This window comes from Sciurus carolinensis, chromosome 15, assembly GCF_902686445.1.
Source record: "Sciurus carolinensis chromosome 15, mSciCar1.2, whole genome shotgun sequence".
Taxonomy (NCBI): domain Eukaryota; kingdom Metazoa; phylum Chordata; class Mammalia; order Rodentia; family Sciuridae; genus Sciurus; species Sciurus carolinensis.
Genome location: NC_062227.1, coordinates 12,989,590 through 13,061,678, shown reverse-complemented (window position 1 = coordinate 13,061,678; position 72,089 = coordinate 12,989,590). Strand labels below are relative to the sequence as shown.

Genomic DNA, 72,089 nt, shown 5'->3' with positions numbered 1-72,089 from the left:
ATGTATCCATACCTCATGGAAAAAACAAAGATATGACTTGACTGGCAGTTCTGAAAAACCAAAAGCAAATTTATGGAGTTCTAGGGGAGTAAACAAAACATATATGTATTTTTTTCTTTTTTTTCGTTTTGGACTCATAGACTTCCTTTTCCAAGCATTAGGAGTGCAATTCTGAAGCAGAGTGGTTACCTAGCATGAGAGAAGCCCTGGATTCCATTCCCCACACAGATAAATAAAAATTTAAAAAAATAAAAAGCAAGACTTCCTTCTCCCCTTAATGCTTTTCTTGCTGTTCTTACTGAGATGATCTCTTTACCTCCATTCAAGGGAAGCTGGGGAAGAGTTGTTATTGTGCAACCCTCTATTCATATCTGTGGAATAAAATAATTCTGGATTTTCCCAGTTCCTCTCTTTCTGATTGTGAATCAAGAAACTTTGAAACTCAGTCTGTGTTTCTCAGAAACTTATTGAAGCCCTTCCAAAATTCAACATTATTATCAGAGTGAAAACTTTTTTACCCTTTTCTCTTTCCCTTCTCTCTCCCTTCCTTCCCTCTCTTCTTTCTTCCTTCCTTACTTGTTTCCCTTCTCCTTCTTCCTTTCCCTTTCCTCCCTTCCGCCCTCCCTTCCTTCCTTTCTTCCTTCCTTTCTTCCTTCCTTCCTTCCTTCCTTCCTTCCTTCCTTCCTTCTTCCTTCCCTCCCTCCCACCCTCCCTCCGTTTATCAGACATTTTCTGGGCTATGTGTCAGGATCTGTGTTGAATTTTTGTACTCCAATCTCAAGTCACACAGCACTTCCAGGTTATATGCTATCACTTACATTATTCCTCTTGGTGTGTTCAGTGTTTTCAGGATGTAAAAGTCTTGACCATCTATGGGACAAGACCCTGCAAATGCACTGGCTCAGATATACAAGTTGGATAAGAAATGGTGCCAATGCCAGGAAAATCTGAGAATGAACACTAGGTCCAAGTTGAGGTATCTACATGGGAAAATGGTCAACAAAGTCAAGTTCATTTCCCTTTTTATTCCTCAGAAGAGAGTAAAAGTTCTCATTGGCCTGGACTTTTTTGACACAGTCATCTTTGATTCCCTCAAATAGGTGAGAAGTCCAGCAGCAGATTCTCTGATAGGATAGTTAGGAAAGGAAGCAGGAAGTGGGGTTGGTGGGGAGAAGAAAGTGGTGCAGAGGATGGTTGCCTGGGGTTGACCTTACTTCTCCTGTGTGCTTTCTGTTCTTAAATCTTCTGTCTGTATCATCAGATTCCCTCTTCCCTCTTCCACTCCCTTGTTTGTGCTCTACAAGTGACCTGCAAGGAGTGCTTCAGCTGTCTCCCATGTCCTCTGGAATCTGCATATAAATAAGTGGAGCCCTGGCAAGACAGCAGAGGGAGGAGGGCAAGTAGGGAGGCTGGTCTGCCTTCCTGTCCACTGCTGCCCTTCCTGCAGGGTCACTTCAAGCTGGCTGTGCCAGTCATGGTGGCCTTTCTTACAATGACTCTATTCTTCTGGGTCTGGTATCTACTCCCTCTCAGGGTGGCATCAGATATAGGAACAGTAAGGGCCCCACACTTTCTTGCTGCAGTGTAATGTATACATCTTGTAGATTCCCGACATCTGTTTGCCTTTTTGCAAATAATCTCTTTATTAAATTGTCCTCCAATTACTCAATTTGAGAGTACCTCTCTTTCCCCTGTCAAGACCCAAACTGTTGTATGTTAGGTTCCATCCTTGATTTCTTCTGTTGACTATCTATATCCCCAATCCTTGAAAGCACCAATTGCACACATCGTGCGTGAGTGAATGGAAAACCTGAAGAATGATTTGGAGAAAGTGTTCAAGGTTCCAGTGGGAAAAAACTCCAGGCTTGACAATTTCACAAAACCGAAGTGAATTTATAGGTTTGAAATTCCATCCAAGCACCTGCGGTGAGTAACTGGCCTTTATTTCTCAGTCCCTCAACTGGAAACAGTGCTTCTTGTTCTCCCTCTACTGTGGACACTATCCACGAACTTGAAGGACTCTCAGCGCAGGAAGCCAGGTAGAGTAGATGCTGACCCGTGGAAAAGCAGGAAAGGGGATGTAGCTGGGTCTGGCCAATCAGTACATTGAATCACTCTGGAGCAAGGAATTGGTGGGAAGGTGAACTATTGGTCCAATCAGAGTCAAGGATGCAAATGACTCGGTCTCTGGAGCCTTGCCGGGAAGAGCCACCAAGGATGTTAGAGTGGCTGAAGGAGCAGGATAGGAAACTGCAGCAGTGTCTGCAAAAGGGAGGTCAAGATAGAGGAGATGAGTGAGGGAGACAGAGAAAAGGAGAGGGGAAGAAAGCAGAGCAGAAGAAAATGAGCGCAAGCAAGAAACTGAAGTCCCAGTAACGTGTATCCAGCCCTTTCCTAAACCAGGCCACATTAGAAGAACCCATGATGCCCTTTGTGATAAACTATAGTGAAATGTGAGTAACCTGCAAGCATAAATCGCACAGGAGACATAAATACTGGTACCTGAGGGTTCGTCTGGCCTTACACTTGATAATCTATGTGCACATAATAGGTCGACAAAATGTCCTTTAAGATTTTAAGTCAATTCTTGGTGGGAGGCCCAGGACTCTAGGCTGGGTGGTAAAAACCTGCAGATACAGAGACTTAAGGATTTGGTGACACACTTCAATATTAGTTTAAGAATCATCTGACGTCGCAGAAATCGGTACCAAAGCAATGCTGTATATTTTCACCTTCCCAGAAACCTTGCAGAGTGTATGTCCTGCCATTTTAAAGCAGAATGGAAGGAAAATAATAGCAGTTCTTTTAACAGTCAGGAAATTAACATTTCACTACTTCCTAGGTTAAAATTTGCTCCATTTTAAGCCTCATCTCAGAAACTGTCCTGCAACTTTGGCAAAAAGAATACAAAAGAAGCACAGTTCCTAATATCAAATTGTGGTGCGTATGCTACATTCATTTGCTCCTAGCTATTTGATTCACCTTGGGAGGAGGGTAGAGAAAACCCTATTCTAAATATTCCTATTTTTAAAAGTTAAGGTCGACTCCTTAAATTTAGATTTTTTTCACCTGTGAAATAAGAAGCTTGAGTCACATGACCTCCTCAAAGCTCCTACCATCTGAGTCATTTGAGGCTTTGGGGGTCACACCACTGGAGTGGAGCCTTTCCAGACAGAACATTACATTCACTTTTGTCTTTTCTCACTATGTTAAGTGAATATGAAAGTGGTGCTTCGGAGAAATGTCCCTCCTCACAGATTTGGAGGAGATTCCTTCTCAACTGCTGCAAGAAGTTCCACTGTATGACACGCCTGTTTGAATGAGAAATCATCCCTATTGACTGTGGGATGGAAAATGGGAGTTTTTCTGTGGATACGAAATTTCATTTTGAAAAGATGAAAAATGTTCTGGAGATGGATGCTGATAATGATTGCATTATACTGTGAATGTGCTTAATGCCACTGAACCGTGCACTTAACAATAGTTAAAAGGATTTTTTTTTTCTTTTTCATGGTACTAGAGATTGAACCCAAGGGTGCTCGCTCTATCTCTGAGCTACTGTGAATTTCCAAACCCAGTGAGATGGCACATGTCCATAATCCCAGTGGTTTGGGAGACTGGGGCAGGAGGAATGAGAGTTCAAAGCCAGCCTCAGCAACGTAGCAAGGCCCTGTTTCAAACTAAAATACAAAAAGGGCTGGGGATGTGACTCAATGGTTAAGCACGCTTGGGTTCAACAACCTGTATCAAAAAAACAAAAACCTTTCTGAGGATTCTTGCGGTACATTTTCCTGTTGCCATGTGTACCCAATACACTATGCAGTTTACTAACTTCCCAGTTTAGTGTTGTGTTTTTTCCACAAGAATATAAGCTCCTGTTCTTTATTGTTCCAAAAGTTAAGCCAAGCGTGTGAATCAAATCTGTTCCATAGTAGGCACTCACCAAAGTTTACATGCTCCTTCATTGAGTTTTATTTATCTGCTATCTTTTTGTCCTGATAGCTTATTTTTTATGTTCATGACTATATTGAGTGGTCTAGTAATCTGGCGTGCTCTTGGTTTTTTGTTTTTTGTTTTTTTTTAACAAAGAGAGTAAATTGATGGCAAACATTCTAATATAAAAATGACCACGTTTGGTAAACATTGTCATCCACCTACAAATATTCTCTTGATTGTACAAAAATGTCCTTGATTCACCATCATCCATTTCCAACTACCATCTTTTAAAAATTTTTCATTTTATTTTATTTATTCTATCATCTTGTTTCTCCAATCTTCTTTTGAACAGAATTCTCCTGAACCTTACTCACTATCACTACCTCTACTTCCTGGCCTCCATTCACCTTCTGTTGTGGTTTGGATGTGAGGTGTCCCCCAAAAGCTCATGTGTGAGACAATGCAAGAAAGTTTAGAGGAGAAATGATTGGGTCAAAGCCTTAACCCAATCAGTGAATTAGTCCCCGATGGGACTAACTGAGTGGTAACTGGAGGCAGGTGGGGTGTGACTGGAGGAAGTGGTTCACTGCAGGCAGGGTCACAGGGTATATATTTGTATCTGGTGAGTGGAGACTTCTCTTTCTCTGCTTTCTGATCATCATATGAGCTGCTTCCCTCTGTCATATTCTTTCACCATGTTGGAGCTGGCTGTATATGGACTGAGACCTCTGAAACTGTGAGCCCGTAAGTGAACTCTTCCTCCTCTGCAGTTGTACTGGTCCCGTCAGTAAGTCACAGCAGTGAAAAAGCCGACTAAAACACCTTCTAGTTAAAAAGGTCGAATGAGGGGTTCCCCGCCCCCACCATCAACTGACCCTGGCTCCATGGACCTACCATGGGTACTTCTCATCTCCTAGCTCCCCTCCTCCTGGGCCCAGCACAGGGAAAACTGTCTTCTTTTGGTTCCCATGCGTGATGCGCCCCTGGTTTTCCTTGCCAGGTCACAGGCCACTCAGTTTCTATCTTGCCTTATCTTCTCTCCCTAACTTCTTAGTGTTGGAGCTCCTGAGAGTGTGAATCTGGGTCTTCTAATCTTTTCTCTATGCCCTTGTTCTCGTTAATCTCCGAGATTTAAGTAACAACGTTATGTGACTGACTCTAAAATATCCACCAGCACCTCTGAGCTCTCAACCAGAAACCACATCAGCAGGATCAACGCCACACTTTGCCCCTTCATGTGGGCCCCGACAGCATTGCTCAATTTAAAAATATCTCACACAGAACTTTTGAGTTCTGCACCTGAAATCTTGTGTCCCATTCCTCCTTGTATTGATAAAGGACCTCCTCGCAGTTCTCAAGGAAAAAACCGGGCACAGGCGGGTGCGGTAAACCCAGCAGCGCAGGAGCATCGTAAGTTCAAAGTCAGCCTCAGCAACTTGGTGAAGCCCTCAGCAACTTAGCGAGACCCTGTCTCTAAATAAAAAATTAAAAAATAAAAGAGGTTTGGATGTAGTTCAGTGGTTGAGTACCCCGAGGTTCAATCCATGGTACCAAAAACAAAACAAACAAACAAACTGGCATTAATGCCCATTTCCAATGCTTCAATAAGGAGCTCGACTGTACTTCCAACACATGTTTGAATGTGCTCAGATTCCAGGCACCATAACCTCCACCATCTTCGGAGATTCCCATCTTTGGTATGATCAGTCCTTCTCATTGTCTTTGTCACAGCCAGTCCTCATTGCTTCCGGCCATACAGTCTGGCCTGTCTTCAATCCGGGCCCCACCCAGCAGCAAGAATGCTTATTTTCCAATAGAATTCAGTAGATGGCACATTTTCTGTTTGAAACACTTCTGAATGTTTCACAGTAAACTCAGAAAAAAAAAAAAAAAAAAACTTTTTACACAGATCTTCAAGGCCCCTCCCTCAGTATCTTCCCCAGAGACCCTGTGCCACTTTCCTCCAGGCTTATGACCATCTGGGTACCAGTTAGTTCCTTCACCATTCCTGGGATGGTTCAGGGAACTCTCACATGCTTTTCCATCTCTCGGGACTGCTTCTCACTTTCTTCCAGCTTGTTCTGCAACTTCAGATCTCAGTTTCACTCCTCATCTGTCTTCAGAATGGTGTTTCCTCTGACCGCTGCACAGACGTGCTGAGAAACCCTTCATTATCTCTTTCTTTTATAATTATATGATCACCTGCATGTTCCATTTCTCTATTGATATTTCACTGCTGCTCTTTAGCTCTGGAATACACTTCATCTTCCAAGGCCTGGGGCAGAGTTCCTGTCCGTCTCTGAATCTCCAAGTCCCAGGGCAGCATCTAAGATCAACAGGGCACCTACTCGAGGTATGTGAAATGAGTAACAGCTGCCAAACACTTCACTGTCAGGAGACGTGATCCAAACTCGACGTTCAGTTTCACATTTTAGAAATGATCAGAAATGGTTTCTGGTCACTTAGATCTTAAGAGACAACAGTAGCAGGAAAGCAACCGTTATGATGTTCACTCCTTACCCAGAGAGAGCGCAGAAATTTTAGATTATGAGAAACAATGCCCATAATTTAAGGTAGGAAAGGAAAAAACAGGAGAAAACCCAGCAAAACACCCAGGAGGATGAGTTATTTGTGAGGGGATTTATAATAATTCTATTTGAAATTACAGTGGTCTCCTCCACTAGCCTGGATTATGACTTTGTAATTATGTAAAGTATGCTTGATAGGTATGGACATTTATATAAACATGGAGGTTGAAGCGCATAATGTAAAAGACAGATTCACGGATCTCTGGTACATTCACACAAAATGGTGCGTCGCTGGTACTGCCTCAAGAAGGATGCGCCGGGAAGACACTCTGCTCAGTGGAAGGAACTAGGCACAAAGGACAAGAACTGTGTAATTCCCTCAGTCCAGGAGGGGCGGGATAGGTTTCTAATGGGGACAGTTTCAGTTTTCACAAGATGAGGAAAAAAGCTCTGGCTGGATGGTGGCAATGACTGCACAGTGACACGAATCTCCTTTCTGCCACTGAACTGTCTATCAAAAGTAGTTGAGACAGCAGATTTCATGTTATGTAAATTTTACTGCAATAAAAAAAGTACCTGCCCCCAAGATGATTTGGACTTTATTCTTCACTCTGTACACTCATTTTCTCTTTTCTTATCTCCCTCCTTTCATTAATTTCACTTTTTTATTTCATCATAAATATCCATGTAACTCAGCTTGAATCTTTTCTGGAGCTACATATGGAACACATGCATACACACACGTGTGCGTGCACACACACATATACATATACTTTTTTTAAAATCACATTTGAAGGAATAGAAAGGTAAATGAGAACTTTATGAATGAAAGTAGCCACACAGACACTCCTGTTGCACTTGGGATTCATAGTTCTGTGACAAAGGATGGTTTTGGCAACAGTTCTTGGTTCTTGTCACAAAATGATGACCCAACAGTTCTATTATGTGAACGAGAAGATTCCACATGAGGTTTGAGGGCTGTGGTTCAGGAAAGCTGACTGTAACTGTTGTCAGCCCCTTGGTTGGGGGAGAGGGGACATATTCTATCTTGGAATCATGCCTGGGGCCTATCTCTGTGCTTTGCTTATAGTAAATCTCAATAAAAATTTGTCAACTGATAAGTCATTCTGTAGCTCGATGGAACATGAGCTGATTTTGCAGAATGGGTGATTAAAGACAGTAAGCCATGTATACAGCTGATGTCAATCAGAATTCTCTCCTCATCTTGCTATTGCTCGGATCTAGACTATTTCTCAAAGGTCCAGGTGTTTAAGACTTGGTCCCCAGCCAGGTGATATTGGGAGGTGGGGGAACCTTAAGGTGAGGGGGCCTAGAGGCGAGTCCTTAGGTCATTGGGGAGTGTGCCCTTAATGGAGGAAGTGGAACCCCAGCCCTCCTCTTTTCTCTCCTTTGTTCCTGGTCATGAGGTGGGTGTTTTTGTTCTGCAACTCCTTCCCAACATGATGTGCTCTCTCACCACAGGCTCAAAAGCAATAGAGCGATGTGACCATGAACTGAAATTCCCAAACTGTGAGTCAAAATAAACCTTTTCTCTTTATAAACTGATTGCCTCACATGTTTGTTACAGTAACTAAAGGCTGACAAGTACACTGTCCTGGGCTGTCCTGTCTGGATGGCTTTAGATACAGAGGGAGGGACTTTAAGGAAGGGCGAATATGCAGGCTGTGACAATAATGATGCCTCAGGCAGCACACAGACACCTCCCCCACAGACAAGCATCCTCCTCAGTCTGTCCTCTCCTCTCTGAGGGTCACATCCCAGCCAGGAGCAGAAAATCTGAGAACTGCTGTCAGCGTCATGTGGCCCCACTCATGTGCCATGAGCTCCTTGTTACTCTCTGTAACAGCGTCTTCTCCTTGATGGTTTGGCCTCCCCACCTGTTTCTCTCTGTGGATTACTGCAAAGTTCTTTGTATAGCATTTCTTGGACATAAAGTGGCTTTTCCTTGGTGTGAATGTGAGATCTGTGCACAAAGTCATCCTCTTTGTCTTTCTGTTGAGTTCCTAGTAATGAATGTTGCATTGTTTCCATGAAAATGCAATCCTTAAGGGAACACGTGGGAGCTGATGTTGTGTTTTCACACTGGTTAGCTCCAGGTTGATCCAGAGATGCAGACAACACTGTATGTTTAGAAAAAGAAAATCCACAGTGGAGACATCCAAGGGAGAGGAAGTTACCTCTGATCCAGGTGCTTCCCCTGTTGCGTGTCACTCTGGGTGACCCACAAGCTTCCTCTGAGAGGGATGTGACCTCCATAACCGGGTCACAGCCTGACTGTCGTGGAAGATGACGCCAGGATGTTTTCCTTGGTTGAAAATAAAACAGGTGTCTTTTGGATGTCTTTGATTTTCCGCTCTGTCTTTTGGAAAATTGATTAGAGACCAGTGGCTGCTGGCTCTTCAAACAAGGTCTTGAACGACATTGCTGGCATTTCTAAATGGCTCCTTTGATTCCCACTTCCTCTGTGTTGGGCCATGCCCGACCACCTGGGCCCCACGCTGTTCAGTAGCTGCTGTTCAGCTTCTGCCTCGGGAAGGGGAAGCTTGCTTGGGTTCAGGGGTCCAGGTAGTAGGAGGCTCCACAGAGACGTTTGAAGAAGTGCATCATGTTTGAGAAGTGAGTGTGCAAATGGAAATTGAGATCACAAACATACAGGGTACATAACAGAACAGGAGAGGCAGTGACTCAGGACTGGCTGAGCTGTGCTGATTCAGATTGGAGAATTGACAGGCACCTTGCAAAGTTGAAATCTGAAAGATAAGGAGGACGATCTATCAGGTCTTAAAAGGGATAAAAGGAAATCAGGAAGTCAGAACTGCATTTGCAAAGGCCGGGACCATGAAGGAAGCGCTCGGAACTCTGGGGAAGCAGTTTCCTGCATGGAGAGCTAAGAAGTGAAGCCTGAGGAGCAACAGTATCTGTTTTCAGTGGCTGAACTTTTCCCAGGGGGTTTCTTGGATGATGTCACGTAATCTTTACAAAATCCCTGGGAATTGTCATTACTATCTATTTCCATATTACAGATAAGAAAAGTGAGGCTCAGTGATGTCCGGGTCTTAAGCCCCCTTGCTCTTCTCGACCAGCAACAAGGGAAGGGAGCACTCCCCAATAAGGTTAGACGGGGAAAGGTAGGGCCAACTGACCACCCACACCCAGCCCTCTGGGCGGAGGACAATCAGATCCTTCAGGGAGACCAGTCACAGCAGGAACTTGTTTATTGAGGAAGTCACACAGCTTTTATATAGGGTGGAGGCTAGGCGGGAACCAATCAGCTTAAAGGTCAGCAAGGCACGGAGGTTCACGCAGGTGATTGTGCCATAGGACTGTATGGCAAGCACGAGCTGATCACGTTCGCGGAACTGTTGTTAACCAATCCCTGACGGTGGTCCGATTTATCATCATTAACCTTTGAAACCGCCTTGAGGTCTTGATCTTGCTCACTCGCCAGGGAGTAAGGAGTCAGCCTGAGTTAGTTAACGTGTCATTAGTCCCAACATATCCCCCTTTTTTGTTTTATTTTAAGGGTGTGTCTGTCTTAGGTTGTCCCTGGAAGGTCTGACCCATCATGGAACATCACCCTAGCAGTTTGGGGGTCTGCCTTACTAGAAGGTGTGCCTGTCTTAGGTTGTCTTCCTCTGAGGATCTTCAGGTGGGCCCCTCAGGAGGAGCAGGCTTAAGGGAGAGACACTTAGACCCCAGTGTCCTGATACGAGTGATCCATGATCCTATAGGGCTCCCAATCATCATTATGAAGGGCGGTATAATGCTGTCGGACCACCATGAGCTGTACAGACTTAGCCTGACTTTTCAGTAAATGGATAAGCTTATTGATTATGCAAGGCCCAAAGGTGAACACAAGGATAATGGTGATTAGTGGTCCCCTAAGTGGGAGGAGGTAGGGGAGCCACCTGTGTAACCCAGTCCAGAGGAAATTAGAGTGGAGCTCGCTCCTACGACGTTCCAGATCTTGTAGGTTTTGATTTTATCTTGTACAATGCCAGAGCGGTTGGTGTAGAAACAGCACTCTTCACCAAGGAACAGGTAATGCCCTCCTTCCTTCGCCGTTAGCAGATCCAAACCAGGACGATTTTGCAGGACGACAGTGGCCAAGGAATCATGTTGATCCGTAGATCTAGGATGGTAGAGGTGCAAAGTGCAATGTTAGGAGCTCTGTGTAGCTCTCAAGGAAGTCCACTGTCCAAAGTCATGAGGTCAGAGACCCCAATCTCAATCACTGCTGTCCCATTTTTGCTACTGCGCATTACACTCTTTCTTAAATGTCCTTTTAAGAAGTTTATATATATTGACTCCTGAGTCTATATGAACATTAGTTAACACAATTTGACATTATATCTAAAACATGAATTAAAGAAAGACTGAGAGAGCTTTTAACTTTCCTTTTGTGTGGCAAGGTGGCAAAATGTTTTCATGTTTCACAATATTAACCTTTAAACAAATCAGGCTCTAACGTTTAGAAATACATTTACACTTAAAATTTTTATCTCAGTAAAAAGTAACAAATTTTACATGTACCCTATTGATAACAGGTCCTATAATAGAACATTAAATGACAGAAATAAATCCCCAATAAAATTTACTCTTTATAAGTTTAAAATTACCATTATAGACAAGTTTAATCTGGAGAATAGCAGCTTGATAAATTTCCTGTTTTAAAAACTTGTATACCTGGAAAATATGAACACATTCAACATACAAAGAGTGACCATTTCACAATTACCTCGACACTCCTATATTACTAAATTTAGTTTTTAAAGAAAAATTTAGACTCTAAAGTAGCACAATACTCCAATAGCTGTCAAACCATAAATGCACAAACCTCAACCCTCAAGACTGATTGTTCTAAAGAATAGAACCCAACAGACACAAAGCTAAGAGTAAATTAGTGTTTCTAAGAAATCCTTGTCATTTTACCATATAGATTAAACTTTGGTTTATATCAGAACATTAGTATTTCACCTTAGGAATAACCTTAAATAGCTTTAACTGTCTCACATACATACAACCAACTTAGTTACATGCAAACTTATTGAAACTTGCCCTTTACAGACTTTCTTAGCACTTACTTAGACCCTCATGTATTTTATCATATAAGCACTTTCTTACCCAGAAACATTTTTTTTTCACTAAATATATTTCCATATCCAGAACCTTTTATTTTTTCTATCATATGTGTTGACCTTTTTGTTCACATTCTGAAACAACTCTTAAGAAATTTCTTAATTTATATAAATCACTCCATTTTAATAAGATTAAATATTTTGTTATTTATAGTACTCTAATTGAAACACAGTTGAAACTTTTGGAACCCTTTGTATATAGAATTGTACCTGTTAGGACATAACTCTTAGTAACCTTGTTTTTAGTCAAGATATTAGATAAGTGTCCAGTATTTGCCATCTTTTTCTTGTTGAAGGAAAGTCCTAGAAAAATTGATGTTAGACATTTTATTAACATCAACATTTTATTAGTTTGACCACCTAGAGACTTGCGAGTTATTTTCAAAGACATCTTACTTTTATTAGTTTACCCAATTTGAATTGAACCTTTTTAAATCATGTGAATTAAAAGTATCTGGATCCATTTTTAAATTTTAAATTTAAGAGCACTCAGTTTTGATACAGACAAAACATGACATCAGACAGCACGACATACAAATAACACAAAATCAAAGGCCTTGAAACTTTATAGGTGAATCTCCATTGCAATGTAACAGATGTTCAAAAACTCTAGTTGAATAAAAAAATAGAACTGATTGAAAAGTCATGAGCTCAAAAAAAATGTAGACTTCAATAAAAACAAGAGTCCTGGAAAAAATGATATGGCTGTTAATTACTTTAGTAAAGCACCATAAAATTTACTTTTGATGGAGTTTAGGTAAGACTCTTTTTACCTTTTTTTTCTTCCTTGGGTTTGAGTGGGTCTCCTACTGAACCTTCAGGCTTTCTCTATTTACATTTCAATGTAAGCCTTGACTGAGATCAGGATCTGAAAGGGGCTAAAATGTTCTAGCAGAAACTTGATGCCTAGGGCATTTTAACCTTTTTCCTGGTTAGTAATCAAGTCAGATTTGGACCGCAGAAAATTGTGAAACAATTATCTCCCACTACTTGTGGGGAATGGGGCTGCTATATTATACTCCTTACTGGGACATGCCACTGATGGTTGGGCTGGTTACTCCCTCCACACTGGTGTATGCGGGACCTCGTGGCAGGAGGACTAGGTGGCCTGGGCTGGGGAATGGAAGCAGAAACAGCTGAGTTGAAGTTGGAGGAGGAGGAGGGATTAAGACAGGGAAAAGAAGGAGGTGTTCAAGTTTGCAGGAAGAGCATAGAAGCACAAGAAAGAAGAGACTTGAAGATAAGGAATCCCTTTCCATCTGCCCACTCAATTGGCTGTGTGCCAATATCATTGGTAGCCACAATCCACCTTCCCATGGAGTGATCTTTCATCCCTGCACAGGCCAATTTGTGATCGGTAGTCATTCCTTCCCAAACTAACATTTTAACATTTATTGGAAAGGCCATACAGGGAGAGGGAAGGTTAGAGTCAGTGAGTTCTCTCCTAGTATCATCTTTAGGTGGCGGCTCTTTGGGGAGAAACTTGAAGCCCCCTTTGGGAGGTCCTGGAGAGAAGCAGGCCTTAAGGGAGGATAATGTAGTGTAGACTCCCAATGGGGGACCCTCCCCTAGATTGATTTCCCTCTTCCTAAAAAGTTGTTTTACAGGATCCCATGTGGACCAGTCAAAAAGATTAGCGGCAGGAAACCAAGGGGCCACCCGAGTAAAGGTGTCCCAGGCTTTTTCCGCCTGTGTATCAGATCACTCAAGGCCCCTGCTCTTCAGCATGAGTCGAAGAGCTGAGAGCGCAGGGTCACCATATGTGGTGTGTGTTTGCCCCATCTTTTCAGGGATGCCCTAACCTCAGAACTTGCTTGGCCTGATCTGCCGGTACTTTTGGTTTCGAAGCTGCCTTTTCGCTTTGGCTGCGGATCAGCCTTGAGGGGCCCCACGTTGGGTGCCAGATGTCGGGATCTTAAGCCCCCTTGCTCTTCTCCACCAGTGACAAGGGAAGGGGACACTCCCCAACAAGGTCAGACTGGGATAGGTAGGGCCAACTGACTGCCCACACCCAGCCCTCCGGGCAGACGACAATCAGACCCTTCAGGGAGACCAGTCACAGCAGGAACTGGTTTATTGAGGAAGTCACACAGCTTTTATGTAGGGTGGAGGCTAGGTGGGAACCAATCAGCTTAAAGGTCAGCAAGGCACAGGGGTTCACGCAGGTGCGAGTCCCATAGGACTATATGGCAGCACGAGTTGATCACGTTCGCGGAACTGTTGTTAACCAATCCCTGTCCGATTTATCGTCATTAACCTTTGAAACCGCCTTGAGGCCTTGATCTTGCTCACTCGCCAGGGAGTAAGGAGTCAGCCTGAGTTAGTTAACGTGTCATTAGTCCCAACACAGTGAGGGTTAGACATTTTCCCAAGGTTACATACCTGGTTAGTGGTTGAGCTGGGTTTCATTCCCTGGGCACCACACTGCAGGTGACTAGCCACTCGTTGGAGGGCGAAGAATGCAGAGCCTGAAGGTAGCACCATCGGAAGGCCAGGAAGGGTTCCATGTGCGCAGGACGGAGCGTGGGCACCATAATTAAGTAAAGCATGGGTTACTCCAACACAGACGCTGTGATACCTCAACAGTTGCTCTAACAACCTAGATGGTGGTTCCGTGACTAACAGGCAGGTGGTGCACACAGTGTGGATACGCTGGAGGCATGTCCCCAGCACGGGGGAGCAGGATGAATCAAAATTCCACCTGCCACTCTGACAACTTACAGATTGCTTATTTCTGGAATTCTTCATTGAATATTTTCAGATCAATGTTGAACACAGATAAGTGAAATCTCAGAGCAAAACTGCAGATAAGGGGGGATACCGTATCCCCATTTTATTATCGAGGAAACAGAGGCACTAAGAGTCAGATGCCTTGCCCACATCCACAAATACACATTCCACACACACATACATGCCATAAACACACACATCATACATGTTACACACACAGGCACCATGCAGATAACACATACACCAACACTGCACACTTCTAATACACACCGTACATAACACACAATATAGGTCACATATACACATCACACACCAATACGCCATGCACACCACACACACATACCACACATCAACCACATCCACATGACACACATCACATAACCTCCCACACCACACACACCTCACATACAAACCCTAGACATACTCCACACTACACAATTACACCTACACACACACTTCACATACATCACATGCACACTACACACACACCCCTTATACTACATAAATACGCACACCACAGACACATCACATATACCCACAGACCACACATGTCACATGCAGACCACACATAAGTGCCACACATCCCACGTACAAATCACACATATGTGTACAAACAATATACCACACCCTATACACACAATACACACAACACATATGTTAGAATACCACATACGCAGGTCACATACACCATACACAACATACACACCACAAACCACAGACACATATATCACACACTGTTCTTAAACAGACCACACACATGCACACACCAACACAAAATGTGTACCATACATGCCCTACACACTCACGCACACACATTCTATTCATACCATACACACAGAGTCAGATACACCACACACATACACACACCCCACAGTCACACATCACAGACACGCACCACACACATCACATAAACACACCACAGACAGCACTTACACATCAAATGCACACCATACACTCCACACTCCACAGATGCACCACACAATCTGCACTCACATGCACTCCATGCCAACACTACATATAACCACACACTCTGTACACATACCACATACACACCACATGCACAACACACACACCAATCATATCGTATAATACCACACACAATATACTTACTACACACTCACATCACACATACCTCACACATACAGACATGGGTACACACCAGACACATCACATACACGCTACACACATACATATACACACAGAACACATACAAACACCACACATGTCACATGTACCCCAAACACAGAGCACACACATCACATGAAGACACACACACACATATGCATCACACAATGCATATCACAAATAACACATACCCACACACATCCCACAACACACATCTCACATACCACATACACACAACACACACAGCCTTCTACGCACAAACTGCACACATGCCACTTGAGTGACCTCTGCAATCTCATTTCACAAGACATCTGGGAGGAGGAGGTGAGTTTCCTGCTGCCCTTCCTGTAAGGTTGCGGCACAGGAAATGGGCCTAGCGAGTCCAGGGAACTCTCGGCACCTCCGAATTCCTGTCAACGAAATCCTAATGCATGAAGGTGTCCTGAATGCTAACCAATTTGCTTTCTTCGCAGAAGAGCCCGCTGGTGGGTGGGCGGGCGCATCTACTTATTCTGTAGAAACCTATGGGGCCACAGCTTCAGAAAACACTTCAATGTTCAGACGATGAAGGTTTGACCCTATCACATCACCCTGAACAGACAAAAGAGACCTAATCAGCTCTAGCCAAAAGTTGATTGGTTTAATATGGAAAATAGTTAAACTGAGTTGAATTGCAGTTCTTAGTGTTGCTGCTATGTAGCTGTGTAACTGAAGGGAATAAATTACAATTTAGAAAGACTTTTTGTAGCACACAGATAAAATAATGTACTGGTTTTGTTTTGTTTCATTTTTTTTTTTTTTTTTGGCACCAGGGATTGAATCCAGGGGTGCTTAACCATTAAGTCACTCTCCCCAACACTTTTTTTATTTTTTATTTACAGACAATGCCTCACTAAGTTGCTGAGGCTGGCTTCGAACTTGCGATTCTCCTGCTTCAGCCTCCTGAGCTGCTGGGATTATAGGTGTGCGCCACCACACCTAGCTTTAATGTAATTTTTACCAATTGTCCAAAGCAGACATGAAAAGTTTTGTTGTTTTTTGAAGAAAGACCTTGCATTGTATGTGGGTGAACAATTCTGATAGAATTCAATATATCCACATATAAAATTTCCTAAACAAAACAATAATCATATACTAGGGCAATTTATGGTATAGCATGGTGACTACAGTTATTAATAAATTTGAATTTTTTGGAGGACATATTTTAAGTATTCTTAACACACACACAAAAGGTACTGATGTTAGGTGATAGATGCTAATTATCTTGATTGTGAAAATTGTTTTGCAATGTATATGTATATCAAAACATCATGTTGTATGTTTAAATACAGACAATTTTCATTCGCCAATTATACCTCTATAAAGTTGTAGAAAGTAATAATCTCACCCAAGGTGACTGCTTATTTTAATTTTTTAACATTGTCATTTGTCTATGAAAATAGTCCAATTATATAAATTAATTGATCTATTCAATTTTTGCTTTTACTAAATTATCTCATTTCAGTACGTAAATGGTCCATTTCACTGTTAGAAGCTGGCAAAAATTAGAGCTTGGGTTTGACTCGTAATAGAAACTCTTGATTTTTAACATGACAAACTTAATTTCAACTCAGAAAAAAAAAATGCCTTATTTTCTTAACCTTAAACAGGTTAAGTCATGCCTAGTCAGAATTTGATAACCTATTTCTATTACAACAGTGGTTCTAAACCACTGGTCTCCTTTAATTCTTAAAAGCATTTGTGATGCATAAAATCTTTTCATATTGCATTTTTCTTGTAGTTGGACAATGGGGAAACCCAGGAAGTATTCTGTGCTCCCCCTTAGGATGAAGGGGTGTTTCTCATCCCTGGTCCTGAGGTCCAGCGGGCCACCCAGAAGTATCCACCCAGCCCTGGAGGAGCAGCTGCTGTCTCCATCTTGGACTCTGTTTGAGCCTTTAAGATGTGGCTTCTTATGTCAAGTAACACCTTGGTTACTTGGTTCTATTTCTTAGCTGTTCAATTTGCTAGGGATGGTGGCCTGACCCTTTCAATGCGAGCCACGTTTTCACTATGTTTATGGCTTGTCAAGGAGACTTGTTCTTTTAAAGACCCAATAATGAACAGAATTAATGAATGGAAATAGCTTATTCTTTACACATGTCAATGTTCTAGTGTTACAAGTTCCTTTTGAAACCCATGCCTCAGGGAAGTGGTCCTAAAAGAATAATCATAGAAATGGAGAAGTAGGTCCCATATCCCTGTATTTCTGGATCCTTCCAGAGTCTCTTAATTCTCATGAAACCTCTATAATATCCTCAATTTTGCCTCAAGATCCTTTTGATTACACACATTCCCCAGCTCTGCTCACCTACCCATAAGCTCATCAGGTGGCAGAGGGGCTTAAAGAAATCAATGTTTCTGAATATCAGTTGTGCCAAAATAAGATCAAATATACTTTGAGAGTTGTTTTCGTGCAGTGGGGTTAGCTCTACCTCTTGGGAGCTGGGCGACTTTGGGCAAGTTATTTAACGTCTCTGTATGTGATTTTCTTATCAGTAGAATGAGATGCTAATGTAGAGCTGTTGTGAAACTGGAGAAGAAATGCTCAGAACAATTCCTGTGCAAAGCAGGAGTTAGTAAGATAGGCTATTTCTCTTTTCACTGCACTCTGCTATTGCCATGAAGGGTTTTCTGAAGCAGCCACAATTACTGTGAGCAATCCCTCTGGGGTCCTCATTAGTTGCCCACAGTGCTGTGTACTGATGCACAAATTTGTGTAGGAATCAAAAGCAAGGCACACAGATGCCAGTGGATGCTGGAGAGGAGGGAGACGCCTGCTCTTCTCCCGAAGCCTTGTCTCTGTCATCTGAACGCTGGTTGAAGGAACCCTTGTAACACTGGGATTTTGCATGTTACTGCTGACATCAGCTAAGTCTTTCAAAGCCACCTATAACAAAGGGGACAGAGAAGGATAGAAAAGCTTCGAGAACTTAAGATTCACCTAAGGGAAGTGCCAAAGGCTCATATTCACAAATGCACATGAAAATAACAATCTGAGAGAATCTCTGCGTTGGGCCGTGTTTCCAGGTCTTGGAACCATTGGCGGTGGTTATTAAACAACTCTATTCTTTCTGCTACAGCAGCCCACCAGATCCACAGCATACCTCCGCCACTGAAAAGCATGCAGATGGCTATTGGGTTCTGTAATTCCAGTCATTTCCACTAATGTGGATTTGGAATGCTAATTAGCTTTACAAAGATCCCTGTTTTTCAAAGCAGAGTTAAAAAAAAGAAGTGTTTAATGTGGGCTATTAATAGGCTGGTGATAGAATGTGCCCTAAAACCTCTACTTATGCAAAACCATTGACAAAATTTTACAGGATGAGGCTCAGCAGGGAGGAGATAGAGGGCAGATGTGCATTTAAGGAAGTTCAGCAAACTGCAGCTGGGCACAAGACGGACATGCCAAAAGGAGTCTGCAGCTTGAATACCTGAGATGCCTGTTGCCAGCAAAACCCTGCCCTGCCTGGGCCCAGAGCTATGGCTACTTACGTTCTGATTGGCTAGCTTTGGCTTCTGATCTTTGATCATAAAGCAGTAGCAAAGATTACCATAATTGCTGCTTATCCTCCTGAGATGTGTTTTCTTGTGACATAGGAGACATTACTTAAATTTATTTTAGCATGTTCTGTGGAAATTGCTGCATAACTCGAAGGTGGCATTATTGGCTCATAGAGCAACACAATTGCTTTGTGTATTCTCTGTAAAGAAATTGTGAATGAAATGGGTATGGGTGTCATGGGCCATTAATAACAAACGAGGCAAAAGAAATCCACTGTGTACATTTGCACATAATCATTAATGTGCCCTAGCAATTGTGTGTATGTGTGTGTGTGTCCTCTTGTAATTGCCTTTCAACACCAGAAATTTCTGTGTAACGGTCCTTGCAAACCTGGATTCCAGCGCCTGTCTCAATATAATGATGCTGGCCTAGGGCAAAATATTTCTCTTCCCTGGACCCCACTTTTCTCATTTGTAAAGTAAGAACTAGATGGATCCTAAGGCCCCCGTGAGGCCCAGAGCCTGTGTAGTATGAGAGGTCCACCTACCCACCCAGCCACGCCAAAGCTTGGGTTTATTCCCCAGAGTCACCAGGGGGAGCAGCAGGTTCACAGCCTGCCTGCAATCATAAAGTATTTCTTTATCAAAATCATAGCTTTAACACATTTCCTCTGTGTAAAAAAAAAAAAAAAAAAAAAAAAAAAAAAAAAAAAAAAAAAATCCTACCCCATGTGGAAATTGCAGTGCATAAATTTTAACAAATTATTCTAGAACTGAGGCTTTAATAAAGAGAAGCAAATGTGCCCAAAGGCTAGAGCCATAATGGAATGTTTAATGAGTCAGATCCGTAAACAGCCTGTGCTGTTCTTACCTGGAAAAGGTGTCAGCACAGTCTCCTGATGTCATCCAGTCGGTTGATCCCTCAAAGAGATGCACCTGGGGACCCTGCATGCTTTATGCTTTGGCCTTTAGAACTCTTGGCTTTGCAGATGGTAAGGAGAGGCCCAACCCTCTGCCTACTGCTGGGTTGAGTCTCTTTGACTTCCATTGTTCATCGAGTCTTAAGCATGAGAGAGTTGGGTGACCATACCTTTTTCCTGTAGCCTTAAGGAAAGTTGTAGGAAGCACCTGTTTTTGCCTCCTGATTTGGGGATCAACTAAAAGACACAGGGATCAGAGGAGAAGTCCTTAGCTCAATGACTGGATTAAGATATCTTTCAGGATGGGGTTAGATGGTGTATGGGCTCAGCTTGACCTGACTGTAGCCATCTTGGACTGCAACAATTCGAGTGGCATGTGGATCCTTGTACTGTCAGCACCAAGAATGTGCCTTACTCTGATTGTTAGACAAACCAGTACATTCTGGTTTGGATGAAGTCATTTTTGGCCTTACCTTTTTATAGGATGCCTTGCTCTGTCCAAATGATAGGGATTTGCCAGTTTTGCTGCCACCCAGGACCACCATGCTTCTTTTAGTAAATCCTTAATAACTTGCACTCTGTGCAAATCCTGGCTCTTTCTGCTTCTTTCTTGGATCTCACAGCATCTTGGGTCCAGGTCTCATACACAGCTGGTCATATAAGCCATGAACTCAATGACTGGAAAAGCTGATTCAAAGATGTGGCTTAGATGGGCAGCCAGCCCTCTCATCCCTGCTGCTCGGGCCTAGGTTAGGCAGGTGGACCTGGTACTCTGGGACACAGTGTGAGCCCCAGTATTGCATGACTGGCAGTAAAGGCAAACCCAAAGATTCGGAATCAAGATTTCTCAGAGGGTCTATGACAAATAATTCCTCTAGAGTCTACCAGGAGAGGCCGGCAGCCTCATGGAGGCAGGAGTCCTCCGTGAAGAAATACAAGTCCAGAAAAAGAGCAAGAAGTTTCCTTCTGAGCCCTCAGCACCACCCGAGGTCCCACTGAGCCCACCTCCTGCATTTCCCCCATTCTGACCCAGATGCTGCAGTCCAGGCCTCCTGTGATCTCTGACAGGAGACTCTAGTCTCTGAACCTTGTCGTTTGTGTATGGCTTCCATATGATGCTCTGTGTTTGCTGCACAAAGATTCCCTGAGCAGTGCCTCCTCCATCCCCATCTTATGTACGGTCCTGCCTGGGTCACCACCTTGCTTGGCCTCCTGCACACACGCCTGCTCTCTTGTGCATCTCTGGACCTTGTGTGTCTTGGCTCCCCTGGTGCTCTTCACCTTGGGGCTGTAGACAGCAAGTGATTGATTTGCTTAATTATTAAAAGGGAAAGGGTTGATCATTAGTTTTTATATGTCATTAAGTCTATTTACATGGATTGATATAAAAATATGTCTAGTTTAACGTCTACCATTTATGGTTTTTCTTTGAAAGCTTCCAAACTTTATATTTTTGCTGTTTGTTTGTTGTACTTGTGTGCCTGACCATTTCCAACTCCTTTCTGAACATTTGGAAGTCACTTGTACTTTTAACTTCTCTTGATTAGTGGTTTCCCTTTACAAAATGAATGCAAGGCTCCATTTCTTGAGTTGTAACTCAAGATGTCTGGCAATGGTTCCTGACTCTTAAGATTAAGGATAATTCCAAGAATTCTGCCATTTTCTATCCCCATCATGCCTGTATTTTAGTTAATTCATGAATATTTATATAATTTGAGTTGTTTTATCACCTTTTTTATGTTATTATGTAATATCAGTTTCCAGACCCTTTATCTCAAGCTCTGATGCAGGGTATTCATACCACAGTTTTCCTGTTTATCCCCTAGTTCTGTGAAGTTCCTCTTTTTCTCCCTAGCCCCCCTCAAGAAGGGTCCACACTAGCTAGTATTTGAGTTTTTCTCTTTATAAAAATTTAATTTGTATTATTTCCATTTTGTGGGTTAACAACAGGTAACATGGGGATAATATTGTGGGTCTAATTTTTCTTTCCCTAAAATTCCTCTATTATGTGTTCCCATTTCCTTTGTCAGATGCTGCAGTGGAAGCTGTCTGTGGCTCCAAATGTTTACATCCCAGGTGACTTTGTCTCTGCAGGAGGGGTTAGATCTGGGTACCAATCAGGTAATCAGATTCTTTATATCTAAAGGGATCTTGCCATTAAAAGTTCTATTCCAGGTTGATTATTCTGGATCTACCTTTCCTTGGACTTCTGTGCCTTTGTATAGGTAGGTTTAGATTTCTTCAGAGGATTTGTTCCATTACATTTTTATTAGCTGTTCTTTTCTGTTCTATTTTTCCAGGAACACTTATTACCCCTATGTTAGTGTTCTAGGGTCTATCTTCCAGATTTATAATTTTTTTCTTTATGTTGGTGGGCATGCTTTCAATGGCAGGAGAAATGAAACCCATGGAAAATGGCCAAGCACAGTCACCTAGGTAGCTGCCTCAAAAAGTTCTATGAATTCTTCTTCCAAATTCCATTCACTGTGTGATGATACGACAATAAATAGTTCTCTGATTTATTGTTCTTTTATTTATAGTTCTTCTCTCCCCATCTTTCCTCCTGTGGTAGCAGGCCCAGTGGCTTGTTACCCCTTGTACCTCACTCTAGGGTGGTCCAGAGAAGAGCTGCCAGTGGCAGGAGGGGTTAAATTTAGAAGGAGAAGGTATCAGGTAGAGGGAGAACTGGTCCTCCAGAGCTGGACCCTCATTTTTTATTTCTCTGCTGGACCTCCCAGCACAGCCCTCTGCATCCTTAAACCCACTGTCATTCAGGAAAGAACAAAAGGGAGACCCTCCATTTTTCTCTCATGAACAACACTGGAGAAGCAATTCCACTCATAATCCCAAATTATTTAGTGGGTACACTTTCAGTGGGGGATAATGACAAGGTTCTAGAGAAAGATAGTAGTGATGTTTTCATAACAACGTGGATGTATTTAATTCTACTTAATTGTATGCTTGCAATGTTTAAAAGAGTAGGCTTTGTGTTTTGTAGGTTTGACGACAGGAAAATTATTTTAAAAACTTCATGCTAAATAAAGTACACAATCTCTTTGAACATTGTCACTCATAACAGATAACCTCATCACAATCTCCAGGATGTTATTCAAGAAAAATGTATGCATAGCATTTTGTAGGAAAACTAGTCTGACTGAATGCACTTTTTACTTCATCCAAGCAGACTTAAATAAGTAAACTCATGCACAACATAATGATGTTTCAGCTGAAAATGGACCACATGTATAATGGTGGGTCCATGACATTATAATGGGACTAAAACAGCTCCTTATCGCCTAATGACCTTGTAGCACAGTGCATGTCTTATGTTCATGGTGATGCTGGTGTGAACAGACCTAGGGTGCTGCCAATCCATAAAGAAGGGTCACACATCCAAAAAGGTATAGCACATAATGCTTGATAATGATAATAGATGACTGACACGGGATTATATATCTAACAATTACTTTATATTGTTGGAGTGTTCTCCTACTTATATGAGACAGTCTACTTTCTACTTATAAAAAAAAAGTCTACTGTAAAAGAGCATGTCATGTCAAGCTGGCAGCAGCCTTCTGTTTCCCAGAGACCATGCAATCAAGAGGCCATGTCGAGCAATTGACCTACACCATGTAGGTTTGTATGAGTGACTCTGTGACATTCTCACAATGACACAATCACCCAACAATGCTCTCAGGATGTGTCCCTCAGGATGTGAAGGATAATCCTACCCCAGAATGTGATTAGGTGACACATGAATGTATTTTGGAGCCCTGATATTGGTTGCAGATGTATATTTATATGCATATAAATTGATATAAATCACATATTCTTGTGACTCGACTTTTACCACCATACTATGCCCTTCTTGATCTCTTGTAACAGTTTTAGATTTAAAGTTTACTTTCCTTATATTACTGAAGTCACTCCTCTCTCTGGGCTACTATTTGCATGAACATCTTTTTCCACTATTTCATTTTTTTAATCTCCATTTGTCATTAAACCCAAAGTGAACATTTTGAAGACACACATAAATTGAGTCCTGTGTTTTTGCTCATTCTGACAATCTATGTTTTGTTTTGTTTTGTTTTGGGATCTCAAAGTAATTGCTGATAAGATAACCCTGGAGATGACCATTTTGTTATTTTTTTCTATTTGCATTATAGACCCCTTCCCCTCCACTGCCGCTCATTTCCTTCCTATTTTCTTCTTTTGCTTTTGGTTGACTTTTTTTTTTTTTTTTTTTTTTTTTTTTTTGGTGACTAAACATGACATTGGTTTTCTTCTCATTTTCAGTGGTGCAGAGTTTGAAAATATTTTCCTTGTGCTTACCGTAAGGGTTATGTTTAATATCTTAAAGTGATACTCATCTCTTCCAAACTGATAACAACTCCAGCAGCATACAAAAACCTCCCCTCCTTTTTGCTCCTTGTCATTGATGTCATCAATTACAACTTTACATGTGTTACCCACTACATTTCACACCTATTAATACAGATTTATAATTTAATTTCATGCTTTTGTTTTTTAAATGCTATAAAAATAATAAGATGTGGAATTAAGAATCATAATCACAATCATATGCATTTAGTGTTCACAGGTGTTTCCTTTTACTGGGTATTTTTATATTTTTGTTTGGCATCTTCAGATTTTTGTCTGTCATTCTTTCATTTCGGCTTGAAGGATTACCATTAGGATTTCCTTTTTTCCTGGTGGTATCAGGGATTGAACCCAGGGATGCTTAACCCCTGAGTCACATCCCCAGCCTGTTTTTATCTTCTTTATTTTTTATTTGTTCTAATTAGTTATACATGACAGTAGAATGCACTTTGACACAGCTTACATAATATAAATGAAGCCTAACATCTCATTCTTCTGGTAGAATCACACCAGTCCATAGTCATATATGCACATAGGGTAATAATGTCCAATTTATTCTACTATCTTTCCTACCCCCATTTACCCCCTCCCTTCACTTCCCTTTGCCTAATCCAAAATAACTCTATTCTTCCTTAGCCCCCTCCCACTTATTGTGAATTAGCATCTGCATATCAGAGAAAATATTTGGTCTTTGGGTTTTTGGGATTGGTTTATTTTGCTTAGCATGATATTCTCCAGCTCTATTCATTTACTGACAAATGTCATAATTTCATTCTTCTTTAATGCTGAGTAATATTCCATTGTGCATATATACTACAGTCTTTATGCATTCATCTGTTGAAGTGTACCTAGGTTGATTCCATAGTTTAGCTATTGTGAATGGAGCTGCTATAACATTGATGTGGTTGTATCACTGTAATATGCTGATTTTAAGTCCTCTGGGTATAAACTGAGAAGTGGTATAACTGGGTCAAATGGTGGTTCTATTCCAAGTTTTCTGAGAAATCTCCATGTAGCTTTCCATAATGGTGGCACCAGTTTGCAGTCCCACCAGCAATGTATGAGTGTACCTTTTTCCCCACATCCTCGTCAACATTTATTGTTGCTTATATTCTTGATAATTGCTTAGACCATTAGGGTTTCTCATAGGCCAGTGCTTCAGTCAGTTTTGCATTGCTGTGACCAAAAGACTTGACAAGAACAATGTAGAGAAGGAAAAGTTTATTTGAGGTTTATAGTTTCAGAGGTCTCAGTCCACAGATGGCTGACTCCGTTGCTTTGTGTCAGAGGGGAGGCAGAACATCATGGCCGAAGGACACGGCAGACGAAAGCAGCTCAAGACATGGCAATCAGGCAGCAGAGAGACTTCAGCTCACCAGGAACAATATATATACCCCAAAGGCACTCCCAAGTGACATACCTCCTCCAGCCACACCTCACCTGCCACTTAATCCCTGTCAGAGGATTAACACACTCTCTCTTCCTTCTGTGACTCCTAAATGTGTAGATTTTTCTGCTTGGTAGTGCCCCATAAGTCTCTTAGGCTCTGTTTTCTTTTCATTATCTGTTTTTCTTTGTGTTCCCAAGATTCTATGTCTCTGAAGACAGGTCATTTTAAAGAAGATGATTGTTGAATCTTTCTTCTGCCTCTTCCATTCTGTTTAAATCCTTCCAGTAGAATTTTCAATTTAGTAATCGTATTTTTCTGTTTGGTTATTTTATAATTACTATCTCTTGGTTGGAGTTATAATTTTATCCACAAGTCATTTTTCTGATTTTCTTTAGTTCTGTATCCATGTTTCACTTCGATTCTCTGAGTATGCTTGAGACAGTATATTAAAAATCTTTGTATGGTAAATCCTAGGCCTGTGTTTCTTTAGCGTCTGTTTCTGGAGGCATATCTTATGCCACTGCCTCTGTTTATTTTACTGTTTCATTGTGTGCCTTGTGATTTTGTTATTGTTAAAAATTGGTTATTTGAAAACATCAACAAAAACCAAAAACAGCCACCCCTCTCAGTTTCTGCGGACTATCACTGTGCAGGGAATGTCCTCAATTATAAGCCCGGCATGAAGGCTGAAGATCTTCTCAGCTCTTCTGGGCATGCGTTTTCCCTAGGACTGTGTGTGTTCTTTCCCTCAGTCCCTTTACCATATGTGACTGCTTTTAAGTGTTTTCATTTCCCTAGAGTCTGTCTTGTGCCCCTTTCCTGACCTTAGATGTTCTCCTGTGGTCCTTTGCCTACAGTGTCTTGCTCCTGATATCCCTGGGTCTGATGTTCTCCTACAGTTTTCTGGTATTTCAGCACACGCCACTCCTTTTAGCACCCTCTGACCTAATGTCCAAACTTGCTACCATTCCTATGTCATCACTGTCAGTCAAGACAGAAATCTGTTCTTTGGGAGCTGCCAGGCAAGCCAGAAGGTTGTAAATAAGTTCCATGCTTTCTTCTGTCTCAGTGAGGTGCCTAGAATTGACTGGCTTTCTGTAGACTGTATGGGGGAGGGGAGGGGAAAATGAGCAGAAACCTGCAACTTCCTGCCATTTTGAGCATGCTCTCTCTGGATGGGCCCCGTCACTTGGTTGCTGCAGGTCCTTTGTAGGGAACATTCCTCAAGCTTATCTGACAGCAGTCACTGACACCATAGTCTAAGTAAGCCAAACTGTCTGAACAGAGAAACTGGGGTAATGGTAAAGACTTGCCATGGAGTGAAGGTCTTTGCAGTTGTTGAGGCTGAGTTTGAACTGAGGGGAGGCCTCATTCTGACATGCATCACAGAAAGCTGAGAAGTGAGCTCGCCCACGCTGCCTTGCTTCATGCTGTGTGCAGGAGCTTGCCATTCCCCAAGTCCTTTGTCTCAGACCTGTTGCTGGGCACAATTGCTTAGGCATGCTTGGTTTGTTTACACTATCTGGACCCTCGATGTATAGTTCACCTATAGGATGACTCTATTATACTTTAACAAGAGTGTTAACCTGATTGGATAATGTGTCTATATATGTCCTGTGCAACCCTAAATAAAATTAGATCCGTGCCTTCAGAGCTGGATCTCTGATGCCTGAGTAAGCGCGCTGGGTAAGGCCAAGTAGGGTAGGCATCGTTCGTCCTCAGCAAACCCATCTCTGAACATCTACAGTCCTCGACTGTTCTCTGGAGCTCCCACAGAGCTATTTCACTCAGTTGTTGTGTACTTAATGCTTCTGTAGAAAACTGAGGACCAGGACTTCCTCATTTGCTCATGTCTTTGGATGCTTGCAAACTTTTAAGTATATTCTTAATTGGTTTAGGACTTGAATGGGGAGGAGGATGACATTTATGCACTCACCTCCCCTTAAGTTTAAAAAATCTGACCTGCTGGGACAGTGATGAAGGAGGCACTCATGATGCCTACTTTCACACAGCTTACAGGATACAGGTGAAGACAAAAATAAACAGCAATGAGTGGTGAAGAAAATGGAGGCTAATTGTGATCTGCACCAGGAAGGAAGCACAGGCTAGGAGCTGGGCGTTGGGTGGTGTCTTGGACAGTACAGGTTGAGATAATAGAATTCCACAGGCTGTGTGACCTAAACAATAGAAATTTAATTCTCACAGTTCTGAAGGCTGGCAATTCCAAAATTAAGGCTCTGGTGAGGGTTCTTTCCTAGTTTAAAGATGGCAGTCTTCCAGTTGTGGCCTCAGGTGTTTGGGTGAGAGAACTCTGTTGTCTTTTTCTCTTCATTCTTGGGCACTAATCTCATCATGGGTGTTCCATCCCATGACCTATTTAGGCCCTTCCTCAAGGCCCCTTGTCCAGATACCATCACGTGGGGGATTCAGGCTTCAACATATGAATTTGGGGGATATATGCAAATATCCCATCCACCATAGGAGATGTATCAGTTTTCTAGGGATGCCATAACAAAGTAGCACAAGTTAGGGGACTTTAAAGAATATGCTCATCAACGTAAAAAAAAAAAAATAAATAAAAAAAAAAAAAAAAAAAAAAAAAAAAAAAAAAAGAATATGCTCATCATTGGGCACGGTGGTGTACATCTATAAACCCAGAGGCTTGGGAGGCTGAGGCAGGAGGATTACAAGTTCAAGGTCAGCCTCAGCAACTTAGTGAGGCCCTAAGCAACTTAGGGAGACCTTGTCTCAAAATAAAAAATATAAAAGAGGGGCTGGAGTTGTGGATCAGTGGTCAAGCACACCTAGGTTCAATCTCCAGTACCAAAAAAATCAAACAAATAAACAAACAAACCCCAAACCAACCTTTTTTCCAAATAAAGACACACTTTAAGTCTCTAAGGGCTAGTACCTCACAGCTCTCTTCTGGATGATACAATTCAAGCAGAAGCAGCAAGCAATACCTGACAAGAAAGTCAAGGAAGTCCTCTCTGTGGAGTACTTTTAGATCTAGATTAGAAAGAAAAGAACAGAGTGGAGCCACCATGACCAGAGAGCCACAGTGGGCATACAGACCCAAAGGATAGCATGTTCAGCAGCCCCTGTGGGAGGCGTTTGTTAAGTTCGCAGACAGGAAAGGAAGCCAGTTTGGGTGGCGTCTATGGACAGAGGCAGAGGACCTGAGATGAAATAGCAAGCAGATGGATTTTGAGAGCCTCAGAAGCCAGATAAAGGTGTGGGCCTGTTTCTGAAAATTCTGGGATGTCACTGCTCTGTGCTTCCTGGCTAATTGGGGAAGAGGCTGGTGACCAATGGGTGAGGGGAGATCACTAAGGAAGCTCAGGCTGATCTGGTGGTCTGTTTGACTCTTCGGAGGAAACAAACGAGAGGGAGAGAAAACCTTTTTGGTTCCGGGTAATGCAGTTGGGAATGATCCAACCGAGAGGAAGAGGTGATGATGCCGAGGAAACAGATGCTTAGAAGGCAGCAGACACGTTGAACTACTGACAAGGAGATGTGTCTATGTGAGAGTGGCAGGAGAGTGGGATGCCTGAAACCAGCATGCCTTCGCAATGCCAGAGAGAACCAGGATGTGGCTGTCAGGGGGTGGCTGGGATGTCACGCAGCCAAGTGTCACCAGGGACAAGGAGACCATGGAAATAAGAGAAGTCGGGTGATGCGTTCGGGTGGCCCCGGATCCAGTGGAGAAGAAGACCACCAGACCCAAGGATGGGCAGGTAATGACAAGACAAAGGGAAGAGGATGGCACGGTCTGAAAGGAGGCAGCACTTTCCAGCTGGATATGACCAGAAGAAACCACTCATTAGGGTGAAGGAGGTCTCTTCTTGAAATGCTGCAGGACAAGCAGAGACCTGGAGAACAGGCAGCTTCCAACTGGGGAAAGAGATGGGTAAACCCTTTCATCAAGCAACTTAGGGCTGGGGTTGTGGTTCAGTGGTAGAGTGCTTGCCTAGCACGTGTGAGGCACTGGGTTTGATTCTTAGCACCGCATAACAAATTAAACAAAGATATTGTGTCTGTCTACAACTAAAAATATTTTTTAAAAAAAGAAACTTAAATGTCAGAGGGATTTTATAAATAAGGTAAAGCATTGCAGAGGGTGCAGTGGATGTCTGGGGTATGCTGCGATGGATGCAGGGATGTACAGAGCCTTGTCAGTACACAGAGTTGCATTTCATGTGAATTATCATCTGTATGTGTTTGCTAATATTTTGAGTGGACCATGAGAACTAGGTCAACCTTACATAAGGCTGTGATGAGAAACTCTGAGATTACAGAGAACAGATGTCAGCTTTAGCATCTGTGGAGCTCCGGTAAGCTGCAAAGATTAAGAACAGATAGCTAGCACATGGCACCGCCTCCTTAATGGGGTACACAAGGCATCACAGAAGAGGAGGAAGACAGACACAAAGTTCGTGAGACTTAAGAGCATGTAGTGTAGTTGCAGAGAGCCCCAAAGGATAATTAAAAACACAGAATCAAGATGAAAGCCAATGGAATAGCAAAGAACCTTCTATTCTCTGCAAAGAGACCTACCTCTGAGAGTCTTCATTTGCAAAAATACTGATGTCCTCTGCAAATCACTCTAGTTTGCTATCACAACACCACCACAGCCATCAGTCAGGACTGCGCTCATTGCCCTGGTGACTGGAGGAGTATTTCTGCAGAAATCTTTCACCAATTTCTTTACGGGGCATTGTCCTCGGCTGAAGAGACTTTGCCCATGATTGTATTTCTGGAGTTAAGAGAAGGCAAACACAGCGACCATAATGAATCCTGGGGCTACTCCCACACTGTCTCTGAAGAGACCTCTTAGTTGAGGGTCAGTGAATTCATGGACAAAACTCTAAGCAAAGCTTCATTTTCTTCTTCCTTTTTGGAGGAAAACTTAATGGTTTTAGACCTGGGCTTCCTTTCTCCAAAATCTGCAGAGCTTTTTGAAATTTAGGGCTGAGATCTTAGTTTGCAGGGTCTGGATCTTCTGGGGATTAGGCCAGAGTGATCCTACAGGAAACAATATGGGAACTGGGGTTCAAGGCAAAGAGAGACCTGGACCAGCCTGGGAAGGGAACATCTGAATGGCTTGACAGGATTGCTGGAAATGGGTGTCCCCAGGGGAGCAGAATCCTGGACTCCACCCTTATGTGGTAGAACCTTAGAAGGGGTGGCTCCCTAGACAGGTAAGCAATGATTGTGATACTGGAAGAATTTGTCAAATCTTCACTACCAGAAACTACCAGGGTGGCTTGAGTTATTCTCCCAAGCAAACTCTATCAAGATGGTATCTTTTCAACAACTTTAAAGGAAATATGTTAATATGACATTTGTCAAAAATATACAAAGACACATCCTGTGCAAGGGATTTCAAACTGTACTGTGCATTAGAATCACAATTATTTGCAAACAATGGCAGCTTGTTGGGCTCCACGTTCAGAATTTCTGAGTCAGTGGGTCCAGGGTAGAGCTGAAATGTGCATTTCTGACAACTCCCTCCAGGTGCTGATATTGCTGGTTCCCAGGATCACTCATTTTCTTAGTGGGAACAGGATGAAAGAAAGACAATGACACCCTTGAGAAGCATAGTCCCAAGGTGTGTCTTTCCATCCGTTATACATTTGCTTGCTCAGAAGCCAACTGGTGGGACTCCCACTTCCTCCCTCAGTTTGTGCCCCATGTTAGCATTTGGCTCTGACTCGTACTCTGTGGCCCCAGGACATAAATGGAACTGCCATCCCTCACATAGATGATGGAGAAACAGGGATGATATGTAAGGTTGGGGGTTGAGCAGTTTGTGCAATGCATAAAGATGACGAGCAGCGGGTAGGAGTGGCACTGGGACTCAGCACACACCCTTGCCCCTAAAGCTGAGCACCGAGAGTGGGTTGCATCTGCCCAAGAAAGTTATTTGCATTGAGGGCCCTCTGCCCCTCAAGGCATAATGTTAGGTATAAAGCAACCTTTCTCTCCCGCTCCAGGAACCCAGCCTCCCAACCCACCTGTCAATCTGCTGTTAAGCCCGCCTCTCCCGTTACAGGAATTTCCGGCTTACGTGGCCGTAAACTTCCAGCCTCCCACATTATGTTCCAATATGTCATTGGTCCATCAGTCAGTCTGTAATAATTCTCCTCCGCGATTGGTTCCTCCCAGCCTGCAAAATTCCAATATCTGACAAGGAACCTTGCGCCATTTTCTTTTTTCCCTTTCCCCTTTCCCCCGAGTAGGCACGTTTTGTCTGCTTAGAATAAAGTTCCTAGTGTGGGACCTGTATCTGCGGAGCATTTTTTCTGGGAGTTATCGACGAACCAAAACTGCCCCCTTACATCTAACTAACACATGCACTGTCTGGTGGTGAGGGAGGACCTCCATCCAGAGAGGGACCTTCTTTTAATTTGATCCAAAGCCAAGTGTAACCTGGCAAACTTCTAAGAGCAAAGTGGAAACCTGACTGAAGGAGGTTCTTTTCACAACCACCCAAAAATCCTAGGGCAGGTGTAAATCTGGCAAGGGTAGGGCTGCTCCAAAATGAGTGACATTGGATTAACTGGTTGAGCCAGTTTTTATTTGCCTTAGAAAATGGAGTAGTTAAGCTTCTTCTACCTGGGCATTGAGAATCCTGCTACTATTTGTTATTAGGTTCTGCATCCTCTCACCTGGGGCACAGCTCACCTGGATCCTGCTCTAAGCAACATTGGCATTGCCTGGCACTCTGCCCCAGGCCTAGTCCATCAGAGAGACTGGCAGTGGCCCAGCTGACTGTATTTTAACAAACTCCTCCCAACTCAGATGACTCAGGTGAGGCTGACATTTCAAAGATCCTAGTATGGAACTTCTCCACATCTCACAGGCCTAGAAATCTCCTGAGGGTGCTTTAAAGTCAGATTCCAAGATCAAAGTTCCGCGGTGGGTTTTAAAAGTTTGTTATCTTGATGAGTTTGGGGTAAGGTGGTGCTGCAGACCCATAGATTCACTTGGAGTAGAAGGGTCTACATTAGTGCAATGTTTCTGGACCTTGACTTCTGTCTTACTCCAGGCCGCTCTAACAAAATACGATAGACTGGGCAGCTTATTGACAATAGAAATTCATAGTTCTGGAGGCTGGGAAGCGCAAGAACTAAGGACCTGAGATTCCATGTTTGGTGAAGGCTTATTCCCCAGTTCATAGATGATGCCTTATTTTTGTGCCCTCATGTGGGGAAAGAAAGAGGCAGTTCCCTGGGCCCTCTTTAAGGAGGGCACTAATCTGTCCCCTCCCAAAGGCCCTGTTTTCCAAACTATCTCATTGGTGATGAGATTTTTCAGTGTCTGACTTTTCTTCAGTGTATGAATTCAGACCATAGCGACCTCACCTACGTTCGTGTTTAAACTTATGGATCCCGCCCATCGGGGTTCTGATCCAATTGTGTCATGGACTGAGCTGGAAATCGATCCTCGCTTTAAAATTTCTTTACAGCTCCCCTGCAGATTCTAACGTGCAGCCAGATGTCAGGAGTTCCGAGTCTAGAAGCAAATGGGGCAGACTCTTAAGAGGACATAGTTAAGGGGAAGTGAAAGGAGGAATTCGGGAGCAATCTGCTCCTCTGGCTGATGAAAGCTTAGGGCTCACAGCAAATGGCAAAGAGGCCAGGGACATCATTTGAAGTGAGCTGTTCCTTGTTTATAGTGTCTCTGGGGCCCCTGTTTCGCATTCTCAGAACAAATCATGATACTGTATGGCAAATTGCTGGATTCTTTTGCGTGTGGGATTTGCAGAATAGAAGCAGCTTCTTTCACCAGCTCCAGTTTCTTGTTCCTGCTTCCATACTGGGACGGCCTTTTTGCCTTCAATATTTTTACCTCTTTAATCTTTTCACCCTCCTCTGTTTAGTCTTCAAATTCCATTTTATCATTTAACCCAATAACCTACATTTTGGTTGTCATGGAAAAACAACATCCTGCCTTGTTAGCTTGGATGCTGTTTCAGATGCCAGAAACAGTTGCAGGCAGGGTCCAGACCCACTGTCAGCACAAGCAGACCCTCACCTGGGATGGCTTCCCTGAAGCCGGGTGGCATGGGGGGTGGGCGCCCTATTTCCAGGCACCATTAAAATAGGGGTGGATTTGTTGACCTTAGTCTTAAATGACTTTGGTGAAAATGCTGTATCTTTATTTACATATTCCAATGGCCATACAATCAAGGCCAGAATTATGCTAACCGAGAAAACAAAATAAATCTTTTGATGATAAGCAGTAAAATGCATAATTCTTCTGTCAAATTGAAAAAACAACCACATACATTTCTTGTGGCTAGCAGGGCAGAAATTTACCTTCGAAATGAACTTCAAGGAGTAATGCTCTTGGAAATTACAGAGGAAGTCAAAACGGTATCTGAACAGGTAAGCTAAACCAAATTTAAAGAATAAGAAAATATGAATTTTGCTCAATCCTCTTAGTGCCTTTAGTATTTCAAAAGAATGAATAACTGGGAGAAGAAATATTCATCCTTGAGGCTTAAATTTAATATGGATTGATGTTATTGTCAAACATTTTTAAAAGATGTCTGCACAGAATTGTTAGCTATAAATCTTTTTTTTTTTTTATTTTTTGCTGATTCACCTGTTTTTGATCAGTGGTTCTTTGACAAAATTGTTTATCAATGTCAGAAAAACAAATGTGGTTATTTCCTTGAAACGCTCATGTAAAACCACTCAGTGAAAAAGCAATTCTAACCCTAGATTGCCAATGGCGGTTTTGTCATAGGATCCTATTAAATTAGAGTATATTAATCTGCACTGTCTGGTTGGCTATGGGGCAGGGCATTTCATCTGCCTCCTAGATGAGTAGGTTTTTAATTTAGTATCTGGAAACTGAAAGAAAACCTTATGTGGTTAGTAGTGATTACAGTTGGGAATGAGAACAATTTAAAACAAAAGCATCGGGTGTCCTTTCAATGAAATTATTTTAATTCATTGAATTTTCAGAAAATTCCAGTCCTCGCCATCGATTCCAGGAGCATGCAGTAGGTGGCACCTACAAGCTCTTTGGAGGCGAACAGGCGCCATTGAAGCAGGAGCAGCCGCCGCTGCAGCATTGGCACAACTCGGGAGTCAGCGATCGAGGAGGGAGAAGGAGGCAGGGAGGCCGGGAGGAGGACAGTGCAGGGTGGTGACGCGCGGGCCGGCGGGCTGGGGCCAGCGCAGGTGCAGGGCTGCGAGCGGCGCAGGGCGCAGGGCGGGCGAGCAGCTGACAGCATCGTCACGGCTGCGGGCGGGAGCGCGCTGCTCCTGCCTCGGAAGGAGCCGCATCCGCTCACCAGGCGCTGCCTGTCCTGCGCGAGCTGAGCCCGAGGAAGCTCCGAGCGGAGTTGTGTTCTTCCCCAGGTAACCGATCTCTCCGTCTTTGGCCGGTGGCTTCCCGGCACGCGCGGGGGTACCGCGGCTTTGGCATTATCGTTCGTGAGCCGCTGAAACAGGATTACCACTCTCTGGGAGGGCGAATCCGTATTTAAATACTGAAGTTGGCTAGGGGGGAAAGCCAGCTGCATTTCTGCATCCTCGTCAGGGAGGGTGAACATCATGCTATCCTTACCTAAAACATGTTCTTAGAAAAGAAAAAGAAAATTCTGTGTCTGACACCTTATTGGGGATTCCTTGCAAAACAGGAGTTACCGTTTTGGAAAATTCTGTGGTTGCAGGTGTTTCTATTGTTGGAAGTTGATTTTAATGGATTTACAGAAAGTCATCAAAAGATGCATCCCAAGTGAGAAAAATGCAAAGCACGTTAAAGGCGGGCGTTGGATTCAGCATGTTTTCATTCTCGACCACTTTCTGTCCCTGTCGGGGACCTGTCTAAATATTTTATCTGTCTTTTTTTTTTTTTCTTTTTAATAATATGCTCCATGGTATCTACTGGTGTTCCGTTCCGTTTCCTCGTTGTAAGAACGGAGGACAGACAAGGCGCCGCATCTATTCCTTAGTTGTAAGACTGATTTCCCATCAGATGACAGTGACTGCCCACAGCTCCAGCCTCTCCTGCAAAGTATTGCTGGCTTCTCCCGGAGTGGGCATCTCCACACATCATCCGCTTGCGAATAAAATACCCCCTTGCTCCTTTAAAACTCCAATTCGCATACTCTGGAGCTTTGGGAGACTTTGAGCTAGAAGCTCGTGAATCATCTGCTACAGCCTTTGCACGGTGAAATACAGCGTGGAATTCCGCGGTGGAATTCAGGGCTTACCGGGAAGAGTTACAGCTGGCCTCCTTAGGAATTTGTTTTGCATACTGACCCCTATTATCTTTTAAACAGACCCCTGTGCTTGGGAGAAGCTAGTCTAGCATATCATCAGAACTTTCCTGGTTTGACGTTAAAAACAAAACAAAAACCAAAACAACCGCCCCCCCCCCCAAAAAAAAAAAACCCTTAACTTTTAAAAATCTAATTAATTGTAAAGGGATATTTTCTAGATAACAATAAAAGGTTGGAGCATTTTACATTCCAAATCAGTCCAAATGTACTTGGTTTCCAGTGGCATTTGGATTTGAAGAGGTGGAGTGGGAGGGAGAGAAAAGAGAAGGATAAAATTAGAATAAATGTAACGAATTTGTAGGGGACTCATACTATTTTTTCTCCCTGGTTGTTGCCTGAAATTGCAAATTGTCCACAATGCTATCTATCCTATCTCTGAATATGCAGGCGGCCCTGTGAGCTGAAGGAAGACTTTCAGTTCATCTTTTAGAAATAGAAGATGGAATGACAAGGAAACCTTTTCATCCCATTTAATAGATGCCATTTAATTTGGTAATGAGGGTGATGTTCCCTAGTGAACACAGGAAGGGAGGGTGGGAAGGGAGAAGGGTGATTACTGTCTCTATACCAAGCACAGAATTGCTGCTCAGCCCTGCTATCCCTGCAGATGGGAGTTGTATGTTCATGGTTAATACAGAAGCCTCCAGAATCTTTTCTCATTACTGCTTTAATAGAGTTGTTCCTAAGAAGAGACTCATCCACAGATTGAACGCCAAGCTCTGGGAGTACTCTTTAGCAACTGGCTAGAGACCCAGCATCTCAGCAAAGCCATTTCACAGTGAGAGACTTTCCTATCCACACATGGCTTAGTGCTTCATTAGAAATGTATTATTTCGGCAGTAAATGACACACGTCTTAAGAAACAATTAAACCTTTGAAAAATAATAGCGTTATTTAAAAGAAATTATACTTGTGATGGTAAGAATATATTGTTCATTCTTCTCATTTGGGGGGGGGCACGATTGACATACTGGAAATTAATCTATTGATTTAGCCAAAACCATCATTTCCCCAAGATGAATGCAGTACATTTTTGCACCAAAGAATCTCTTGGTGACAAAGGGGAGCATTTGGTTGTCTGGGGTGAGGAGGTTGCTGGCCAGTGATTTTAAGAGGAAAAAGTGCTCATATTGGCCTGTAACTTTGAATTCACATAGCCATCATTGCCTGTTGTCCCTCACAAGGTGGTCTGGATCTTTCTATTGATCATCTCTCTATCCGATAGGAGTATTAACTATGGACAGATGTCTGTTTCAGGGATGAACTGATTTTTAGGCTAGTACTTGGTTTTGATTATGATTCTTTTTGCAGGCAGCAGCTGCTCTGAGAGAGAAGATGATGGTTTTCATGTTGTCCAAATTGTTGATGTTGTTTTTAAAACTTCAGTTTATTAACAAATGCATATCTATTTGAGTATAGCCTTACAATTATTTAACTGCTTTCAAATAATGCTTTGGTTTTTATTGTGTGGCTTGCAAGTCTCTCCTCATCGATCAGGTAAGAGGTCTTAAAAATAAAATTGTCAGAACAAATACACTCTCATTCTTTTGTTGTTTGCTCTTGCCACTGGCAAAATCTGGAAATAGATTCCTTGTAGCCCTCTTCTGAGTGCAGTGAAGTGTTTTCCTATAAACCAGTGCTGTCCGATAGAAAACGTGTGAGACATATGAATGATTTAATGTGTCCCGTTAGTTACATATGAAAAGTAAGAAGAAACAGGTGAAATTAGTTTTAATAATATAGTTCCTTTAACCCAATACATCCAACATAACCATTTAAAGATGTAGTCATACAAAATACCAGTAAGATATTATTTTGTTTTTTTCCCCATGCTCAGTCTTATACTTAGGAAGTTTCAGTTTGGATTAGACAGGCTTGTTCAGGTGCTCAATAGCCCATGTTATGGTGGCTGCTCTGTTGGCCAGCAGAGCTACAGATTGTTAGTCAGTTGACAAAGCAGTTGAAAGGCTAAAATGGTAGGACCACTGTCAACTAAACATCATCAAAAATAAGTAAACAAATGATGTCAAATTGATAGGAGACCTGTGTCCTTTCCTCTCTCATTTACTTCTTTACCAGTAAAACAAGAGGGCAGGGTCAAATACTTAGATTCTATGGAAAACATCCAGTGGACAGATTTATGGTTCCAATCTGCCTGAAGACTAGAGGGCTGTGTTGCAGAAACAAAGGGAATAGGTGTGCCTGATCATTGCCATTTTTCACCATGTGCTCACTTCTGTCCTAAGAATATTGGCCCTGGATTAGCTTCCGCCATCTCTGATGACAGAGTTCAGCAACTGAGCCCCAGTCCCATGAGGGATCACTCAAGTTTCAATTTAAATTCTTTTACTAGGGAGGGAGCAGCAAACCTGTTGTAAAGGTAATAAAGAGCTGATGTGCTATCGTGGACTGTGTGATGAGATGCACTTCACAGATATTTTAGTAACATCCTCACTGGCATGAGTATTTTCAATGCTTGCATTTATTTATTCTGACACCATTAAATAAAGTTTGGGTGAAATGTAATGCTTTATAATCGAGCCATGAATACTGCATTCTTGAAACACAGAATTTAATAACCTTAATGGAAAGCTGTCAATTTCTTCTCCCGTCTCTGGATAGCCTCTGTGATCAATGAGTGCTGGAGGGCGGGTACCATTTCCATCACAGGGCTCTCTGTCTTAGAAATCATGATAGGAAATTAATAGAGAGCAGCCTTTTGTATGCAAGAGTCTTGGTCAGTATGTTTCTAAAGGTAATTAATATCTGGAAAGTGATTTTATTTTCTGAGGATGTAAGAGAATGTAGGAACTTCCTGTTAGGTCTTTCCACGGTAAACACACACATACCCCTCACAGAGACACACATGCACACTACATACCACACATTCACTACAGGTCACACCTCATGCACGTTACACACCACACACAAAGTGCATACCACATGCATACTACACACTGCACACACACATAAACCTAAGTTCTTTAGGAAGATCCAGGCCCTCATCAGCACTCAGATCTTCATCTTGGAGGGGAAGCTTTTTTTCCTCTGTCATCCTTGGATTTCAGTTGTTTTACTGGAGCACCTTTGTGACTTTGGAGTCTGGGGATTTATCTGCAGATAATACTGAGCAAAGAGGAAAAATGATCTGAATCCAGGTCTCTGCATCCAGGACAAATTCAGGCAGAATACACTCAACTCTCTATTACATTGAAAACCTACCCTCATTAGAAGTCCAGCTCAATGCCGTTTTACTATTCTGAATAAACTTGGACTTATCACCCCAGGCTCACCCCCATCCACCCGCCTGCTCAGTACGCACACAAGAGATCAGTGAGTTGTCTCCTTCCTTCCTGCCTGTGAAATAGTGCCTGAGACTTTAAGAAAGGTGTCTATGGAACAGTCCCCCTGGGACTTCAAGGATTGGCTAAGCATTTACTTCCTTCTCTTTACCTTACCTATTGGACCTCTATGGACTTCACCGGGTTCTTCATGAAGAATGAGTGATGTTTACAACAGACTGAGAGGTGGTGGATGGTCAAAGGTTGATCAGTAGGTATGAGGTTACAGTTAGACAGGAGCAAGAAGGCCTGGTTGTTTCTGGAGTGCACAGTGTTCGTGACTATTGATAACAGTAATGAATATTTCAAAAATTAATAAACAATTCTTAAAGTTTTTACCTAGAGAAATGATAAATATTTGAGGAGAGAGGGATGTATAACCTGATTTAAACATTACATGATGTATCAGAACATCACATTACCCCATTAATATGTATAATTTTAATCTTTTTATCACTTTAAAAATTTATTACAATTGAAAACACTATAAATGGGAGAAGAGAAAAAGTAAACTATTACCACCATTTAGTAAGGTCTTTGTAAATGTTTGCAGGCGAAGAGAAAGTTGGAACTATTGATTGATAGAAATGACTCAGTGACCTAGATTTGAAAAGAACCTGAATTTCCCAGAATATCATGACAATCGAGTATTGTTATTTTAATTTTCCAAGATAAACTTACAGAGGGACGCTCTGTGAATCTCTTCTTTGTTCTTCATTTTTTTAAATGTTTGTTTAAATATACCTGTACTACGATTTCAAGATGCAAAAATAAATCAGGTTGTTGGGGCAAATATTTAAACAATAAAGAATGAAAATGATGTAAATATGGAAGAAACCTTAATGATCTCAGGGCAGGGACAGATTTTCTAAGGAGAATCCTAAACTGGGATACTAAAAAAGGGCAAATATGTTAAATTGGCAGAAGATAAGAACTAACATAAAAGAACAGAGAGTCGCCACATATTTGAGATGAGGCCTGATGGTTTTCAAACTCTGTGGTCCTTGGCATCACCTGATGGGGTTGCTGAGTTCCAGCCTCTGAGACTTTGGGCTGGGATGTGGCTCAGTGGTAGAGCTCTTGCCTAGTATGCTTGATGCCCTGGGTTTGATCCCCAGCACTGTGGAAAACCATACCAACCCCTGAGACTGTGATTTGGCAGGGTCCAAGCATTTCTAATGAGGTTCCAGGTAATGGTCATAATGCCAGGCTGCGAGGACAGTGTAGAGCCACTATCTTAATACTGTGTAAGAGGAATGCCACCCTTGCAAACTAACAGACAACTGGGCAGGGGACAGGAACAAGCAGGGTTCAAAACCACAGTTACTTTTAACATATGGAAAGATGCTCCATGTCCCCATATTAAGTGCAATTAAGTCAGTAATGAGAAACAGACATCTTGTCACATGAGAAAAGATCAAAGAGTTTGATGATGCACTGCGTCAGGCACCGTGTGAGGAGGCAGTGTGCACGTACTGCGGAGGGACAGGTGGTGGAGAACTCGGTGGTAATTTGGAGCGCAAGGGGTGATCTATATCAGATTTAAAATGCAGTTCTACTCATAGGAGTTTTCCTTCAGACTCAAACACTTGATGAGATGCTTGTGATAAGGCTGTTGATTGAGGAAAAGACATCCCTCAAGGAGTCTCTGTGCAGCTGACACAAACACAATCTGGTCTAAATATACTCTCAGGGACAAATCTATATGCAACACCGTGGAAATGATACTCCACTAGTGTCTCTCTCTCTCTCTCTCTCTCTCTCTTTCTCTCTCTCTCTTTCTCTAACTAAATAGTTGTCAACAGATGTCTTTTTGACTGTATACCCTGTGTTAACACCTGATCACAATGCTGGGCCTTACCAATGGCCACACAATTTGTTATTCACAATGAACTATTGGACCTCAGCTTTCCTTTTTCCATCTGATTGATGGCAAGTGACCATTGTGGAGATGGAGACAAAAATCACTTTAAGTTGCCATTTTGGATTGTGAAACCATGAACCCATTATGTTAACATTAGGAAAGTACTTTTTTTTTTTTTTTTTTTAAACTTTTTAATTTCCAAATGTGAAGTTGGGTTGGTTTTTGCACCAGGAACCATTTTATGATATTTTCTTTCTTACAGTGACATTCTGAGATCTTTCATTAGATTTCCATCTCTGTCCTTTAGGACAATTTCAGATTTCATTGAAGTCATTCTATTCTGGAAACACAAATTATGTTTAGGGCTAAGGCTTCTTTTGTTACAACCCTAGGGCAGCCAATGGGACTCACAACTCTTAATTATGAGGCTTATACTAATTAGAAACCATCCTATTTAGGAACTGTGAGTCTTCCTATTTTTACAGTAAACACACACACTTGCACAGCATGCACAAACATGCCTTCCTTCTCTAGAAGATGATCAGAGAGTCATCAGAGCTCAGAGGAAGGACTCCTTGGAGGGAAAAGCTCTCCTTCCTTTGTCATTCACCTGGTAAGAATACTAAGCATGGCATCATCTCATTCATCCTGCCACCAGCAAAGACAGCATGGAGTTCCTACTCTGATCTCAGTCTCTCATGGGTTGACCTTCACTGGTAAGATTTATCAGGCCTCTGGCCTCTGGTATTAGAGCTCCAGTAAAATAATAATATAGCTATCCCAAGATGGAAGCATAACCCAAGATTTCCTCCAAATGTGTTACTACACTTGGTGTAGTTGCTTGGAGTTTGGCTTTTGGTGTGGCTCTTTTATGGAGTATCTATAACATTTTCGGAGGAGTCAGAAAAAAATACACAGTTATCATTAGAAGCTGCCTAATATCATCATTGTAATTTTCAAATGAATATGATATAGACTTGAAAGGTGCCTGGCAAGGTTACAGGTTAGTATGAAAAACTTCCTCAGCCTTTGGAACCCAGAGGTCCTTGTTCAATGGTAGCCCCTTTGGATTGGCTGGGGGCCCTTCCCAGATCTGCAATCATTACCATGCCTCGGTGTAATAATATGTTCTTAAAGATTTTGCTGGAAATACCCTGCATGACATGTGGTATTCTTCCATGGTTTTCCTGTTGTTATCAAAACTAGCCTTGCGTTTCTCTTCTCTTGAGCTTTTATGTCTTTTTTCTCTTCTTCTTCCATCCATGTTTGGACTCAGACTTGAACTGTGGTTCCATCACAGATGGGCTGTGCAGCAGCTTGCTGTTACTTTAACCATCTAGAGTCTCAGTTTCCTCTTTTGTAGAATGGGGTTACCAGTCCCTAGCTCAAAGGTATTTCGAAGATATGCTTTTCTTGAAACTCAAGTTCTTGCTAGGCATTGAGGATTGCTGGCTGTTTGGGTGTCTGCTGTCTGGTCAGCATTTCAGTGGCTCCTTTTTGTATCTCAGATTTATCCTTCTTCTTTACGACCTGGCAGGAAGCCCAGCATCTAATAGGTGTACTCCGCATCTGCAGGGAATTCTGGCCTCTAGCCTCGGCCCCTCTTAACCTACCCAGTACTCACACTCTCAAATGAATCTGAACATATTGATTTTTTTCCTTATATTCTCTCTTTGGGTTGGACCAACATGGACTCCAGTGTGTGTCTGGTTAACCTCTTGTTCCTTTTCTTGCCAACACTCATCCTCTGCTTTTTGAGCTTCTCCCTCTGTGGTGGGTCCTGATTCATTTTGAATATGAACGTATATGCCCTGCTTGGTATTTTTTGTCTTTCTAACCTTGAGCTGGTCATCTCTGGACAATTTCCAGCTGTCTTGGTCCCCAATGGAAGACTGTGGAGGGTCTACTCGAGTTCCCAAGGCTGAATAATGCTGTTTGTCAGGGGTCTAGACATTTGGTGGCTTTGCTGTTTTTCAGCACACATCGTTAGGCTACGTAATAACTACAGAGAAGACATAAATAACTATCTGCCCTTGTCTCTCTCATCCTATCAGCTCCTAGCCTCCTTCCTGGATGTTCTTCTCTGTTCCTCAAGGGCGTGGAACGCTGGTTCATCTTCCTCCTGATCTTAAATGTCATTTAGGGTAACTAAATTCACGTTTTTTTCTTCACTCTTTATGGACACGGATGTAGAAGGATCTTGCCAGGGCTGAGAACTCCTTGCCCTCAGAGGGACCAATGGTGGCGTCCTCTCTGACCACAGCATCCTCCTGTGGCAGCGTGCGTGCTCAGCCTCTCTTGGAGCCTCTCCAGGAACTTACAGTCTATCCCAGGGCACTCCATCGTCATCTTCCCATGAGGAAACTGCCTAAGGACAGTTTCTCAAACCGTATCCCCCTTGTTAAGTGATGCATGACAGTATCTCATCTGACTTATTCAGTGCCATAAGATGGAAACCTAGGCTTTCCTGGATACTTCTTGTCCATCACTCTACCGCTTAATCCTTCCCCCCAATATATCACCAGTTGCTCTTGATGTCTTGTTAGCTGTTTTGTCTTCTCTGCCACTCCTTTAGTCAAAGCCGACCTAATTTGTCTCTCTCTACATGATGACCAGAACAGCTCCAAGGGCTGCTCATTGTCCTCTGAAGCCCCATGTGATATTAGCCAGGATTCTTCAGCAGTCTCACCTTGCTACCCTCTCCTGACCACTGTGGTCACGGTCCTCTCCTTCCAGTGTCTAGAAGGCTCCATGCTGTCTCCCTCCACAGAAACTGCGCAGGGCATCCTTCCCCAGCAGAGGCATGAATAGGACATCAGCAGGGGCCGCACTGTCCTGTCCTGTTATTGAAATAGCAGCAAGGTCTGCACTAGTACCCTGCGGTTTTAGCCTAGATGCCACATGGAAGCTCCCTCCCAGCCCACCAAAGCTTCCTTAACTCCCACAGATGCACGAATGGTGTCACAGCAAAGAGGAGACAAAGTCAGAGATCTCTGCTCATGTTTTTTGCCCAAGACAAGAGCATTAGAAATAAAATACAGATTCAGTCATGCACTGAACCAATCTCTCAGGTCAGGCAGTGTTTAAGCCTCGGGATGGCAGAGGACACAGTTGTAATGAATGGAATGGGTAAGAAACCCATGTGGAGCTTTTGCATAGTAGAAGTAAATACAAACTTTTTTAAAAAGTAAATTAGGTGGTAGATCAGAAAGGGATTGTGTTCAGGAGAAAATAAAGCGAAGACGCTATGAACGACCAGAGTTGATGTTGGGGTTGTAAATTGGGACAGGGTGATCCGGGGCATTCTCATTGAGAAGGTGGGGGTTCCAACACTGACCTGTGGGAGGCCAGGAGTGGGACATGTGGACCTCTGTAGGAACAGTGATACAGATACAAGAAGCAGCGTGTGCAAAGACCCTGAGACAGGAGTCTGGTAAGTGTGTCCAGAAAGCAGGAAGAGAGAAGTGTGCCTGGAATGATGTGAGGCAAAAGAGTGGGAAATTGGGGTGTTTAGAGAGTGGGCAGAGCCCTCTAGCTGATATCCCCAGGAAGACAGGACAGCTGATGGAGGAATTTTAGCATTTGAAGAAATGTTCTGGAACCTAGAGGGAGAATTGATTGCAGCTGCTCAGGGCTTGGGCGGCTGCTGCAGAATCCAGGTGCTTGGAGAGTCTGTGGAGGAGATCTCTGACGAGCGTCGCTGATGGAGTAGATGTGAGGTCTAAGAAAGCAGAGAGCTAAGGAGGACTCCAGCTGTGGGCCTGGGTAAGCTGAAGGATTCTGTTGGTTGAGAGGAAGAAACTACAGAGGAGCACTTTGGGGGTGATGTAGGAGCTCAGTTTCACAAGGTTGTATTTCTGATGTCTCCTCAGCACTCAAAGATGTCAAGGAGAGAGAAGGTCTGTGGTCTGCAGTTTAGGAAAGAGGATATGGTCATAGGCGTGGGGTTGGAGTTGTTGGCATATGGGTACCATTTAAAGTACAGTAGAGAAGGGAGGAGTAAGTGGGATGGAGGTGTGAGCCTGCCTGGTTATGAGTGATGGTGTTGATCCCCCTCTCCGCTACCACCCTGGTGCAAGCCAGTCTAGGTACACAGCAGGACTATTGCTGCAGCCTCCTGACCTTTCTACCAGCAGGGTCCTCAAAGTGGTCATTTCATAATGGAGGTCAAAACCCATCACTTCCCTGCTTGAAAACCTCTGGTGGCTTCCCATCTTTCTCAGAGTGCAAACTGACTTCTTTCCCATGTTTAAAGGCTCTGCAGGATCCACCTGTCCGTGCTCAGCCCTGCTCCTCTACTTGGCTGACCTCATTTGCTTTGCCTCCGTTGGAGAATGCTGTCATGTGACTTTAGTGTGTGGGGCAGCTTCTGTGTTTGCCGCCTACTGTTTCCTCTGCCGGGGGAGCTACCTCACAGATTTCCACAGAGCTCATACCATCACCTCTCTAAGACATTTGCTGGAATATAAACTTCTCAGGGAGTCCTTTCCTGACCTCTCAACGCCTCTGAAGTCGACAGCATATTCTTGAAATGTAATGGAAAGATATTGCATTCATGTGTTTTAACCAGATGCATCCACCTGGAAATCTTGCATTTAGAGACCTTTTTTCATGATTAAAATGTTTAATTTTCAAGCTTTTAATTGTGCCTATAGCAAAGTTTTTAAGGATACATTTGTATTGTTTTGGGCAAAAGCATGTACAATTGCTCCCTTGGTATCTGAGAGGGATTGTTCCAAGATGCTCCAAGGATAGCAAATCTGTAGATTTTCAAATTCCTTATATAAGATTTAGTATTTGTGTGTAACCTATACATATCCTCTTATGCTTTAAAACATTTCTAGATTACTTGTAATACCTAATATAACATAAAGCTATGTAAGTAGTTGTTATACTATATTGTCTATGGAATAATAAATGACAAGAGAATAAAAGTCTAAACATGTTCAGAACAGACAATTTTTTTTTCTAAAGATGTCTTATCCAAGATTGGTTGACACCATGGATACAGAACCCATGGATATAGAGAACCAGCTGTAATGGTGGAATCCTATTTATGTATCTCTCTTTAAAACGGTCTCTCTGTGAGATGATTGATTTTCTAAAGCAGGTACTGTGTCATATTTAAAATATAACCATTATATTATAGGAATGGAGGAAGTATGCTTATTTTTGTAAAATGTCTGCTCTATGGCATGCTACTAAAAGCCTCCTGTCAAATGGAAAATGCTAATGAATTTAGAACAGTTGTTCTTTCCAGTTGTTCTTTCCATAAAAGCAAAACGTAGAACTTGATATTAGTTCTGCAACTCTTATTTCTTTCTTTCTTTTTTTTTTAATTTGCAAAATAACTAGTGATCCTTCCTACAGTAGCAGTTATTTCCATTATATGGTGAAGGTCTTATTTTTTATATCAGAAAAAAAATATCCAAATGCTTGATAGTTGCTCCTGCCTATTTTTGGTTTCAAATTTCTTTGCTGCAACAATTTACCCATGAACGACGCAGTGAATTCACCCTGATTCTGTGTCCGTCATGTTAATAGACATCTTTGTGCCATTTAAAAATTTCAATTGACACGGCCATCCTAGGAGTATTTACTCTCACGTAGTTTCTCAAAAGACTGTGTTTTGATTTTGCTTCTTTAAAGAGTTCATTTACTCTTCCTGGCACAACATTCCTGTTAGCTCCCTCTCTCTCTCTTTCTCTCTCTCTCTCTCACTCACACACACACACACACACACACACACACACACACACACACACAATGTGTTTTTCACAGTGAGTCATATGTGCCGAGTGTTTCCCACGTGTCGGCCATCGGGTTGGAAGGTGGTGATGCTGATAAGCAATGCCAGTCCTCCCTGCAGAAAGACTTCCCTGTCAGTCCACAAGTAAATACTGACAGAAGACCAGATGCCCGCATATCAGATTTTTGAAAAAGAATCATTCTGGTAAATAGTAGATGAGCTGAGATAGTTTAAAACCCTGATACTTTTACCTAATTGTTAAGCAGTCTTCTTCTTTATTTTGGGTTTTTTCTACCTTCAGTATTTCTGTATTTTTTTTCCTATAAATTTTCCTGTAGCATTTTAAGAAAGGAATGAATTTAAGCTTGTCACAATACATTCCGGAATGTTGTTTCATATATTTTACAATAGCAGGGAAATCAGGTATTCTTTTTTTCCCCCCCAGGGGTTTGTGGCTTTTGGCTTTTGTTTATCAAGAAAAAAATAAAAAATAAAAAGAATATTCTAAGCATTTTTTTAGAAACCCAGGTTAGCTTAAATTCTGTGCCATTCGAATTAGGTATTATGTGTTACTAAACCGTGATGAAAAGCACACAAGGCTTTGTATTCATGGTCTTGAACAGTGCAGACTAAGAGACACGATGAGCAAGGTCATAGTTTTCTATTTTCTAGCAATCACAGTTAAAAAGACACGGGTGGAATTAATTAATTTATATATTTAAATAATATCTATGCTGTATGAGCATTTCAACTTGTCAAATGTTATCAGAATTATGAATGAGGTGTTTAACATTCTTTTTTGTTTGTTTGCTTGTTTTTGCAGTGCTGGGGATTGAACCCAGGGCCTTGTGCTTGCAAGGCAAGCACTCTATCAACTGAGCTATCTCCCCAGCCCTAACATTCTTTTTTATCAAAGGTTTTCCAAATCCAGTGCAGCCCGTTTTGATTCAGTCCAGCTGCATGGCCAGTAACTAGTAGCCAGCACCTCAGCCAGCACAGGCTGGGCGGCTCACTTTTACATGCTGTGGGTAATGGTAATGGCTTCACGTGATCACTCACACAACCCCAACATAAAATTCATGCCAGGATGTAGGTGTGCATTTCGTCTTCTTTAGCAACTAGATTTTTTTCGGGGCAGGGGCGGTTGTCAGAGCAGATTAGATCTTTATTGTTTCTCTGTGTGCTGTGGGTGAAGGAGAGGAGCTGTCTGCTTTGCTGATGCTGCCGACTCGCTCACATGAAGTCATCTGTAATCTGTAGTTCTGTTATTGCTAAAAATGTTTACACGGACAGTCACACATGACAGATAATTTCCCATTTTAACGTCTTTCAAGCGCATAGTTTGGTGGCCTTAAGCACATTCACAATGTTGGGTGGCCATCACCTTCATCCGACTCTAGAATTCTTCATCCTCCATAACTCCATCACCCAATAAGCAGCATCTTCCCTTCCCCCACCCTGGTCTCTGGCCACCCCATCCTTTCTGTCTCTCTGACTCTGATTGCTACTCTAGAAGCCTCACACATGTGGACTCATACAGTATGTGTCTTATGGCGACGGCTTATGTCACTTGACATTGTCTCTGATATTCATCTGTTTCATAACTATGGATCGGAATTTCTTTCCCTTTTAAGGCTGAATATATCTCTTTCCATGTACGTGCTGAATTTCATTTATCCATTCCTCTGCTGATAGATATTTGGGCTGCATCAACCTCTAGGTCATTGTAAACAATGCAGCTGTGCACACTGTTGTATGAACCGTCAGAGTGACTATTTTCAGTAATTTTGGGTTGTACCCAGGAGTGGAATTGCTAGATCCTATAGTAATTCTACCTTTAAATTTTTCCACAGAGGCTGAGCCATTTTTTAGCTCCACCAGCCAAAGGGTTTTGATTTTCCCACACTTTTGGTATCATTTGTTACTTTCTTTTTATTTTTAATAGTCACTCTGAGTGGGTATGAAGCATGTTTCATTATGATTTTAATTTGCATTTCATAATGATTAATGGTATTGAATATCTTTTTTGTGTGCTTATTGGCCATTTATAAATCTTCTTTAGAAAAAGCCTATTCAAGTTATTTGGCCCCTTTTAGTTGGTGTCTTTCTGTAGTTCATTTGCAAGTGTTCTTTATACGTTCTGGATACTAGAGCCTTTTGAGATATATGACATTTTTTTTTCCTGTAGATTCTCTTTTAACTTTCTTGATAATATTCCTTGTTGCACAAACATTTTGAATTTGAAGAAGATTGAATTTATTTACTCATATAGAATTAGAAGGGGTCTTGATAACTAAAACAATCTCAAAAAAGCATAACGTTGGAGAACTTTTACCTTTGAAATTTCAAAAACCTACTACAAAGCTACAGTAAACAAAGCAGTGTGGTTTTGGCATATATGTAGAAATATAGACCAGTGGGATAGAATTGAGAATCTAGAAGCAAATCTTCTTACTTATGGTTGATTGGTTTTTAGCAAGGGTCATAGACCAATTTTAAAAAATATATTTTTAATTTGTTCTAATTAGTTATACATGACAGCAGAATGCATTTTGATTCATTGTATACAAATGGAGCACAACTTTTCATTTCTCTGGTTGTGCATGATATAGAGTCACACAATTCATGTGATCATAAATGTCCCTAAGGTAATGATGTCCATCTCCTTCCACCATCTTTCCCACCCCCATGCCCCTTCCTTTCTCTCCTTCCCTCTGCCCAATCCAAAGTTCCTCCATTCTTCCCTTGTCCCCCACCTTTATGGATCAGCCTCCACATATCAGAGAAAACATTTGGCTTTTATTTTTTGGGGATTGTCTTATTTCACTTAGCATGATATTCTCCAACTCCATTCAGTTACCTGCAAATGCCATAATTTTATTCTTCTTTATGGCTGAATAATATTCCATTGTGTATATACACCACAATTTCTTTATCCAGTCATCTACTGAAGGACATCTAGGTTGGTTCCACAATCTAGCTATTGTGAATTGAGCAGCTATGAACATTGATGTGGCTGTGTCACTGTAGTATGCTGATTCTAATTCCTTTGTGTATAGGCCAAGGAGTGGGATGACTGGATCAAATTGTGGTTTCATTCCAAGTTTTCTGAGGGATCTCCATACTGCTTTCCAGAGTGGTTGCACCAATTTGCAGTCCCACCAGCAATGTATAAGTGTGCCTTTTCCCCCACATCCTCGCCAACACTTATTGTTGTTTCTATTCTTGATAATTGCCATTTTGACTGGAGTGAGGTGAACTCCTAGGGTCCTTTTGATTTGCATTTCTCTAATTTGCTAGAGATGTTGAACATTTTTTCATATACTTGTTGCTCAATTATATATCCTCTTCTGTGAAGTGTTTGCTCAGTTCATAGACCATGTAATGGGGAAAGAATTGTCTCTCAGATGACAGATCATAGTGGGACAGCTGGATATCCACAGGTAAGAATGAACTTGGACACCTGTCTCACACTGTGTACAAGAATAACTCAAGGTGGATCAGTTACCTACATAAAGAAACCAAAACCATGAAACTCTTAGAAGAAACATGTGTAAATCTTCATGATCTTGGATTTGGAAATGGAATCTTAACATGATACTAAGAGAATGAGCCATACAATTATCCATGATTTTATTAAACAATTTTTTTAGTCAGTTGCCCATTTTGTAAGCTTGGGTATGGCTGACACTAGAAATTGACCTACCCAAGTACACTCAGGTAGCACTGTGATCCAATCTGCTGGCTGTGAAGGAGGCACCTGATCTGCACACAGTGGGACCCAGGCCTCATGGCCAGACTGGCTGTACACCTTCTCCATGTGTGCAGAGTTTGGTGCCCAGGGGACCTTTGGTCTTTGGTATTCATTTTCCTCCAGGGATTAGTATGCTGCACTGGTATTGGTTACTGGTCCTTCACCAGGGTGACCATAATATTTATTATATCATGATTTTCATTTCTCATGCCCACATGGAAATAAAAGGAACAAACCAGAAGTCATCCCAATGTAATCAGGCTCAGGGCAGTCTTAAAAGTATCATTAAGAACATTTTCTTTGGCTCCTGGCCATCCTGATTTTCCTAAATGAAATTGTTTCAGACAAACATCAGCAAATCTTAAGCTGTGAGCTTATTGGCCTCTTGGAAATGAAACTATTAAAAATAATTTATTCCACTCCTATTCCAAGAAGTAAGCCCTTTCTTCCCACTGACTCTTGCCAATGTTATGTATCTTATAGTGAGTGCCTGAGACCCCCTATCTTCTTCCACCTCTTCTGCACCTGCCCTAACAGTGCTGGGGGTGGGGAGGTGTCTCCAGAACACCATTAAACAAGATTCCTGGGAGAGGATTTTGCATTTCTGGAGAAAGATGAGCCATAGATGTTTAATTCTCAGGGTCTCACTGAATCACTTAGCACCTTACTGTGACTGAGTCCGGCTTTGAACTGCCATCCTCCTGCCTCAGCCTCCCGGGCCTCTGGGATTACAGGCATCATGCCCTGCTTCCTAATATTTTTGATCATGTTTGGTTTAATCTGTGGGTGTGGAATGCACAAACAAGTTTAATTCTGAGTATGATACAATACAGATAAAGATTGCAGGTTTGTTTTACCTGAGATCTTCCTTGTATTTTATTCACCTGGACCTAAGTTTCTTCCAAAGGATATTCAAGTGGGAACCTTTTGTGGCCCAGAAAAATCAAGATCCATTTTCCCTAGAATTGAAGCCCTCAGTGTCTAGGACAGCCATGTACCTGATGTTCAGTATTGAAAAGTTCTGATGTTGAATTCTTTAGTGACACACATTTTTATATCGCTTGAGAGTTTGGGATGGGTAGTGCATTTTCTTTTCCTGTTCCTTACCTTCATCTGCCTGTCTGCATGAAAGTGTTTTAGAAGTGCAGGGGACGGCAATGACAGTACAGTCCAACCAAGTTCAAGAAGAGAGAAATGAAACTGTGCATCTGAAGTCATCCAGACAACTGTCCCATGCAGGGGCTGGCTGCTGGTCAGCAGATCAGTGCATCTCAGAGATCCCCCTGCAACACTTCCACAGCCACTGTGGTGGTACTCTCCTAAGTCCAGTGGAAAATCAGAGACCAACAGGCATTTGGGGAAACCAACAACGTGATGGAGAAGGATCAAAATGAACAAAGAGAGCCAGAGGAATCTCAGGGAAGTGAGGAGAAGAGCAGCAACCAATTTCAGTGAGCACTCTCATTCTAATTCAGTGTGGTATCACAGTTCCTAAGATAAGAAAGTGCTTCTATGAAAAAGGAAAAAAAAATACAGCACAAGAAAGGTTACTGAAAATATAAGGGAGAAGATTCTAGAGGAATCAAGAATAGAAACCATCAACCCGTCATCTAACAGAGGCTATAGAAAGAAAAGGTACAGGGGTGGAAATGATGTAATGTTGAAAAATAGAAGATTTCCCTGAGATGCAGACGAAAACCAGGTTTTTACCCTTTCTGCCCCCTCTCTGCAAAACAAGTTAAAAAGTAGTTCTAATATTTCGTGGTTAAATGTCATAACTTCAAGGTGAGATAAGTGAAGACCCTAACCCTTTTGAAGAGAATGAAAAAGTTCATACTTTTCTGCAAAGGAAGGAAAATCATACTGCCTTTGGATTTCATATCAACAACCCTGGATGCTAAAGTTAAAAATAAAATGACCCTTAAAATCTGAAGAAGAAATAATTCAAATTTAGTTTGGCTATATTCTGAATTTTACCAATTGAGTGAGAGGGGATACACCTAGAAATTTTAATAACATCTGTATTAGCTCATTATTCATTACTATAATGTAATACCTGAGGCAGACTACTTTATAAAGAAAAAGAAGTTTATTGCTGTATCTAGTCAGCATCCCAAGGTGGCACAGGGCAGAACATGGCAAGAGACAGGGAGGATGTGATTGGGTATGTATGGTGTTCAAGTCTGTCTCTTACAGAGACACCAGGATTCAATCATGGGCTCCACTTTAATGACTTTATCTAATAATAACCATTAAAAAAAAAAAAAGCCCCACCTCTAAACACTGTAATCAGGTTAAGTTTCTACTCTCTTAATGATTCATATTAAGAATTAAATTTCAGTATATGAAGCCTTATGTGACACTGAAATCATATTCAAACCATAGAACCGCCTAAAATCATTTGTCAGTTATGTTCATACCAAAACATGAAATATATTCAAGGAGCTAGACAAATTGAGGATTTAAAAAGTTGGCAACAGAGAGTTATTTAGGGAAAAGATAATTCATAAAAAATGTGAAATAAAATGTTGCTGACAGAAAATTGCCCTTCAATAAGAAAAGTTTGATGGAAGAAGTTGACCTTTCCCCTCCCAATGGGGTCCATTCTACTGTCCACTTTGGTAGTGAAAAATATTTCTAAAATTCTATCAATGCTACTGTTGACAAGATTCAGAAACAACCTGTAGACAAAGCACAGGATGCTGACCTTATATTTTAGAACTGCTGGGTGCGGTGGCACCTACCTATAATCCCAGTGGCTCAGGAGGCTGAGGCAGGAGGACTGCAAGTTCAAAGACAGCCTCAGCAATTTAATGAGGCTCTAAGCAACTTAGTCAGACCCTGTCTCAAAATAAAAATATAAAAAAGGGCTGGGGATGTGACTCAGTGGTTAAATGCCTCTGGATTCAATCCTCAGTACCAAAATAAATAAACAAATAATGAATAAATAAATAAAAATTTAGAACAGATTCCAATATTATAACTCAAAACTTTAATACTGGTGTATACTTTAAAGTAGAGCATAACTACCAAAACATCAGATGATAGACTACAAAATGGTTTGGGTATATCTCCTAGATCTCATGTGTTGGAAGTTGGAACCCCAAGGTCATATGTTAATGGTATCTGGAGATGACATTGGGAGGTGGTTAGGATTAGGTTATTCAGGAGGATGATGGCATTGGTGGCTTTATAAGAGAGCTGAAGTTAGCACACTTATTCCGTGTTGCTCTATGGTGCCCTGAGCCCCCTCAGGGTGCTGCAGAGTCCTCACCAGCATGAAGGCCCTCCCCAGATACAGCCCCTGGACCTTGGATCTCCAAGCTCAGCTAACTTTTTTTGGTGGGGCAGGTATCAGGGATTAAACTCAGGGTTGTTTAGCTACTGAGGCACATCCCCATTCCTTTTTCATATTTTATTTAGAGACAGAGACTCATTAAGTTGCTTAGGGCCTCGCTAAGTTGCTGAGGTTGACTTTGAACTTGCGATCCTCCTGCCTCAGCCTCCTGAGCCACTGGGATTACTGGTATGCACCAGTGTGCCCAGCTAACTTAAAAAAAATTATTTTATTGGTTCTTTTTAGTTATATATGGCAGTGAATCTATTTTGATATAATTATCCCATCATGGAATATATCCTATTCCAGTTAGGACCCCATTCCTGTGGATGTACACAATGATAAGATTCACTGTGGTATATTCATGTGCATATAGGAAATTTATGTCAGATTCCTTCCACTGTCCTGAGTTAACTTTTATTCTTTACAAACTACCCAGTCTCTGATATTCAGTTATAGCAGCTGAAAACAGACTAAGCCATGAGGGAATGTAATTGTGTTAATTTCATTGATATGGTCTAAAATCATTAAGTCAGGACAGGAAGATCTATTTAAGTCATGAGTGCATGATCTAAAATCGTGAGGGCAAATGCCAGAAAATGAAAACTGTTTTCAATCTTTTAACAGTGGTTGTTTCTGAGAAGACAGGGTGGGATAATCTAAAGAAAGGGCCTGGTATCGATAAAAGAACATTTTATACTCACCTTATGTATTTTTAATCAGGTGCATGCACTGTGTTGTTTTTTGCTTTTTTTGAAGTTCACTATTGCAGATGGTTACTAAACAGTGATCACTGAAGCTTTCTCCTGCCCTTTTGGTAAGTTCAGTGGTGTGTGTGTGGGTCTGGGAAGGTTTATACTGAGCATGCTGAGTGGCCACTACCTCTCTCTCTTCTCCTCTCTTTGAAGACAGGTCTGCCATGCACACCCTGGATCCCAGTGACCCCTGCATCCTTCCGATGTGCTCCATCAGTTACCCACCACCAACTCCATACAGGAGCTTTCCCGCTTCTCTGATCTCTACCTGACCTCTTTACCGACTGCCTTAATCTCCAGGTCTCATGAAAGAGAAATCTACATTTCCTGCCTAGTTTCTAGCAATCCCTTCAGTCTTCATCGCTGCCACACCCGGGGCAACAGGACTTCTCCCTTCAGAACCCCACTGTATCATTTATAGGAAACTTTGCTAGTCATCATTTAACTCCTGTGTTTCAAAACCAAAACTTGACTTCCTGTTTCTTTCATTGTTGATCCTGGAACTAATTTTCCTCAAACTACAGGAGACTGAGAACAAATTCCATTGAACTCCCAGTTTTTTTTATGATTTCTCTTTTAAATTTTGAGATTTCATTTCTGCGTGATCATTTTAAATGAATGCAATCACTGAGAATGATCGAGAAAATCACCTTATGGAAGAGCACAGTGTTAGCCTCTGTAAACTCTCACCTGCATGGAGATGCTCAACATTTCTAGTACCCAGAAGGCAGTTGTCCGGTTGGATCAGGTTGTTGAGGCAGCATCTTTTGTATTGCTTTTGCATATTTGTGAAGGTGTTCATTCAGTGTTATTATTTCTCATAGTATGAATGTCATGGAACTCATGCTTTCTATTGTGAATATTTGGGATGTTCCCATTATTTCGCTATTAGGAATAAAACTAAGCCTCTTACTCTTAATGTATTATTTTTCACACTGTGATCCATGACCTATTTCTCTCTATCTGTGAATAATCAATCAACATTGTATTATATGCAGTTGATTCTTGCTTCTCTTAGTCTTTTTTTTTTTATTAATAGCTTTACGGCAATTAAAAAGTACAACTCAGTAGTTTTTAGTATGTTCAGATGGTTTTGAACCTATTGCCACAATTAGTGTTAAAACATTTTCATTGCCACTCAGGAAACTCTGTTCACACTATTGATTACTTTCTATTTCTCCCCAATGTGATATGCCTGTCTACTGCATATCACAAATATACTGCTGTTTCTGTGTTAGTCAGCTTTCTGTCACTATAACTAAGTACCTGAGATAGTTAACTTAACATGAGAAGAGGTTTTTTTTGGTTCACAGTTTTAGAGTTTTCAGTCCATGATTGACCCCTTTGCTTTGGTGGGTCATCATGGTAGGAATACCAAAATTTCAGCTCATGACTGTGCAGTGAAAGAGAAAAAAAGACCAGGTCCCCCTTTGAGAAAGCACTCCCAATGACCCAATGATCTCCCACCAGGTCCCACCTCTTAAAGGCTCCACCATCTCCCAATGGCCCTATTCTAGGAAATAAGCCTTTCCCACAGGGATCTTTGAAGAACACTTAGATTCAAGGTAGTGCAAACTCTATAAATTTCAATTCTGCATTGTCTCAAATAAGAGGAATTAAATGTGTGTGTGTGTGTGTGTGTGTGTGTGTGTGTGTGTGTGTGTGTTTAACATCTCTTTCACTTGCTCTAATGTTTTCAAGGTTTATCCAAGTGGTAGCATGAATCAGTACTTCATTCCTTCTTATTCAGAGTACTATTTCCTTGTAAGGATCTATCATATCTTACTTGTCCACTAAGTTGATGGATATTTGTATTGTTTCTACTCTGGCTATTACTTATGATATTGCTATAAACATTCATGTATAAGTTCTTGCATAGCCGTATGCTTTGATCTCTCATGGGTACGTACCTGGGAGGGGAATTTCTGAGGCACATGGCAATTTTATGTTGAACTTTTGGAGGAACTCATAGAATGTTTTCCAAAGAAGCATGACCATTTTGCATCTTGACTGACAAAGTACCAGAGTTCCAATTTCTCCACATCCCTACTGACATTTGATGTTCTCTGTTTTTGTTATTATTTATTGTAGTCATCTGAGTGGGAAGGAAGTGGTATTTTGATGTGCTTTTAATTTGTTTAACTTTTAATGACTCGTGATGTTGAGAATGTTGTCATGAAACCTCATACACCTTCTTTGGAGAAATAACTATTCAAGTCTTTTCCCCACTTCTTAATTGAGTTCCTTTGTTGCTGAATTGCAGAAATTGTTTGTAATGAAACTAATACGACATCAGCTGTATGATTTAGAAAATGTTTTCCCATCCTGTGAGTTTTCTTTCTTGATGATGTCCTTTAATTTTGATGAGGTCCAATTTGCCTAGTTTTAATCTTGTTGCTCATGAATGTAGTGTCACATCTAAAAATACTATTTTTTAAAGACAGATAAGAGTCATATTATTATCGCACAATATTTAGCACTCATGGTTATGGGCTCGATTCAGTACCATCGGAGAAGTTATTTCATCTGTTCCATATCATTTTCCCATATACGCACATCTGTAAAAGAGCATTAGTGTGTCTATCTGTAAGACTGTTGTTAGTGGTAAAAGATACATGCAAAGTACAATGAAACATTCTTGAAACATAGTATGTGCTCAGTAAAAATCGCCATTGTTAATATTATTGTCACTGATTATTTGGAAAGTTCACATGGGAAGGGAGTAAGAAGTTGATTCATTTTATGAGACATAAACATTAATGGTAGTTTAAGTTTGGCATGAAGAAGAAGAAAAAAACATCATTTAATCCTGGATCACAAAGATTTATGCTTATGTTTTCTTTGGAGAGTTTTTTAGCATAAGTATCTGACCTGTTTTCTGTCACTTATTACACAGTGTGAGGGAGGGCTCTACTGGGATTCTTCTGCATGTGAACATCCAGCACGTTTGTTGAAAAGACTATTCTTTCTCCACTGAGTTTTCTTGGGAGCTTTGTCAAAATCAATTGATTATTTCTGGACTCTGAATTCTATTCTAGGCCTCTCTATATCTGTACTGTGCTAGTACCATGCCGTCCTGATTATTTTAGCCCCGTAGTGAATTCAAAGCATGCATTCTCTAGCATTTTTCTTTCATTTTTCTCCAACATAAACCTTTCAGTTTTGTTGATTTTTATCTACTCTTTCCTAATTCTGAACATGATCTAAATTTTCCTTGGATTTGGTTTGCTTTTTCCTCCCCACAGTTTTAAGGTGGAGGATCAGGTTTCTGCCTCCAGGTCTGAATTCTTCCTTATTAAGGCGTAGGTAGCTGTGATTCCCCTCTGTGCCCTGTTACGGCCTTCTGGCTCCTTTTCCTCCTTCTCCACCTGACTGCTCCTTGGTGACCCTTCTCTGCTTGATCCTTTCTGAAAGAAGCCAGGCACCTGTGCTGGGGACTGTGCCAAGTGCCTAGTCGTACCATCTCGCACGCCCTCCACGGCGGCCCTATAGGAAAGGGGACTTGTCATCTCCACTTATCACTCAGGCAACTTAAACACACAAAGTTTAGGCAACTCGATGAGTCTCTTAATAGCATAAATTGGATTTGGCATCTACTCTTCTCCTTCCACTCTCCTCACTCTCTCTCTGGGGGAGTTCTGAAGGTCACAGTGCTATTTTGATATGGATGACATCCCTGTTTCTATCATTAGCTTGTGAATCTCTGCTGAACTTCTCAATTAAACCCCATCACCTACCAGATGTCTCCCCACCTGCCCTGCAAGCCAACCCCACTTCAGCTCCTTCCTGGCCACCACCTTGTCTCCAAACCTCCTTCCCTTGTCTGTCGTTTGATTAATAATGCTGGCTCCTTCAGACCACTCACAGATGCCGGTTTACACTAACTTCCTGCCCTGGTATGAATATCAGTTCTATTTCCTGTATTGTTTCCTTTCCATAAAATTCCTTCTTCCGATGGACATGCCTGTTGATCCTCTGCTATCTGGCAAATCCCAGCCCTCAGTGAGTTGCCTCTTGGGTTCCAGGCAGAATTTGAAGCCCCACTGGGTTCCTTTTCTGCCTTTGTTTATAACTTCATTATAGCATCCACCATGTGGGTATAAGGTATCCACCCTTGAGTTTTTCTGCTGTCTACTGCACTGAGTTTGCATAGTATGTAGAAGGTATTGTATAAAGCTTGGGAACTAACTGAATGGTTCTAAGACGAGAGAATATTGTTTACAATTGGAATAAGAACTGTTTGAGAGAGAGGGTCATTATGGAGTTACTGCCCCTGATCTACCTCACAAATGCACATTAAACTTTAAACCCCTTGGCCAACCTGATACCATTCATCTTCCAGGTTCTTGCTCTTCCTCTTTAGAGACATTATTCCTGACATCCTAGGTTTAATTAGATTCCTTCAGATCTCTCTTGCAGAACTTGCAGTGATGTAACTTTTAAAATATTTGTGAAATTATCTTTTTTTTATATCTCCCTGCTCCACTTGATCTGAACTCTGTGAGGAGACATGTTGCCTAGGTCTCATCTCTGCACAGTTGTCTCCTGTCCCCCTGGCCTGGAGCCTGGCCTCTAGCCAAAACTCAACTGATATTTTTTTGGACAAATGAATAATAGTCACCATGATTCTTTTTTGGTTAGTAGTGGCTATCTTTATTTGGTTGCTAGTTTCATTATGGAGATGCCTTACCATCACTGGTCACATATTCTGCAAACTCATAAAGAGCAAATCCTGTGGACCTAGAGATCTTTTGGTGACATTGGGATTTGGGGCTTGTTAGGACAGGTTCTCCTTCAGTTAGATTCTTAGATTCAGTTCTGGAGTTAAATACCCATAATACTAAACAAGTCTGAGTGAGAAAAGTGGCTTCCAAGCTTCACTTTGAGAATGCAGAGGGGAGCTTCAAATCAGATTCCATATGTCATTGATTCTTTTTAAATTTAAATTATAGGACAATTTATTTTATTTGTCCCAATGCTACACTCTTGGGTTGATCTTGATTATTTCATGAGCATTGACTACACTTCATCAAACTCTTAAGCAGGCTCTCTTTTAGTCTTTTCTTGCTAATGAACTTCCCGACATCTTTCTATTTCCTCTTTTAGCATAGATGCTTCTTCAGTTTCTTGGTGGGTTTAGGATTCTAAAGTATACACAAGAACAACTGAGGATCTAATCGAGCCAATTTGTAGGCAGATGTCCATGTTGAAATCAGGAGACAGGAGGTTGCAGTTTGGGACTTTGATCTGACATTCTGTCTGCCAGGAGATGCACAAACCCATTTCCTTCCATTGTTAATTATGTTTAATAATTTTTACTGGACTCCGAAAATGATTTTGCTCAGCAATGCTTATTATTATTCCATAATTACTCTAAGAATAGAAAAGCAAAAATGAACACAATGCTTGTCTGCAGAAATGAATGGATTCCAGGATTCACATCAGCATTCCCTCTCCGTTAGTTTTAAAAATATATGTATTGCAAAATTCTCTGTTTTTGCATGCTAGGTCCTTCCTTGCCAAAGAGGAGACAGGATCAAAGATATTTGTTGATTTAAAAATGAAGAAAACGCATGTACAATTCCCTTAGACCAGGGGTCATGTTTGTGATGGAGGGAACTTCCATTCTACTCAATTTTAATGACTGCTAATAAGTCGTTTACATAGATAGGCTGGTGACATTCAATTCGTATGATTCTTAAAAATAAAACACATCTAATCATTTTAGGTTTGATGAATAAAACAACTATCCAAGTTTCTTAGTTAACTTTTAAGTCTTTCTACTTGGTGGAGACAGTCTATGCCACGGCTTAAGTAATGTTCAGGACACCATGACCAGCCCTTTGTACAGGCAGCCTGTGACTGGCCTGGCCTCCATAGTGCTTTGGTTGGTGTCCCAGCCTTGCCTCTCACTGGCTGAGTGACACTAGTCCTGAGCCCTTCTGTGTTTCATCATAGCACATCAGAAATAATGACTCCAACTTCTGCAAGGTGGTGAGATTTCATGAGTTCACATGAATGCTAAATAAATATTAAGAGCTTCCTCATTTCCTTCTCCCAGTATTTGAAAAAAATCACACATTGTTATGACCAGTATATGCTGTGTGTGTGTGTGTGTGTGTGTGTGCACGCGCGTGTGTTCGAGGAAGGCATTGGTGAATTTCCATGCCCTTGTCTTGATTCCGTCCCTCTTGGGCTGAATCTGCATCTTCTCCCTGGGCAGAGAGTCTATGTATGACCAAAGATGCTCAGAGTCAAGATCCAATAAGGAGAAACAGCTGGTTCCATGTAGCTACTGAGTAGATTGGCTGCCCTATGGGAATCTGAGGATTGGCCATATTTATTGGATATAGAATTGTAGGTGTTTCTAAATGAAATCTGTTCTTACACTGGAAGAGTGAATGCAACAGTCAAAAAGAAAGCAAAGCAATACTTTTTTAAAAAATTCTTAAATAAATTAACTCTCTCACACATCTGGTTCCTTTGCCAGGTGTCTCCGGGTTGACAGTTGGAGCCCTCCAGCAACATGCCTGAGCAGAGCAATGATTACCGGGTGGCCGTGTTTGGAGCAGGTGGTGTAGGCAAGAGCTCCCTGGTCTTGCGGTTCGTGAAGGGCACATTCCGGGAGAGCTACATCCCAACGGTGGAAGACACCTACCGGCAGGTGATCAGCTGCGACAAGAGCATATGTACCCTGCAGATCACCGACACCACCGGGAGCCACCAGTTCCCCGCCATGCAGCGGCTGTCCATCTCCAAAGGGCACGCCTTCATCCTGGTGTACTCCATCACCAGCCGGCAGTCCCTGGAGGAACTCAAACCCATCTACGAGCAGATCTGCGAGATCAAAGGGGACGTGGAGAGCATTCCCATCATGCTGGTGGGGAACAAGTGTGACGAGAGCCCCAACCGCGAGGTGCAGAGCAGCGAGGCGGAGGCCCTGGCGCGCACGTGGAAGTGTGCCTTCATGGAGACCTCGGCCAAGCTCAACCACAACGTCAAGGAGCTCTTCCAGGAGCTGCTCAACCTGGAGAAGCGCAGGACCGTGAGCCTCCAGATCGACGGCAAAAAGAGCAAGCAGCAGAAGAGGAAAGAGAAGCTCAAGGGCAAGTGCGTGGTCATGTGAGCGCCCTTCGGCGGAAGGAGCCTCTGCTGTCCCCTGCCTCGCCCCTCCCCCACCCACGTGCAACCATTGTCAGGGCAGCATGTACGATGCCCACGTGTTAAACACTGCATCTGACCGAGGCATACGCGAGTGTCCTGAAGAAGGCGTTCCACACCACCCCCAATAACAGGCCACCCCTCTCTGGAGTCGCAGAATCTGCCAGGCGGTGACAACGAAAGCCAACACGCTCAGTATCCCGGGGAACTGCAAGAGGTGACAGTCATTTATGAGGGTGGCTTTTGCTATTAGGAGGCAGGAGGACTCATACCCTTCAAAGTAGGATAAGCTGAGAGGGCTGAATGTCATCTCTACGCACGAGAGAGCGTGTTAACTGGGGGCTACGGGCACCAACCCAAACCAGCCATTTCTCTGCTCAGAAGTCAATTACATCTTTTGGGGTAGCGATCAGATAGAGGAGGTGAGAAGACCTGTTGGTCCAAAGTGGACCACGGTGGTTCCCTTCCGTAGGTTTTTAACTGGGTTAAAGATAAAGTAATACAGCCTTCCCCAAAGGATGTTCATCCTCAGTTAATTTCCGCCCCAGCTACCCCAAGGGGATGTATTCACCTCCTGTAGACCTAGTTAGCCAGTATCCTGTTAACCTATTATTTATTTTCACATACAAGGATGAGTTCTCTAATAGTGCCCTGGTATGTCAGAAGTTCTTCAATTTTTGAGTAAAGATATTGTGACATTATTATTAAAACATCGCAATAATGTTCCTGTGTCACTCTTTGAGGGTTTTAGAATGTGAAGTTTCTTTCCTTTGACCTGTGAGGGCTATAACTTCTACCCCTCAGATTTTAAATTTAAGCAAATAAAGTAGCTATTTTTAGACTTTTCCCCCCTCCAAGATTTTTATTTTTCTCTTAAATAACTTGATCTGTACCCAGCTGGGTAACAGCCAACAAAGGCCATTCAGTGACCAGAAGCACACCATTTTTCTAAGTGACGTGAACATGTATATGCTACACTTTGCACCTTAATGAAATATTTTGAACAGGAGTTGTTCACTGTGTTTTTGATGACCTATCCATATCAGAACTATATTCCTGGAAAATGCATTTAATTAATAGTAAATTCTCTTGCATGTTCTATTACACATGTCCTCAAAGAGCTGTTCAATGCAGTATTTGTTAATAATTGTTCACCCTAGACACAAGTCTCCTCTTCTCCTAATGATTGTGTGTGCATCCTTAATACTTCAAACCAAATTACAGCCCCTGCTGGTTCCTCCAGGAAGCTTGGGAGGTGATGGCGGCCACAGAGAGGCTCTGAGCAGAGCTGCCTCAGCTTAACTACTCCGCCATTGTGGAGTCTGCCTGGGCTCTGCTTCTTGAAAATTCCCACAAAGCCTGAGTTTCCCTGTTTCCATTGGCAGAATGCATGCCTGCCCCAACTAGTGGACCATCCTCTTGGCAATCTGGGTGGGCAGCAGTACCATGTGTCTTGCAGAGGGAGTCTTCCTGGATGTTGGGCACTAGTGCCAACCCTAGGCAGGGCTTCCAGCTGGAGATGATACACAAACTGCCTTCTGCACCTGCTATTTTTACGTCCCCTCCTATGCAGGGTTGTCATGGCCACACGGACACCTTCATCCTCCAAAGCATACCTGTGCTCTCAGTATTTCCTAGTCTCCTTTAGCTCTTATGTGATTCCCGTGTCTGGTCTTATCCCCTTGGCTCTACCAGTGACTCTCCCTGGTGATGTGTTTAGTGTGTAGGAGGTGCCTTTGAGGAACTTTTGGCTTCATGGTCTTACCATCTGTTTGGGATTCTAGAACAAAACTCCCTCATCTTTACCTGGGAAAATGTTCATGCTGAGAAAGGGAGCCATCAGGGAGCTCAGAGCCTTTGGGGGCATTTATAAGCCCTCTTTAAATTCCTCATACAGGTGCCCTCTGTTGCAAAAGGCCATTCCATAGTATTCCATAATATTCACAATGAGATCTAGTTGTCAGATTTTCTGGAACATGTTTTTCGACATGTCCCTACATTTTTTTTTTTTCTGTTCTCAGAGATTATTAGTTTGTCACTCAAATGTGAGGGAGGTGGAAGAAGTTACAGAACTTTATGACCAACAGGCAATGTGTAGAGTTGGGTGGGTTCTTTCCAACAGTAAAATAGGATCTTTGCCACCAGTGGTAATGTTAATAAGGCTTTTATTGTGAGTGCTTCCCGCCAAGTGTCCCATTCCTATCAGTCATGAGTCAGGACTTCTTTTAGCCCTTTAAAGCCAATTTCTACATGTTTGAGTGTTTAGGGCTTCATCAATTCGAGGAGCTTATAATCTCTGACAATCTGAGTTCACTCAGGATACACGTCGTTCTTTTGTGTTTTGTCGGAGAGTTTATAGGATAGAAGGCTGGTGAAGCCTTCATCCCGGGGCTGCATTCTGCCGTCATTTTCTGTGAACCACACTGAGGGTGTGGATGGTTATGTCAACTTCGTCTTTCAGAAGCTCCCCAACTGACTTGGGGCTTGAGGAGTTAGTACTGGAGCAGATAGATTTTAGCATTTGTTTGGTCCCATCCCCAAATATGGAGTTGTATGGTTCCTGAGAAAATTCCCTACACTGCCTAGAAAGTTATAAAACTCAAAATATTGCTTTGAAGATGGCACTCTGGGATTAAGCATGGGGCTCCATGAGTTCCCCTCTGTCCCCACTGGTCCCCTCTCCATCCAGTGACAAGCCATTGGCATGCATACAATGCAGCAAGACCAACACAAGAGCAATATTGAATTGTTCACTATATCTAAAATTATATATATTATATAACTTATCTTCCTGCATTTTTGAAATATTAAAGTAGTAAACTGTACATATCTGTAAGCTAGTATATTTGTTTCACTGTTTATAATATTTAAGAAAGGCTCATTCTTTGTAGAACAAAATATGTACTAAATATTTTAAAAAACTGCTCTGTGATACTTTTTTTTTCTTCTTCAAAATTTGTAATGTGTTGCTCCTACATAAGCTCTCTGGAAATATCCATAACTAATGGGACACCTGTAAATCCCTGAAGACATCTTGGAATTCAGTAGCCCGCAGACCATCTGTAGACAAAGTATTTGCAGAGCATGACTTTTATATGTGTGGGGTATCAATATGTATATTTATATTAAGGTGTATCTATTGTTACGATTCTGTTCTCTTATATTTTATTTACTCTGCGGGTCTAAAAATCCCCCTTGCATACAAATTTCTAGTTGCAGTGATGTTCTGACAATCATGGAACATATTACAATAAAGTTTCAGTTAATGACGCCCTGGCTGGGTGGTGCTGACATTTCTTGTCCTTAAGTGTGTGGCAGATCTGTGATGGTCTTCACTGGCTGCAGCTGTGTGTGCTGGCCAGCCTATGATGGGATGTCTTGGCTGGGAAAAGGCAGCTTACCTTGGGGATGGGGAAATCCTGCTGATCCTTGCCACTGGGTGGAAATGAAGCTGATATTCCAGTCAGGGTCAGGTGAGAGAGAAAGGGTAGTGGGGCCCACTTGGCTCAAAATAGGAGGGGAGAGAAACTCTATTTTTTTCAGTTCTGCACCAGTCCCCACTCCAGGCTACGAAATGGGTTTGTTATAAAAAGCCACTAGCATTATTCATCGGTATAGTTACTAGTTGGTCTTTGTTCTTCTTTCTCCACACTATGAAATAAGGCTTCATTTTGGCAACAGAGGAAAAGCAGATCAGAAACTACAAAGTCTTTACTCTGCCACTGAATGACAGGTGACCACAGGCTCTTGGATCCTCTAAGTTTCTGTGAAATGGGAATCATCACTTCTGCAGGGTGGGGGAGACTGAAGAGGAGCTTAATGATGGTCATAAAGCCTTTGAAACTGTCTTGCCACGTGCTGAACTTCCAATGGAGACAGACCAAACCTGCAGACCACAGGGCGCTACCTGGAAGTTCACTGCAGTGTGAAAATAGATCCATGCAAGTACAGAAACCACCAGCAGCTCAGTGTTTCTTGAAGCCTCTTCAGCAGCCTCTGGTCTTATTCTCTGCAGGCCCCTCCATACACTGTCTCCTTTCAGTTCTTTTCTCTCCCCTATCAGTATTGCTACATTATTCAGAGTTTCCCATTTATGGAGATAATTACAATTAGCAGGTCCCATTAGGCCCCATTAAAGGACATTCTGGCACTTATTAAACTTTAATGTGCAAATGAAGCACTCCAGGCCTGGGATTCAGAACCGCCTGAGACAGGGTCTGGTGGGACCTGGGATTCTGCATTTCTGGCAGGCTCCTAGGGGTACCTGTGCTATTGGGTCCACAGACTGCTCTCCTTTTTTTTTCTTTTTCCCAATGAGAAATTGTATTTTTTTCCGTATTTTTATTGGTTTGTTTTTATTGGTGTATTATTGGAATACATAATGGTGAAATTTGTTGTTACATTTTCATACACGCACACAATAGAATTTGGCCAATATCATTCCACCTTTGCCTCCCCTCTGCCCCTCCCCCTGCTTCCTTCCCTCTACGGATCTTTGAATTTTCATGAGCTCTTCCCCCGCCCCGCCCCCCAACACACACACACACACACACACCTTTCTTTTCATTTTCCCTCCCTAGCTTCCTCCTGAGAGACAATGTACAGCCCTTGACCTTCTGAGTTTGGTGTATTTCATTTAATGTTCTCAAGTACCATCTATTTGCCTGCAAATGACATAATTTTATTTTTCTTTAGGACTGAATAAAACTCTACTTGTTTTCCAATTTTGCTGCACGTTGGAATCACCTGGAGAAGTTTTGCTAACTACTGATACCCAAACCGCTCCCCAAAAATTATGATTTAGAGGCTCTGAAATATGGCTTTGGCCTCAGGGTATTTAAGAGGTCCCAAGTGATTATGGAGTCAAGTTTAAGAATCACTGCTATTAGCCAGATTTCACTGGGCATCTTGCCAACACCCTAAGCCTTCCGGGGTGGTGTGGGGGCAGGTGTTGCTTATAAATCAAGTTTCCTTTCAGTGAATATTTTCCAGGTAGCAAATCAGTGGTATTGGTGTGGAAGCATTGGTCTCCTCTATTAGAACATCTCCCAATGTTATCACTGAGAGAAAATTCTAATTCAGGCACAGAGTTTGCACCCACCTGTGCAACCTGGGAGGAAGCGCATTAGTGCTGGGTGTGAGGTGATGTCATTTGTGTTGGATCTGAGCTGCAATAGCTGTTTAGAGCATCCAGTCCTCACTCTGACCCAGTCTTGGTGTGGCACATGCTCTATTCCTGGAAGCTCCTCAAGTTCCTTTGGTGCCTGGGAATGCAGAAGACCAATGGCGCTGCTTCCCTGCTGCTATGCAGCTGTGGGACTACGTTTGCCTGGTTCCTTTGACTCAAGGGCCTACCTCTGCCCAGCCTATGCTGCTACCTTACACTGGGCTATGAACGCTCAGGCCTTCTTATTTTCACATGTTTGGATTGTTCTCATTTGATTTTCCATCTTCATTGAACTTTTCTTAACTAAAAGAGGTTTTTATATATCTTGTTCTATCACAAATCCTGACAGGCCCAAAGAGGCAGGCATCTGTCTCAGATATTTTAGTATCACTTTTATGGTCAAGTACCCTAATTATCTTTATTACTGTGGCTATTATTGGTTTCCTTTTATTAACTCCTCTGTCTCTGCCTCAAGCAACATGCAAGGGGTTAGTCTAGGTCACAGTGAACTATTGCTCAGTCATAAAGAAGAATGACATTATAACATTTGCCAGTAAATGGACGGATCTGGATCTGGAGTCACACAAGTGAAATAAGCCAATCCCCCAAAATCAAAGGTTGGATGTTTTGTCTGGTATAAGGAAACGAACCTGTAATGTGGGGGAGTAGAAGTTCAGTGGATTAAACAAAGGGGAATGAAGGGAAGGGAGTGGGGTAGGAAATGGAAAGACAATGGACTGAATCTGACATAACTTTCCCTTGTACATATATGAATACAGCACAGTGAATCTCACCATCATGTACATCCACAAGAAATTAATTAAAGAAAGACCTATGGATAAAAGGCAGAAGGATCAATAGAGGGAAGGGAGCCGGGGTTGGGGAAAGAGAAGGGGATGGAGAGGTACTGAAGTCAGGAAAAGAATAAGATGTATTCCATGCTTGTATGATTAGGTCAAAATAGATTCTACCGTCATGTATAATTAAAAAAGAACCAACACAATAAGCAAAAAGGAAACCAATATTTTCCCACTGAACATCAGCAGGCATCATTTTTAATGAGTTTAAGATAAAAGAAATAAAGTAGAAATGAAATCTCTTCTTAATTCTAGCAAAAGGTCCAGATTATGTTTTTTGCAGTCTTTTTAATAACAAATACGCATTGGCGTTCAAGAAGTTCCTCTCAAAGTGCTCATTATCACTCGGTGCGCTCTCACGCGTGAACATACGATGCACCACCATAGGAAACAGCCCCAAAGGTCCGTGCTACAGGATACTGCCCACTCACGTCACAACCTTAGGATGCACATCAGGAACTCAGCGGGGCTGGTTGGAAATGGGCCTCCACACCTCTGGCTTATATTCTCACGGAATGGCATTTCCTTTCTTGCCAACTTTCACCTTTAAAAATTCAAATAAGAAATGAATAAGGAAAATATTTACAATAGAAATAAATGAAGTACTATAAAGACTGAACTTACTAGAAGCTCATAGTGTTTATTTTTTACACCACTTGAACAGACTTATTTTTTCCTTAATAATTTTAATTTTGATCCAACTTTTTATTTATTTGCAGTGCTAGGGATCCATTCCACGGCCTTACCTACCCATGCTAGGCAAATGCTCTGCCACTGAGCTACATTCACCGTCTCTAACTGTCCTTCCCTCTGTCAGTGTGGCTCGAGATGTTTGCCAATTCACTAGTCGGTGAGTTGTTTCATAGTTTCCAAGGAAAAGCAAACATGAAATATAAAACTAGTTGACTTCCACAGAAATCCCATTGAGTTCCTCACAGTTGTTTTCAACTGCTGTTCCAGTACTGTGTAGACTTACCCCACGCCACCCAGAGTGACCCGATAACCTGGTAACCTCGTACCTTTCATTTTGGCAAATGGGTTTTAAATTCATGATGTCATAACAAACTGACTCTCCCTTACATAGAGTCGATCTGTCAATCTGCTAGCAGAAGAAAGGAATCCATGGCTTCATGAAATCATGAGCTATTATGCACTACATGATTCAGAACCTCCATTCTAGGTAGTTCTAGAATGTGGGTGTGGGTCACATCCTGATGATCCATGATGATTGCTGTTACTCCGTTCATCAAATCCTCTGCAGGCTCATGGCTAGTGCTCAGGCACAGAGAGAAACACTCACACTGCAAAGCATTTTTGGCATCTTAAGGCTCAGGTGCTTAAGGGAGAACCTGAGATACTCAAAAGGAACAGCTTAAGATTTCAGATTGTAGTAAATGGACTCATAACACAGTCAATTATTTCATTTGACTTCACAAGCAAGTCGAAAGAGATGTAAGCCCCGAGTCAACCCTATTCACAAGACGACTGCAGGTGGCTGGGGATACTCAGAACAGACCCAATCTTTTTGGGAGACAGTCTGCTTATGAATTTGGGGATGTGTTATTAAGAAGGGAGACATGGTTGTTGAAGTTCACTGGCTGCTTTAACATGCAGGTTTTATTATTAGTTAGGTACGATGAAACCGATAGGTTAGGAGTTGACTGCCTTTGAAAAGTGAGTTGGTGTTAAGCTTTGGAAAAATGGTGAGGTGTCCCCCAAAAGCTCATGTGTGAGACAATGCAAGAAGCTTCAGAGGAGAAATGACTGGGTTCTAGAGCCTTAACCCAATCAGTGAATTAATCACCTGATGGGATTAATTGAAAGCAGGTGCAGTGTGGCTGGAGGAGGTGGGGCACTGGAGGTGTGACTTGGTGGTATATATTTGTATCTGACAAGTGGAGTTTCTCTCTTTCCCTCTCTCTCCCTCCCTCTCTCCCTCCCTTCTCTCTCCCCTTCCCTCCCCTCCCCCTCTCTTTCCTGATCACCGTGTGAACTGCTTCCCTCTGCCACACTCTTCCGCCATGATGTCCTGCGTCATCTTGAACCCCAAGGAATGGAGTCTACTATGTGTGGACTGAGACCTCTGGAACTGTGAGCCCCCAAATAAACTTTTCCTCCTCCACAGTTGTTCTGGTCAGAATTTTTAGTCATAGCAGCAAAAAAGCTGATGAAAACAGTTGGTTGCTCACAGTTCCCAAGAGAAGGGGGCATGGAATGCCATGTAGAGCACCAGGGGAGGACCAGGGGAGGAGAGGAGGCAGAGAAAAGCCAGGAGGATGGGGCGGGCCAGGGCGGGGCAGGGTGGGCCTGTGGGGTGATTCCAGAGGGCTCTGAGACTTGAGGGCTATCTCTGCTTGTCTGGCACCTGGCCCTCACATGATGGGGGCAGGGAGAATCTGATAGAGGACGTGGGTAGGCTGTGGATTGCTCAGTTTTCATATGAAAGGTGTGCTTTTAGGGATGTCCTTAACTGTTTCCAGGAATCAGCTAATCCTGGGAAGGGCATCCCTCCAAAGGTAGCAAAGCCCCAGGTGTCAAGCCTTCTGAAATGCAGGATACAGAAAGGGCATAATTTCTAGACTGTGGATCTCTCCCATGCCCAGAATGGCAATGTGTCATGAGAGGATAGAGTGGTTCAATCATCATTTCCCCACCAGGTTACGATTTTCCAAACTGGTTGGAGAAACAAAGTAAGGCCATAGCAGGAATAATGCAAAACCATATGCAAACACGGATAAAGACAGGTGCTGGGAAACACTATCCAAAGTCAAATGAAGCAGGGCATGGTGGCGCATGCCTGTAATCCCAGCTGCTCGGGAGACTGAGGCAGGAGGTTTGAGAGTTCAAAGCCAACTTCAGCAACTTAGCAAGGCCCTCAGCAATTCAATAAGACACTGTCTCTAAATAAAATATACAAAAAGGCAGGGGATGTTGCTCAGTAGTTGAGCACCCCTGGGTTCAATCCCTAGTACCAAAATAAATGCATATATTCAAATGAAATAAATGACTATGTTATGAGTCCCTTCTGAGTATCCCTGGCCAGTATCACCCAAAACATGAAAACAGGGTCCACTGGGAAGTCCCTTCCCACTTCTGGGTCCATTTTCCATCTTCGTGTCCTGAACTGTGCCAGAATAATCAACCTCTTATTGTCACTCGCAATGGGCTAATAGTCCTCTGAGTTAGTTTTCTTTCTTGGTAGAAATGGATGACCAGTAAGAGACAGTGACTATGCACTGAAATCCAACACCCTTGTGATTGACCAGGAGACCCGAGAGTCCCTAGAACTCACTGCTTCCTCCTCACACAGGGGCTTCCCTGTGGAGCTTGGTCAGCTGTACCTAGGTCAAGGGGTTTGTTTTTCTGGATCACAGAGCATGCAGGGGTCCCAGTCCTCCGTGTAGGGGGACTTCAAGTGAGCAGAATACTGACTCTCCAGTGTGGAGGATGGTGGTGGGATTGCCACACCTGGGTATGCTCATCCTCACCTCAAATCATCCCCTTAGTCCCTTGCAGTCAGGAACCAGGACCTACGGGGTCACAAGAGCTTATGGTGCCTGTTTCTCAGGCCCCCAGTCAGTAACTTGAAATGGACCATGACCAGAATATTTCCATCTTGAAAAAGTCAAGAAGTCAGGGTCTTCTCTCTCATTTTCGGGGAGCTTGTTGTAAGCACTCGTCACACACTATTGCTTGCAATGGATGCGGAGTGGTTTTTTCCTCTTCTCTCTGTGTCCTTCCCCACACCCTTCCTCTCCTGGTGGATCGTGATCCATCTTCATCCTCCTATCACCCAGAATCTTCTTCCCTGTTCTCCCAATGCCTCAGTTACCAGGGTGCTTTTAAATTCATCATTAGAACTCTCATTCTAAGAGTTAAAAAATGATGCATTCACAAGCCATATAATGATGTTTTAGTCAATAGCAGACTACATATATGACGGTTGTTGTGGGGGGGTCTTAGCCACGTCCCAGGTGGATGAGAAAAGGGTTAACTGCTGGAGGATGGTGTTGGCTATAACTCAATCAATTACCCTTGAACTTATCTAATCAATAAACACATAAGAGTCAATACTCCTTTTAAATGAGCA

At 42.3% G+C, this 72,089-nt stretch overlaps 1 protein-coding gene across 1 annotated transcript; it reads left to right on the top strand.

Annotated features, from left to right (window-relative positions):
• Positions 1-34,789: 34,789 nt before the first annotated feature.
• On the top strand, positions 34,790-65,248 carry Diras2 (DIRAS family GTPase 2). The gene is made up of 2 exons (XM_047526006.1): positions 34,790-35,088; positions 61,305-65,248. Exon 2 carries the CDS (start codon positions 61,341-61,343, stop codon positions 61,938-61,940), a length of 600 nt encoding a protein of 199 aa, XP_047381962.1. The 5' UTR covers positions 34,790-35,088; positions 61,305-61,340; the 3' UTR covers positions 61,941-65,248.
• The last annotated feature ends 6,841 nt before the right edge of the window (positions 65,249-72,089 follow it).

What these genes read in the sequence shown, in the direction of transcription:
- Diras2 (XM_047526006.1), top strand. Translation starts at nt 61,341, where the DNA reads ATGCCTGAGCAGAGCAATGATTACCGGGTGGCCGTGTTTGGAGCAGGT.